This window comes from Coregonus lavaretus (assembly GCF_964263955.1).
Source record: "Coregonus lavaretus genome assembly, chromosome: 30".
NCBI lineage: Eukaryota > Metazoa > Chordata > Actinopteri > Salmoniformes > Salmonidae > Coregonus > Coregonus lavaretus.
In genome coordinates this window covers 34,603,835-34,655,862 of record NC_140017.1, presented here as the reverse complement: position 1 = coordinate 34,655,862, position 52,028 = coordinate 34,603,835, and the positions used below count along the sequence as shown (strand labels likewise).

General features: G+C 44.0%; 2 protein-coding genes across 2 annotated transcripts; both read right to left on the bottom strand.

The window, feature by feature from the left end:
* Positions 1 to 11,166: 11,166 nt before the first annotated feature.
* Positions 11,167 to 24,789, bottom strand: LOC311105900 (amyloid beta precursor protein binding family B member 1-like). The gene is made up of 14 exons (XM_084148123.1): positions 24,656 to 24,789; positions 23,331 to 23,978; positions 22,975 to 23,183; positions 21,231 to 21,290; positions 20,710 to 20,786; positions 20,527 to 20,587; positions 20,050 to 20,196; positions 19,520 to 19,647; positions 16,425 to 16,539; positions 15,897 to 15,981; positions 15,714 to 15,809; positions 13,904 to 14,019; positions 13,593 to 13,769; positions 11,167 to 13,434 (listed from the first exon to the last, which is right to left on the bottom strand). Exons 2-14 carry the CDS (start codon positions 23,956 to 23,958, stop codon positions 13,279 to 13,281), a joined length of 2,055 nt encoding a protein of 684 aa, XP_084004249.1. The 5' UTR covers positions 23,959 to 23,978; positions 24,656 to 24,789; the 3' UTR covers positions 11,167 to 13,278.
* Positions 24,790 to 25,128: 339 nt separating this feature from the next.
* Positions 25,129 to 45,587, bottom strand: LOC311105946 (scaffold protein ILK-like). Its single transcript, XM_084148184.1, has 12 exons — positions 45,487 to 45,587; positions 30,429 to 30,594; positions 29,475 to 29,570; positions 29,273 to 29,369; positions 29,065 to 29,148; positions 28,715 to 28,800; positions 28,429 to 28,538; positions 28,088 to 28,215; positions 27,607 to 27,728; positions 27,381 to 27,480; positions 27,074 to 27,204; positions 25,129 to 26,940 (listed from the first exon to the last, which is right to left on the bottom strand). Exons 1-12 carry the CDS (start codon positions 45,573 to 45,575, stop codon positions 26,791 to 26,793), a joined length of 1,359 nt encoding a protein of 452 aa, XP_084004310.1. The 5' UTR covers positions 45,576 to 45,587; the 3' UTR covers positions 25,129 to 26,790.
* Positions 45,588 to 52,028: the final 6,441 nt, after the last annotated feature.

Sequence of the window (52,028 nt, the reverse complement as noted above, 5' to 3'; positions counted from 1 at the left end):
CAGTGTAAATATGGGACCAATATAAATCACTGATTGTTAGATGGTTTCACATTTAGATACGTATGCTATACAATACCCGATAGCATCTGTAGTTGGGGAACATGTATGTCTTGATAGCGCTGTGTGTGTGTGTAACCAGAGTGGCCCAGAGTGAAACTGGACTGATCAGGTGTCAGACGGAGAGCAGAGCTGAGGAAGAGATGGAGTCCTGAAGGTGTGTTTTAGAGGTAGACAGACTACTGAGGTCTGTGTGTGTCAAGACAACGTATAGTGGTGTGTGTTATTTGGTTCAGGGAGAGAGTGGGACTTGTGTGTTTCTGAAGAGAGGAGAGGGGGAGAGCAGAGAGTAGAGAGGAGAGGGGGAGAGCAGAGAGTAGGAGAGGGGGAGAGCAGAGAGTAGGAGAGAGGAGAGGGGGAGAGAAGAGAGTAGGAGAGAGGAGAGGGAGAGAGCAGAGAGTAGGCGAGAGGAGAGGGGGAGAGCAGAGAGTAGGAGAGAGGAGAAGGGGAGAGCAGAGAGTAGGAGAGAGGAGAGGGGGAGAGAAGAGAGTAGCAGAGAGGTTGCAGTGGAGGGCATTCAGACATACGCTGGTCATATTTTAGAGATGGAAGGAATGAAACATGTCATGGAGTCTCACATCAACTCTCTCCATAACAACAAAATAACTGATAGTGGGTGACTGAAAGGGAATGTACAAATGCCTGTTTTTTTTTTTTTGGTGGCTTGGTGTTCAAATTCTGAACAAAAGAGGCATTTCAAGAACCCGATGACATAAGGGGCCAAATAAAAACAGGATAGACATTGGTCCATCAAAATTGAGTTAGGTGACATTTGACACACACACATTAACTCTCTCTCACACACATAGTGTAAAGACACAAGCACCAACCAAAACAGACACTGTAACTTCCATAAATCACAAACTTGCCAGAAATTAAAGATTGGGGAACTTGGTCAGTGCACTAATAGTGTATTCTTTATAGGAACATTATAGGGGTTCAACATAAGCAACAAAATGCTGATTAAATAATCAACAAATTAATAATCCTGTCAGAGCCAACAGTCCAAAGAGAAAATCCATAGTAGGAATGAAAAGCTTAGTCCTACAAGAACCTCTGGTTTGAGTAAAGTCCAAATCCAAGCAAGTATATTGTATATAATCCAAAGGAAATAGATACAATCCAATGACAACGGATGGCTCTGAACTATTCAATGTCTAATTTCTACATAGAGTCAGTTAGAGGCCTCATCATGGATATAACCCGTTTTAGCATGGACATTGCCATTGAGGGCTTCCACCATTTTAAAGTAGTCAACTGGGTGGTGATTCCTAAGAGTTGGGAGCAATCAGCCAATGATCAGAGCACTGTCTTCTTCAAATTTTGTTGCAATGTTTGTAAATGGTTTTAAACTATATAATCTATTGGCCACTATAAATATTTGACACACAATATTTGATTCAGGACTCCAGCACTGCAGGTGGCGGTAAATCACCAATATTAGATTTACGCTTTTTTTCAAAGACAACATTTAAAAAAATTGACTACTTCAAAATGGAGATAGATAAAATATAGTAGAAAATAGGCCTGAAGTAGAAAACAATGCTCTCCAAACAATTGGCCAGCAGCATAATTCAAAATGGCACCTGTGAGTTGGACATGCCTCCAACCACACCCTTACTTGCAGCCTTTTGCTGCATTCATAACCGTCACTGTCTCTTTAATAAACTGAGGGATCGGTCTAGAGAAATGTAATCACTCTCAAATTCATAGACAGAGCTATGGATGCAAGGACTGACCATCCAGGATATCAACATTATAGTTTTAACCATGTTTTGAGGCTATACAGTGTTTGTTTACATTTACTTTGCAACCAAACATTGGATTAAAACAAGCTTATATTTTGGGTTCGGATGTGGTACGACAGTTAAACTAAGCTCATGAGGCATTTATAAGTTATATTCTTCACAAATCAATGGGTGTAAATCATAAATGTATAAGTCCAAAAATGGATGTAGCAATTGCTGATTGCCCCTTTAACCCTTTAAGGTAAGAACTAAAAACAAATTGATGATACAAAATGTATCAACCAGTTAGCAAGTCAGAAGTTTCAGAGTTTCCTAGTTCTGAATAGCACGTGAACGCAGCATATCATCCCTGAGCTCCGACTTCTCCCTCATGATGAACTCTGACATCATCTACTGAGGAAATTACTTTGATAACAGCATTTTCGGCAGTTAAATGCAATAACAAACCATTATTTATAAAAATCAATCAGTATGGTTTTTGAACACTATAATTAGTTTATGAGCATGAAAGCTGTAGGCCTATATGGTTGACGCAGCTTGTTTGCCATCAGCCAATCGGCGTTCTCAATGTGTTCAAAGCAAGCGAATGCACTGATGTCATTCCTCCCAGTTTACAAGTAGCATTTTCCGAGTTTTACACTTATGAACGCAGCATACTGCTTCAGGCCTACTGCTTATTACTTAATAAGCAATTATCATCACAAGTAAATTGTGTTAACTGGCCAAGTACATACATTACCACATTATTTTTCTTTTGGGGAATATTTTATGCTTTCATGGTAATGCATGTAACTACACTATCACACACACGCCGATACATTATCTATTTTATTTCTGGAAGAGAATCAACACTGTGCTCACACAGTCTGTTTAGTCTCACATTTCTAATCAGAGTAGGACTGGATCAGCATGGAGGAGATTCATTCATGTGGTGTGGACGAGGAAGGGAGGACAGAGGGAGAGAGGGAGAAGGGGAGAGAGGGAGAGAGGGAGAAGGGGAGAGAGGGAGAAGGGGAGAGAGGGAGAGAGGGAGAAGGGGAGAGAGGGAGAAGGGGAGAGAGGGAGAAGGGGAGAGAGGGAGAGAGGGAGAAGGGGAGAGAGGGAGAAGGGGAGAGAGGGAGAAGGGGAGAGAGGGAGAGAGGGAGAAGGGGAGAGAGGGAGAAGGGGAGAGAGGGAGAAGGGGAGAGAGGGAGAGAGGGAGAAGGGGAGAGAGGGAGAAGGGGAGAGAGGGAGAAGGGGAGAGAGGGAGAAGGGGAGAGAGGGAGAAGGGGAGAGAGGGAGAAGGGGAGAGCGGGAGAAGGGGAGAGAGGGAGAAGGGGAGAGAGGGAGAAGGGGAGAGAGGGAGAAGGGGAGAGAGGGAGAAGGGGAGAGAGGGTCGGAGAGTCTGGAAGCACCATAGTCTGTATGCAGTAGACTCTGTGTAGACCTGTGAGCCTTGTGAACCCAGTCAGGTAATGGGTGAAATTGTGTCCGCTGCACAGCTTATAAATTACAGTGCTGGCAGTATTTATCTCTGTCTCAGACAATCTTACTGGGACATGAGGACGGGTTGTGAAATGAGAATCAACAGCCTGGGCCCCCTCCTCTCCAACCTCTCGTCAGGTCATTTCATCTCCTCCTGCTACGCCTCCACGGCAACATGTGAAAAGAAACTGATAAATACAAACTGGAGAGCCGCTTTCCTGCCTGCCTCTGACTCTGTATTCCAAAGCCATTCCTCAGGTCAATTTAATGTATTTGGTTCAAACCCAAATAGACCTGGGCTAATGCAGTGTCTTTTGGTGCACTTACATGGAAAGACTTGATTTAAAGGTATTAATGGCTCTTTAGAACAGTCCTCGCCACACTCGTCATCAGTTCTAATCCATAGCTACTCTTTGACTCAGACTTTGCATAGGCCTATTCCTCATCCCCAAACATCACGGATTTTCCTTTCTGCCAATGGCAGGTCTTCACTTGAAGAGACTGCCGCTATTTTCAGTCCCCAGACCAAAAAGATGACATGCAAGACTGCTTTACTAACACAAAGACGCTATCACGGTGGTGCGTGTCATAAGGGTGGTAGGTATGGTGTGCTGAGACATTGGGATGGAGCAGCATTGGGCCTTGGCTGAGGACGGAGAAAATAAGGAAAGCTGGAAATATGATCAACAATTTCAAGCTTCATTGGCATTCTTCTCTCATTCCTCTCCCCGGAGACAGCCAGTGAGCCGCACAGGATTATAATCATGCTTGTTGTCAGATTGGTACCCCAAGTGAGGTTGTTGATAGCTTGAACAAATTTGCAAAGTAACAATGTAATTTGCTGCTGTGTGCCACGAGAGGATTGGGGTCTATGAAACTGGGAGTATCTCTGGAGCAAGATACACCAGAGAATGTGATGGAGAAGTCCTCTCTTTCTCAAAGGGCCTCATGTTTTTCCTAGATTAATCTCACACTATTGAGTACACCTGTAAACCAATCAACGAGTTCATTTAGGCATAGGCTGAGCTTCACTAGCACTGGAAAGAGTTGTGAGGAATCATGATTTAAATTCAGTATGTGATCTATAGTATGTAAGTTCTTTGAGCTCACAGACAACAAGGGGTGTTCCCAGGATTATTTTGTATTTAGAAACGTCTCAGACATCGTTTTGAGAGTGCGTTTCCTTCAAACTAATAAGATGTGTCATTTCTATTAACTATAATCACAGACCATAACAGACTGACAGTGCTCTCTGAACAGGTTTGATATGGGAATAGGAATTAGTCTGTCATCTTAGGCTAACGATGAAACATTCCAGGGACACAGTGGAGCACTAAAGAAAAATGGCCCGCCATCCACTCATGAACATGTCTATGGCCTATGGGCCCCGTGTAGCTCAGTTGGTAGAGCATGGCGCTTGCAATGCCAGGGTTGTGGGTTCGATTCCCACGGGGGGCCAGTATGAAAATAAAATGGAAAAAAATGTACGCACTCACTAACTGTAAGTCGCTCTGGATAAGAGCGTCTGCTAAATGACTAAAATGTAAATAACAGTAACAGTTCCTATTCTCCAAAGTAATTACTCTGCAATAAACTTTGACCAGATTTAATACAGAACAGGTGAAGGAGGGGAGGACCAAGGTGAGGGAGAGAAGAATATATTAGTCTTGAAACAAAAAGGGCAATGTCTCTTGTGAAAGACTTGCGACAGGTAGAGGAAACTAAATGACTACTCATGCATTCTACAGTCGTGGTCAAAAGTTTTGAAAATGACACAAGTATTGGTCTTCACAGAGTTCGCTGCTTCAGTGTTATGAGATATTTTTTTCAGATGTTACTATGGTATACTGAAGTATAATTACAAGCATTCCATAAGTGTCAAAGGCTTTTATTGACAATTACATTAAGTTTATGCAAAGAGTCAATATTTGCAGTGTTGACCCTTCTTTTTCAAGACCTCTGCAATCCGCCCTGGCATGCTGTCAATTAACTTGTGGGCCACATCCTGACTGATGGCAGCCCATTCTTGCATAATCAATGCTTGGAGTTTGTTAGAATTTGTGGTTTTTTGTTTGTCCACCCGCCTCTTGAGGATCGACCACAGGTTCTCAATGGGATTAAGGTCTGGGAGTTTCCTGGCCATGGACCCAAAATGTCGATGTTTTACCTGGCCATGGACCCAAAATGTCGATGCCACTTAGTTATCACTTTTGCCTTATGCCAATGTGCTTCATCATGCTAGAAAAAGCATTGGTCGTCACCAAACTGTTCTTGGATGGTTGGGAGAAGTTGCTCTCAGAGGATGTGTTGGTACCATTCTTTATTCATAACTCTGTTCTTAGGCAACATTGTGAGTGAGCCCACTCCCTTGGCTGAGAAGCAACCCCACACATGAATGGTCTCAGGATGCTTTACTGTTGGCATGACACAGGACTGATGGTAGCGCTAACCTTGTCTTCTCCGGATAAGGTGTTTTCCGGATGCCCCAAACAATCGGAAAGGGGATTCATCAGAGAAAATGACTTTACCCCAGTCCTAAGCAGTCCAATCCCTGTACCTTTTGCAGAATATCAGTCTGTCCCTGATGTTTTTCCTGGAGAGAAGTGGCTTTTTTGCTGCCCTTCTTGACACTAGGCCATCCTCCAAAAGTATTCGCCTCACTGTGCGTGCAGATGCACTCACACCTGCCTGCTGCCATTCCTGAACAAGATCTGCACTGGTGGTGCCCCGATCCCGCAGCTGAATCAACTTTAGGAGACGGTCCTGACGCTTGCTGGACTTTCTTGGGCGCCCTGACGCCTTCTTCACAACAACTGAACCTCTCTCCTTGAAGTTCTTGATGATCCGATAAATGGTTGATTTAGGTGCAATCTTACTAGCAGAAATATCCTTGCCTGTGAAACCGATGATGGCACATGTTTCCTTGCAGGTAACCATGGTTAACAGAGGAAGAACAATGATTTCAAGCACCACCCTCCTTTTAAAGCTTCCAGTCTGTTATTTTAACTCAATCAGCATGACAGAGTGATCTCCAGCCTTGTCCTCGTCAACACTCTCACCTGTGTTAACGAGAGAATCACTTACATGATGGCAGCTGGTCCTTTTGTGGCAGGGATTAAGTTCATTTTCATGGCAAAGAGGGACTTTGAAATTAATTGCAATCATCTGATCACTCTTCATGACATTCTGGAGTATATGCAAATTGCCATCATCAAAACTCAGGCAGCAGACTATGTAAAAATTAGTATTTGTGTCATTCTCAAAACTTTTGACCACGACTGTACAGTCGCTGTGGTTCACAACTCATATAGCTGAAGTCAGAAGTTTACATACACCTTAGCCTAGTAAATATTCCCTGTCTTAGGTCAGTTAGGATCACCACTTTATTTTAAGAATATGAAATGTCAGAATAATAGTAAAGATAATGATTTATTTGAGCTTTTATTTCTTTCATCACATTCCCAGTGGGTCAGAAGTTTACATACACTCAATTAGTATTTGGTAGCATTGCCTTTAAATTGTTTAACTTGGGTCAAACGTTTCGGGTAGCCTTCCACAATCTTCCCACAATAAGTTGGGTGAATTTTGGCCCATTCCTCCTGACAGAGCTGGTGTAACTGAGTCAGCTTTGTAGGCCTCCTTGCTCGCACACACTTTTTCAGTTCTGCCCACACATTTTCTATAGGATTGAGGTCAGGGCTTTGTGATGCCACTCCAATACCTTGCGACCAAGCTTTAACTTCCTGACTGATGTCTTGAGATGTTGCTTCAATATATCCACATAATTTTCCTTCCTCATGATGCCATCTATTTTGTGAAGTGCACCAGTCCCTCCTGCAGCAAAGCACCCCCACAGCATGATGCTGCCACCCCCGTGCTTCACGGTTGGGATGGTGTTCTTCGGCTTGCAAGCATCCCCCTTTTTCCTCCAAACATAACGATGGTCATTATGGCCAAACAGTTCTATTTTTGTTTCATCAGACCAGAGGACATTTCTACAAAAAGTACGATCTTTGTCCCCATGTGCAGTTGCAAACCGTAATCTGGCTTTTTTATGGCGGTTTTGGAGCAGTGGCTTCGTCCTTGCTGAGCGGCCTTTCAGGTTATGTCGATATAGGACTCGTTTTACTATGGATATAGATACTTTTGTACCTGTTTCCTCTAGCATCTTTACAAGGTCATTTGCTGTTGTTCTGGGATTGATTTGCACTTTTCGCAACAAACTACGTTCATCTCTAGGCAACAAAACGCGTCTCCTTCCTGAGCGGTATGACGGCTGCATGGTCCCATAGTGTTTATACTTGCGTACTATTGTTTGTACAGATGAATGTGGTACCTTCAGGCGTTTTGAAATTGCTCCCAAGGATGAACCAGACTTGTGGAGGTCTACAATTTCATTTATTTTGATTTTCCCATGATGTCAAGCAAAGAGGCACTGAGTTTGAAGGTACACCTCCAATTGACTCAAATGATGTCAATTAGCCTATCAGAAGCTTCTAAAGCCATGACATAATTTTCTGGAATTTTACAAGCTGTTTAAAGGCACAGTCAACTTAGTGTATGTAAACTTCTGACCCACTCGAATTGTGATACAGTGAATTATAAATGGAATAATATGTCTGTAAACAATTGTTGGAAAAATTACTTGTGTCATGCACAAAGTAGATGTCCTAACCGACTTGCCAAAACTATAGTTTGTTAAGAAGAAATGTGTGGAGTGGTTGAAAAACTAGTTTTAATGACTCCAACCTAAGTGTATGTAAACATCCGACTTCAACTGTATATACGCTCTGTCTAAAACAAGCTGGGTTTTAAGGTAAGTGGCATAGAAATCAAAATCAGAGGGCACATAGATGTCAATTCGTGGCGTGTTTTTCCCAAAATGCACCTTGATTTTCTTCCCCGTCTCCACCCTTTTCTTCTGACAAAGGATTCAAGGATTCATTCAATAAGGAGAACTACAGTGCATGCTGTGGAGATATTTTACGTGTCCAGAAAGAATATGCTGTCATTTTGATTAATCCATGTCTATAATGAACACTCTCTGCTTGAAGAAAACATTCAACCTCCCTACCAGCGACAACAAATTAAAGTCAGCTTCCTGCAATGCGGAAGAAAACCAAGGGGGATGTTGATGGCAGGGAAATTATACCTCTACTTAATGGTATGTCACGCCCACTAAAGTGACTACCAGAGGAGAGATGGTTAAGGAATATGCCCTTTGAACCTTTTACTCAATGCACATGGGACGAGACACAAAAGACTAAAACCACCGGAGGAACCTTCCACTAATAGGACCAGACACATGCATTTATTCCCCATGAACATCCCCAAAATCAAACTGAATCAATTAACCATTTTCAGTCACATTGCATTTTATGTGCTCTTTGTGCAAAAAAATCTAACCAAAGTGTTATGGGAGACATGACAAAGGAAACGTTGACATAAACCCATCAGCCCTGAAGAGAAAATGTTATAGGAAAACTCTGTCATTATATGTAGCCTACATTTATCTTGATTATGTATAGTACCTCTAGATACTGAAAAGCTTTTGACACTTTAGGATGTCTAAAGATAGAAGTTTCATTTTGCCATGAAAGGGAAGACATATCAACAAAACATCTGAAAGCAAACATCAATACACCCACATGATGAATTCATACAAAGCAACAGCTTCATATCTATCCATTTTTCCATCTCCCCAGTACATCCTTGTTTTCCAGCTCAGCAGGAGAGAGGCTGCCTGGCGCAGTCCTTCCTTTGTTTCCTTCCCTCTCTTTCTCTCTCTCCCTCCTGACTCTGTGAAGTTCATCCACCTCTGTGTTGTGCAAACTCCTCTCCTGCGATTGTGATTGATTCACTGTGACCTGACTGACACTAAGAGCCCAACAGTGTCTTTCCTGATTACCAGAAACTACAGATCTCCAAGAAGGAGGAAAAACAAAAGTAACCTTCTTAATAAACGCACATTTCCCCCAGAAAGCCTCTAAGGGATTTGAAAATCCTCATTCAGTGAAGTGGATATATTCACACCATCAGAACGAAGAGAGGAGGATGTATCCTACAGGGATTTCTATCATCTCTCCCAGACCTTGATACCAGGTTTAAGATGAAGCTGCTGTTCACTTCCTTTATCCAAGCTGTTCTACTGTAGATTTGTGATTAGATTAAAGTGCCCAGCAGTGAAGATATGAGCCAACTCCACAGCTCTGAGAGGAGAAGCAATGTTCCACAAGACTACACCTTCATTACTCAAAAATAAATCTCCATTACACAAATGCTGTATGCATAATTATAAAAATAATTATAATTGTGATTGTTTTCTCCGTGAGCTGAACTTCTTTAAATTGTGATTGACACATAGTGGCTGTGAAAGACTACCACAGGAGCATGTGAATAAATAAATCTAGTCACATACACTCACACACATTGAATATCCTTTAGAAATGTGTTTCAGCATGATGGCAAACAGTAGAATAAAGAGACAAAACAATGTGATTTAAGCATGGATGGTGAAAAACATACCACCGCTCATTCATAATCATATGGAACAATATGAATACATTTGGGGATAGAGGAAACTCAAAGACAGAAATAATTATATTTCCTTGCTTTTGAAGAGCACATTTTCACATAAGGACCTATGTAAAATAAACATCATTTTCTAACACAGTACTTAATAATAACCAAGATAAAATCTATAGCATGTTGTTTGAGCATACAGATGTATAGGCTAAAATAACCCCAGTTCTGGGTGGAGGAAGCGGAGGGTAGCAGGACTTTGATATGGGTCACCTACATCAACAAGACACTGAACTCAGACCCCCTCCCACTGTGAGCCAGCACGCCTCAAATTAATCAAACTACATCATAAAAATGAGGGACGAGGGAACACAAACAAAACCCCAAACCAACCCACAGTGTAAATGGGGCGGGGAGCTGGCCAATCCCTTAAAAAGGACCCAATTACCACCAAGCCCTTGATGTGTCCCATAGCACAGCAGTGCAGTCCCGCTGGCACGGAATAGGAGAGGTATCCTCGTACAGACGGAGAGTCCATTACCCGTCTGGGCCTGGACCACTTGATGTGCACCTTTCATCTCCAAAGCCGTCTCCCATGGAAACAATAACCAGCCTATATACAGCATCCTTTCATCTCCAAAGCCATCTCCCATGGAAACAATGACCAGCCTATATCCAGCCTCCCTCCCTGGGCCTTTTGAACACACCAGGAGGGGGCAGCATACGGTCATGAATGAACAGGTGACATGGGGTGAGCTCTGCATGTTATTCATGCATGGTCCTCACACCCATAGAGAATGATAGAGGCCTCTAGTGGCCAAAAGGCTGTATTAGCATGAGCAGCACCACTGAGGGCTTCCAACATTTTAATGTAGTCAAGTGGGTGGGACTTCCAACTTCATTGGCTGATCCCTCCTGGTGACCCATTGGAGTCATGTCCAACCGGGTCATCAGGAGGGATCAGCCATTCGTGAAGAAGAAAATGGAGAGAGCCTCAATGGCGCTGACCATGCCGTCACAGATACAAAGATGAGGCCTCTATCCATCTCTACGCTTGTGTCTCTCACAATACATATGGTAAAACCAATGTCAGCAGGTTTTCATACATTATGCAAAGGACTAGACAGACTGCCTGGCCTGGCTTCTCTTCCATTTTAATGGGATTGCCAGGAATGTCAGATAAAAACCATTGATTGAAAATGGAGGATTTCTGTGGTTCTACCACCGGTTACGAAAGGAGACATAATTTACAGACAGATCTAATCCACAACTGCCCTTTGGAATACAATCTCTCCAATCCACATGGCTTCACTAATTCACATCACACCAAAACCATGCAAATTGTGCCAAAATATATGCAACACCAAAAATAAGATATGTTCACATTTATTTATTGTGCAGGGACTTTTATATACAGATACATTGTATACACCTAAATTACATAAATTGTGAAATAAATGTATCAGCTAGTGTTCCAATATTCATCTTGTTTTTAATGTTGACCTTGGAAGTACTAACATAACAGAATTAGACAAAGGAGCACAATGAAAAGTGAACAGGAGTTACTGTATAGTATTAAACAATCCAGTCTAATTTCAGATAGTGTTTCTATATTTTACATGTTTCATTTTGTTATAGGTCAAATAACTATTGCACTAAATACTTCTGACAAACACATTTCATTTGTTTTTCAAACATAAAAAACACAACTATTATCTGACTTGTGTTCTCTAATACAATCAATCAATCAATAATCAATCAGTAATGAGCAAATGTGCAACTGCTCCTCAGTAGCGTATGCAAACAATAGAACATACATTACTTAGTGTCCAGGGCCCATAGCAGAGCAAAAAGTGGAAGAAAAAAGAAAGAAAGAAAAAAAACATACAAAAAAAAGAAAATCTATAAAATCATAAATGTAAACCATTGGTGTCATCCTCTCAATGTTATCCCTGTCCCAGGGCAGTGACTAAGGGAGACAGATACTGACCTGCTCTCAGCTACTCAGTGGAAAGGATCTGACAGGGACAACTAATCTACTACTAGCTAGCTTATATATTGATAGACACGGATACAGGCTAGTGACATGCTTTACAAACACTAAACAACAGGTACAGAATACAGCCCCCCCCCCCCCCTTTACCATACAGTAGCACACATCTAGTATGTTACAATAACTAAGAGTTCAGCACTAAACCGCCGCAGGAAGATATTACCCTTGTTATTCCTCTAAGCTATTAAAACATGCAGTGTGTGGTGTGGTGAGGTCCTACAGTACTATTTAGTGGTGGTGGGAACCAGCTGCAGTTGACTGACTCAGATGGAAAACCTACGCCTTGAGATGTTGTATTTTCTAGGTTACTTTTCCATGACCAGAAGTCTATTTTCACCATCGCCTCTTTTTGTTGGCCAAGCCCTAGTGAGCTATAGCCAGGCCCCTACATGAAAGAAACCACAGTACAGTGTGTGCTGCTATATAAACATATGGAAGCCTGGCAAGCCATTCTACCACCACCACATACAGGAACATCTGATTATTGCACACAAGCACTGAACTTGCAAACGTTCATGCAAATGTATGGGAAACGCAACTACAGTACACTCCGAAATCACTGGTTGTTCACTAGGACGTGACACATGATTATACACTTCTTTAATGGAAGACTAAAACCCACTGGTTGCAGTGGGGAACATAAAGCTCTCTAGGTGACACTGTCCTTGGGCTCTTTGATGGCTAGTGTAAAACACCTCCGTTGGACAGGAGGAGAGAGGCTGAGGAGTGTACAGGGTAATGACATGGTAGAAAACAAACATCATGAGACTCTACTATACTAGCTTCTCGACAGTGATTGCATGACCTTCTTTAGACACCAGTATAAAACATAGGTGTTGTTCCTGTTTGGGGAGGAGCATAGCCCCATGACGAAACCATCATTGCACTGTGGGGAATCTTCCTAAATATGTCCTAACTTCCTACTGTGAAGAAACCTGTAGTTACATCCCATCATACGAACACTTCCTGCCAGACATGGTTTCTGCTAAAACACTAAAATAGTGACAAACAGATTAAATCCCAGCAACAGAACAAACAGATTCAATCCCAGCAACAGAACAAACAGATTCAATCCCAGCAACAGAACAAACAGATTCAATCCCAGCAACAGAACAAACAGATTAAATCCCAGCAACAGAACAAACAATAGGCTGTTGTCAGGGCTCATTCAGTTTGAGTACAAAGCAAACGGAAAATTATACAGCAGATGTATAGAAAAACACACTTTGCAATCACTAGTAAGTAAGCATTTCCTCAGTTACATATAATGCCATGCACTAATGACAGGACAAGTGGACTATCTCTAAGGAAGGCCAGAAACGAGTGTAAGGCCGAAAGAAAGGGAGAAAGAGGGAAGAGTGGAGGAGTGGAGGAGTGAGCTGGAGCTGCTGGTATGGGTTAGTGTTGGTGAGGAGTAGATCTTCTCTCTTCTACTCAGAGGGACTGGGATCCTGACCTGTACTGCTTGAAGCTTCCCAGCAGACTCTGGACCCCCATCCTGACCCGGCGGGCCACGGAGTCAGCAGGGGGAGTGGGCAGACAGGAGCCCAGGCTGGGAGGTCTCGCGTCCAGACACTTCTGGTAGCGCAGCTGTGGACAGGACACAGACATACAGCAGGACTACATCAGTACAGATACCAAAATGCATCAATACAATTCAAGGAAACAATAAACAGGCCTTAATGAAATTTTCTATATTATAGACAACATATCAAAACCCCAGTCCACTGTCCAGTCGGGTGACTCACCATGCAGGCGGCCTGCACCGCCTCACTCAGGCTGGCAGCATTGGGCTCACACCAGAACATGTGACAGATGAAGTCCCCGGGGCCCTCGGCCATGATGAAGGCAAAGGTGTGGACATCCTTCCCCACGCCCATGAAGGACAGGAACCGCACCCGGCACTCTGACAACACGTCCTCAGTCTGGGGAGGACAGGGGGACACACAGCACAGTCAGGAGAGAGAACAGTCAGGAGAGAGAGCCATACTCACATGACTTCTACTAACTGTCTGTGTGTAACTGAGATGATGTTGTGGATGGGTTAGTTAGTAACTACCTCTCTGGTGAGGATGGTGAGAGTGGCAGGGGCCACGTTGACAGAGACGGGGGTCCAATCCTGCTTCCTTGTGCTGTTCATTGCAGCCTCCAAAGCATCATTGACTGTGTCCACACCTAGGAGACGAGACAGTTATACTGTTAACAGTATCCACAAGGCAAGGTAAACTGCATGGTAGTAGCTAGCTAGCCATGTACGCAGCGAAGCGCAAAACAGTCCCGCACAAAGCACAGCCAGATGTTTTACTGCACAGCTAAATAAACACTACATGACCAAAAGTATGTGGACACCTGCTCGTCGAACATCTCATTCCAAAATCATGGGCATTAATATGGAGTTGGTCCCCCCCTTTGCTGCTATAACAGCCTCCACTCTTCTGGGAAGGCTTTCAACTAGATGTTGGAACATTGCTGCGGGGACATGCTTCCATTCAGCCACAAGAGCATTAGTAAGGTTGGGCACTGATGTTGGGCGATTAGGCCCGGCTCGCAGTCAGTGTTCCAATTCATACCAAAGGTGTTCGATGGGGTTGATGTCAGGTCTCTGTGCAGGCCAGTCAAGTTCTTCCACTGCGACCTCGACAAACCATTTCTGTATGGACCTTGTTTTTTGTGCACTGGGGCATTGTCATGTTGAAACAGGGAAGGGCCTTCCCCAAACTGTTGCCACAAAGTTTGAAGCACAGAATCGTCTAGAATGTCATTGTATGCTGTAGCGTTAAGATTTCCCTTCACTGGAACTAAGGGGCCTAGCCCGAACCATTAAAAACAGCCCTAGACCATTATTCCTCCTCCACCAAACTTTACAGTTGGCACTATGCATTCGGGCAGGTAGCGTTCTCCTGGCCACGCGGACTATTTACATTGACCCCCCCCCTTTGTTTTTACACTGCTGCTAATCACTGTTTATTATCTATGCATAGTCACTTTACCCCTACCTACATGTACAAATTACCTCAACTAAACTGTACCTACGCACATTGACTCGGTACCGGTACCCCCTGTATATAGCCTCGGTATTGTTATTTTATTGTGTAACTTTTTTGGGTGGGGTAAATATTTTCTTAACTCTATTTCTTAAACTGCATTGTTGGTTAAGGGCTTGTAAGTAAGCATTTCACGGTATTCGGCGCATGTGACAAATCAAATTTGATTTGATCCACCAAACCCAGATTCGTCCGTCGGACTGCCAGATGTTGAAGTGTGATTCATCACTCCTGAGAATGCGTTTCCACTGCTCCAGAGTCCAATGGCGACAAACTTTATACTACTCCAGCCGACACTTGACATCGCGATCTTAGGCTTGTGTGCGGCTACTTGGCCATGGAAACCCATTTCATGAAGCTCCCAACTAACAGTTCTTGTGCTGACGTTGCTTCCAGAGGCAGTTTGGAACTCGGTAGTGAGTGTTGCAACCGAGGACAGACGACTTGTACGCGCTACAGCACTCGGCAGCCCCGTTCTGTGAGCTTGTGTGGCCTACCACTTCGCGGCTGAGCTCCTAGACTTTTTCACAGCAATTACAGTTGACCGGGGCAGCTCTAGAAGGGCAGAAATTTGACAAAGTGACTTGTTGGAAAGCTAGCATCCTATGACGGTGCCACGTTGAAAGTCACTGAGCTCTTCAGTAAGGCCATTCTACTGCCAATGTTTGTCTATGGGGATTGCATGGCTGTGTGCTCGATTTTATACACCTGTCAGCAACGAGTGTGGCTGAAATAGCCAAATCCACTAATTTGAAGAGGTGTCCACATACTTGTGTATATATAGTGTATTTACCTAACTACTAAGTCAATAAAATATTTCCTTACCCATGCGTCCCTTACCTAGAGGCTTGGCCACAGGTACGTTACCAAGGTAATACACAAGAAAATGTTGGAAATTTTCATTTTTTGGAACCGGAAACTCTGCAGAGGAAGAAAATGGGTATGGAGTTAGTGTCTGGTGTCTAACGTTTGTTATCAAATGAACTCTAGAACTATCACTGGGGTTACCTTGAGCAGGAATCTCCATGGGTTTGCACTGGTCATAATTGTACCTGCTAAGAAATGGCTTGGATAGCTTCCTCTCTGTCATTATCTGAATGTAGAGAGAGAGGGAAAGATATGTTCAGGTCATCGTGAACTGAGTCATTCCAGAGGAAATAGTACATTAGATATGTGCCATAGGAAACATGGGAGCCTCACCCTGGAGCACATCTCATGGGAAACATGGGATTACATGGGAAACATGGGAGCCTCACCCTAGAGCACATCTCATGGGAAACATGGGATTACATGGGAAACATGGGAGCCTCACCCTGGAGAACATCTCATGGGAAACATGGGATTACATGGGAAACATGGGAGCCTCACCCTAGAGCACATCTCATGGGAAACATGGGATTACATGGGAAACATGGGAGCCTCACCCTGGAGCACATCTCATGGGAAACATGGGATTACATGGGAAACATGGGAGCCTCACCCTAGAGCACATCTCATGGGAAACATGGGATTACATGGGAAACATGGGAGCCTCACCCTGGAGCACATCTCATGCAGACTGGTGGCGATGTTCTTGGCAGGTGAGTCACAGCGGAACACATGACACTTGAGGACCTGGGTCAGGTTGTCTCGCGCTACATAAGCAAAGTCTCTGTTGTAACAAATAGAGAAAAGTAACACCATTTACATACTGTTACATGAACCCATGCATTTCTCTAACTTTAATGATAACAACCCACAAGAAGAAATGGCAACAAAAAAATATATATTGCATGCAATCATGTTAGATATGACAATACAATCAATTAAACTATAAACACCATGGGACATGAAAGTATAAAGATGAAGAAATGCAAATAATCATATCTGTACAATACCTTTCCCTGTATAGGGCAGCATGAAAATAAATAATGATCAGTTAATCACAGTTATTACAAAAACACTAGTAGAAAATGAAAATCTGATTTGTAGTGAATGTCAGTGCCTTGAAAGGAAATGCTATTGCAATACCATGGACAACCCACAGTTGTGTTATTGAAATACCATGACAACCCACCAGAGGGCAGTAGTGTCTCAGGGTTGCAGTTCTGTATTTGAGCATGTCATTGCCAAGTGGGTTTGTAAGGAATGTAAGCCCTATGTTGGCGATCATAGGCTGCATTTACAAAGACAGAACAATTCTGACCTTTTTTCCCCCACAAATCCGTCTTTTGACTAATCAGTTCAGCTCTAAAATGATCTCATGTGATTGGTCAAAAGAGCAATTCGTGGAAAAAAGATCAGAATTGGGCAGCCTGTGTAAACACAGCCTTAATGACTCACACAGTCTTTAGAAATGGGCAAATAACTGCTCTGTGCAAATTCAGTAGGAAAACAGACCACATCCAGAGGTCTAGGATGGGGAAACTCTACCCCAAGGCATGAAGATTAACATGTTTTAGTAACACTTATAGCAGCAATATGTAACTTTTTGGGGGGACCCGACCAAATTCACATAGAAATGAGTTATAGAGTGAGGGAAAAAAGTATTTGATCCCCTGCTGATTTTGTACGTTTGCCCACTGACAAAGAAATGATCAGTCTATAATTTTGATGGTAGGTTTATTTGAACAGTGAGACAGAATAACAACAACAAAATCCAGAAAAACACATGTCAAAAATGTTATAAATTGATTTGCATTTTAATGAGGGAAATAAGTATTTGACCCCCTCTCAATCAGAAAGATTTCTGGCTCCCAGGTGTCTTTTATACAGGTAACGAGCTGAGATTAGGAGCACACTCTTAAAGGGAGTGCTCCTAATCTCAGCTTGTTACCTGTATAAAAGACACCTGTCCACAGAAGCAATCAATCAATCAGATTCCAAACTCTCCACCATGGCCAAGACCAAAGAGCTCTCCAAGGATGTCAGGGACAAGATTGTAGATCTACAAAAGGCTGGAATGGGCTACAAGACCATTGCAAAGCAGCTTGGTGAGAAGGTGACAACAGTTGGTGCGATTATTCGTAAATGGAAGAAACACAAAAGAACTGTGAATCTCCCTCGGCCTGGGGCTCCATGCAAGATCTCACCTCGTGGAGTTGCAATGATCATGAGAACGGTGAGGAATCAGCCCAGAACTACACGGGAGGATCTTGTCAATGATCTCAAGGCAGCTGGGACCATAGTCACCAAGAAAACAATTGGTAACACACTATGCCGTGAAGGACTGAAATCCTGCAGCACCCGCAAGATCCCCCTGCTCAAGAAAGCACATATACAGGCCTGTCTGAAGTTTGCCAATGAACATCTGAATGATTCAGAGGAGAACTGTGTGAAAGTGTTGTGGTCAGATGAGACCAAAATGGAGCTCTTTGGCATCAACTCAACTCGCCATGTTTAGAGGAGGAGGAATGCTGCCTATGACCCCAAGAACACCATCCCCACCGTCAAACATGGAGGTGGAAACATTATGCTTTGGGGGTGTTTTTCTGATAAGGGGACAGGACAACTTCACTGCATCAAAGGGACAATGGACGGGGCCATGTACCATCAAATCTTGGGTGAGAACCTCCTTCCCTCGTGGATAGGTATTCCAGCATGACAATGACCCAAAACACACGGCCAAGGCAACAAAGGAGTGGCTCAAGAAGAAGCACATTAAGGTCCTGGAGTGGCCTAGCCAGTCTCCAGACCTTAATCCCATAGAAAATCTGTGGAGGGAGCTGAAGGTTTGAGTTGCAAAACGTCAGCCTCGAAACCTTAATGACTTGGAGAAGATCTGCAAAGAGGAGTGGGACAAAATCCCTCCTGAGATGTGTGCAAACCTGGTGGCCAACTACAAGAAACGTCTGACCTCTGTGATTGCCAACAAGGGTTTTGCCACCAAGTACTAAGTCATGTTTTGCAGAGGGGTCAAATACTTATTTCCCTCATTAAAATGAAAATCAATTTATAACATTTTTGACATGCGTTTTTCTGGATTTTTTTGTTGTTATTCTGTCTCTCACTGTTCAAATAAACCTACCACTAAAATTATAGACTGATCCTTTCTTTGTCAGTGGGCAAACGTACAAAATCAGCAGGGGATGAAATACTTTTTTTCCCCTCACTGTAGATATGTCATTCTCATTGAAAGCCAGTCTAAGAAGTGGCAGATCTGTTCTATGTACGCTATTTCTATGCTTCGTTTTCCGGTTTTGCACACCAGTTTCAAAAAGCTGAAAATACAATATTTGTAGTTATGGAAATGTTATTTCACTGCGGTTTAGATGGTACATGATTCTCTACACTATACATGCTTGTTTTGTCACAAACTGAAATTAGGCAAACTATTAGAATTTTATCAACCAGGAAATGGCAGAGCGATTTCTGCATAGTGCAACTAAGAAAATTGAACAAATTACCAGTGCCTAATATCTCTTAATTAGGTATGGATGGTCATGATTAAGTAATAGTTAGGTGACTGCTAAGATTAGATAGACAATTTAATAAATAAACACTACATAAAATAGTACAAATACTAAAGAGTTAAACAGCATTTTCTATTCCTGTAAAAGTAGCTACACCACTTAATCTGACTGCCACAGCAGTGCTTTCCAACCTCTAGATGTGGTGCCAAACAGCGTCTGGTTGTTCTAGTGGACACTGACCTGCCATTGTCTCGGCCCACGCCCCACACGCGGATGCTGGCGATGGGCTGGGAGTGCAGCAGAGTCTGTCCCAGTGGGTCGATCAGATTCATAGTGTCATTCTCCAGGACCATCAGCATGTCCTTACCCTGGTAACACAACACAAACATATCATTATCCTCCTGAAGCACCACCATGCACAGGAAATTGAATGGCTTAGCGATCAACCAAATTACATTTGAATGTGCCCATCTGTGCTACAACTGATAATATTCTAGCAAACACCTGTTAGACTTGATCCTGTTTTAGATTAAGAGACATTCCCAAGCAGTGGTCCATATGGACGATTATAATTACTCCGATGTTCAACATTATTCAACACAGAGCAGCTGCAGGGAATAGCAGTAAATGTGAGAAGTAATTATTATAATTACTAAATAAAAGACTAAGCAAGGCAGAGGGTCTCACCCAGACATGAATCCTATCCCTCTTCCCCCAGACAGGAAGAGCCCACCCCAGTCCCTTCCTGTAGACCTGGTCCCCAGACTCACCTCTCCCCAGATGCCAGCAGTGTCATGGAGGTTGTGTTTGTGGTAGGACAGCTGTCTGATGCAGTTGTTGACAGCCACGCTGCTCTTCCCCGCTGCCATGTCCGCTTCAGACATGTCCACCCAGCCCAGAGAACGCACAGCAAAATACTGCCATAGCAAATAGAGGCCGAAGAGAACACAGGATGGGCCGGAGAGAGATAAACCGACAGTTCAATTAGGAAAGGGAAGAGCCCCGTGTAGCTCAGTTGGTAGAGCATGGCGTTTGCAACGCCAGGGTTGTGGGTTTCGATTCCCACGGGGGGCCAGTATGAAAAATTTATGCACTCACTAACTAAATCGCTCTGGATAAAAGTGTCTGCTAAATGACTAAAATGTAAATGAGTAGTTGTATGTTGACAGGGAAGGGACAGACAGATGACTACAGTCTTCCTGCCTCAGCGCTTTAGTGAGAGTAAATGTAAGTGAATTTGAATGTACCTTAGCCTCCAGGTCAGTGCCATGGGGATCAAGTTTCTCCTCTTCCTCAGATTGGGAACAGCTATAAGACAGTTATTATACAGCTATAAGACAGTTATAATTTGAGAAAGAGAAAGAGGGGAGGGTTTAAGAAAGACTGTTTTGGCTGAGAATGAGATAGTACGTTATGTGATAATGACTTACTTCAGGTTGATGGACGCATAGCGCAGGGTTGCCCCTTCAAACTCCTTCAGGCTCTGATCAGATGCCACCTCTCCCTCCTGCAATCACCAAGACGACAAAGAATGAGTTGATCAAAATCCAGATGTGCTGCCTTCTAAACTCTACTGTTTCTAAAACTGAAATATCGAGGGTTGAAGCTGTGAAATGTCAAGTGCTCTGTAATTGGCAGAAGGTATTATTTTGGCTATTGAAGCGTAGTGCTCTGCTTCTGTCCCTTAGGTAACGCCAAGACAGTAAAAATATGTAGCTCTACTTTTTCTTCTGTTTCCATGTCAACTATTTTCCACATAATAATGATTTATACACAGAGTATGTGGTGAGGGTATGTTCAAAAACACTTTTTCCATACTCATTAAAATAATTATATTCTCTTTTTACTGTGGTGTCAGTGTTGCCCTTTTGGTAAAGGATATCCTGAATGTGAGGGCTTGGCCATGTCCAGATTCTCATTAGTACTTATTAATATTCACGCTGACTCTTACCTTCCACAGCTCTCCATCACTAGTCCCTTCATCTGGGTTAGAGAGGTTTCCCCATGTTTCCTAGGAGAGTCAGACAAAAACATGCCATTTTTTCTCCAAATATTCTAAAAATTGGGAGAGCGTAGATCTAAATCTTCTCAGAACAGAACATATACAGTGCATTCGGAAAGTATTCAGTCCCCTTAACTTTTTCCACATTTTGTTACGTTACAGCCTATTCTAAAATGGATTACATTTTTTTTTTATGATCATCAATCTACACACAATACCCCATAATGACAAAGCGAAAACAGGGTTGTAGAAATGTAGCAAATATATACAACCTAGAAAACAGAAAAACCTTATTTACATAAGTATTCACACCCTTTGCTATGAGACTTGAAATTGAGCTCAGGTGCATCCTGTTTCCATTGATCATCCTTGAGATGTTTCTACAACTTGATTGGAGTCCACCTGTGGTAAATTCAATTGATTGGACATTTGGAAAGGCACACACCTGTCTATATAAGGTCCCCCAGTTGACAGTGCATGTCAGAGCAAACACCAAGCCATGAGGTTGAAGGAATTGTCCGTAGAGCTCCGAGACAGGATTGTGTCAAGGCACAGATCTGGGGAAGGTAACCAAAACATTTCTGCACCATTGAAGGTCCCGAAGAACACAGTGGCCATTCTGAAAATGGAAGAAGTTTGGAACCACCAAGACTCTTCCTAGAGCTGGCCGCCCGGCCAAACTGAGCAATTGGGGGAGAAGGGCCTTGGTCAGGGAGGTGACCAAGAACCCGATGGTCACTCTGACAGAGCTCCAGAGTTCCTCTGTGGAGATGGGAGAACCTTCCAGAAGGGCAACCATCTCTGCAGCACTCCACCAATCAGGCCTTTATGGTAGAGTGGCCAGACGGAAGCTACTCCTCAGTAAAAGGCACATGACAGCCCGCTTGGAGTTTGTCAAAAGGCACCTAAAGGACTCTCAGACCATGACAAACAACATTCTCTGGTCTGATGAAACCAAGATTGAACTCTTTGGCCTGAATGCCAAGTGCCACGTCTGGAGGAAACCTGGCACCATCCTTACGGTGAAGCATGGTGGTGGCAGCATCATTCTGTGGGGATGTTTTTCAGCGGCAGGGACTGGGAGACTAGTCAGGATCGAGGGAAAGGTGAACGGAGCAGAGTACAGAGAGATCCTTGATGAAAACCTGCTCCAGAGTGCTCAGGACCTCAGACTGGGGCGAAGGTTCACCTTCCAACAGGACAACTACCCTAAGCACACAGCCAAGACAACGCAGGAGTGGCGTCCTTGAGTGGCCCAGACGGAGCACGGACTTAAACCCGATCGAACATCTCTGGAGAGATCTGAAATTAGCTGTGCGCGACGCTCCCCATCCAACCTGACAGAGCTTGAGAGGATCTGAAGAATGGGAGAAACTCCCAAATACAGGTGTGCAAAGCTTGGAGAGTCATACTCAAGAAGACTCATGTAATCGCTGCCAAAGGTGCTTCAACAAAGTACTGAGTGAAGGGTCTGAATACTTATGTAAATGTGATATTTCAGTTTATTTATTTTGTATACATTTGCATTATGGGGTATTATGTGTAGACTGAGGGGGGGGGTGGTGGACAATTTAATCAATTATAGAATAAGGCCGTAACGTAACAAAACGTGGAAAAAGTCAAGGGGTCTGAATACTTTCCAAATGCACTGTACATCACAAATCATCCCTAAGGCCTATGGGTAAGAGCTCACCTCTGGCTCTTCCTCACAGGGTGTTGTCTCCAGGGACATACTGGAGGACATCATGGAGTCTCCCACCTTGTCCAGAGGGGAGGGGGGCTCCCATTGAGTAGTGCCAGTAGGGATGTGCCAGTAGTAGGTGCCTGAGGTGTCTCGAACCCGCATCCACCCAGAGGGCAGGTCTGTGTCCGCCTCAAAGGCTTCCGAGTCCCAGAAGGACTCTGTGTGGAGAGAAGGGGAGGGTTAAAACAAGGAGTATGCTAACGTCGCTTGCAACCTGAGAAGCACTTGTTATGTTAGACTAGACAATAATCATTATTGTTCCAACAAAACAGTCACACAACTGATTTCAACAAACCCACCCTTACCTTTGTTTCCAGTTGGAGGGCTTTCAACAGTGATGTCCTGAGACAGTGCTGGCCAGTTGGTTTCTTCATCACTTGGTGTTCCATTCACGTTAGAGAACAGCAGACAGGGATTTCTAGCCACCCCACCTCCCTCTCTTTCAGCCTCCGCATTACTCTGCTCGGACTCCCTCTCTTCCTCTGTAAGACTGCAGGCCTCGTCATCTGCCTCAGATGGATCTTCCTTCTCTTTGTCCTCTTCTTCGCCCTCACCCTCTTTATCCTCTGCAGACAGTAGAGTGTGGATGAGTAGTGGCTCCTTGAGGATGGTCTTGGACTCTTCTTCCTTCAGGCCCAGAGTCTTGGCGGTCTTGGGAGGTTTGGTCTGCTCCTTGTTCCTCTGCTGCTCCTCCTCGGTGGTGTTATGAGGGGAGAAATCCTCCTGGTTCCCATTCTGGTCCTGGTCCTGATGTTTCTCAGCTACTTTCCTCAGTTGGTTTTTGCCCTCCTTGACCCATTTTGCATTGTTTCCGGCAGTGGATTCTTGGTCACTCCAAAGGCCGCTGTCATTCAATTTGTTTTTCAGCACTTCATCTTGATGTTGGTTGTTGGCTACATGATAAGATACATCATCATCATCATGGCCACCCATGGTACTACTATACAGCAGCTCTGAAGGGAATCGAGAAGGGTATGGTTAGAGAGAAAATAGATAGCTAAGAGATGCCTTTGCCCATCTGATCACTCGAATGTTTAGTTACGAGTCAGTTTAGTTGAGACAAGTGACCTGGCTGGCTAGCCAACTGTTTGACATTGTAACGTTAACTAACCTTAGTTAGCGAGGTAAAGGTAATGTTAGCAAGCTAGCCGCCTAACTAGCGTTGACTCATTAAAGCGAAATTAGAAAATAGCTAGCTAGTAAGATAGGTAGGTAGCTAACGTTAGCTAATGTTAACTGCGCCATCAGCTAGCCACATTATCAATGAGATATGACACAAATCGCTACGCTAGACGGCTAGCTACTAGCTAACGTTAGCTGGCTAGGCCTCTCTAACTAGCTTACTAGTTACTAATTTAGCAAGCAATCAATTACAATTTAAATGCCATGACAATGTCAAGAGCTAGCTACTGTATTATTGCTAATTTAACATACCAGCTATGTGGTTTAAGCTAACGTTAATTCAACTAAAAGGCAAACTAGGTGGCTTCTCCTTGCTAGCTAGCTAGGTGACCATCTGAAATAACAGGCATCATCCGCCATCAACCCATTATAATATGTCCATAATTGGTACACTAGCACAAAGAACGGCAATTCAAAATGTGCGCTATTAGCTACTAAATCTACTTACTTGTGCTGTGTGTCCTTCGATAAAATATATTCTCGTTATTGTTACATATTTACACCATTATTTATGAAGGCGTAGAGGGGTCATTTATCTGGATTCCCAGCAGATGCTGATGCTGCGGTGTTGTGTAGAGTAGTGATTGACGATTTGGTGGGGGCGTACGTCACGAATATGTCACTTGTGTTGCCTCGTAAGGTTCTCTGACTCAACCCTCTTATGATCGCTGATCGGAGTCCACAGAATACATTATCAAAAGAGATTTAAAGAGGTATTTTAGTACTAAATCAATGACATAGTAGACCTAATAAAAAGTAAGCCAATTGAGAACATGTTGGACACAACACTTTGTAGTAAATGCTGGTAATTCTGCCATAGGTACTTTGCTTGTCAGCGCCTCCCTGCATGAATTAACTTCCACTATTATGCACCAGATTGAGAAATGCACCATAACAAGATCTTTCGGACTAGATAACCAATTGTTTTTGTGTTTCTTTTTAATATACTTATATATAAATTACATACATTTGTATAAGACATGCTCGGTTTTGGCTTTTACCCCGGTGATTCAGCACAAATAAGCCAGCTGGTGGAGGTACAGAAAGAATGCATGTTAAAAAACAAATACGTATTACATAGCTCAATAAAGACGGAAATAACACATATCGGGGTACAACAATGCAGTTGAGTCAAAAAGCAAGCAGAAACAAAGTGACAGATTGCATAATATTCATGTTATCCCCTTATTGTCCATTTCATCTTCACTCTCCTGTGAAATGTTGGGAATCGCCTCAAGCATAAACATAGCCACAGAATTCAACAAAGCTGGGAGTTGAAGAAAACAAATCCCAATGATCTGAGGGTGAAATGAAACAAACTATCAATGTGAGCATGTCAGATTTGTTTTGTTCGGCACACATTTTTTTCTTGAGGCAAACCGAAGTTTCGTAGCCGAAGTCTACGCCATTTTCGTTGGTGATTGGTCAACAGTAGGGATTCTTCAATTTCGGGTTTGTTGTCGTTCAACGAGACGACACGTTTTCATGCAAAAACATTTTACTTGAGAAATAATGCACCAAACATCTTAGATGTAAATTTAGCGACTAAGACCTCTGCAAAAAGGTCAACATTAATTAGATTTCTTGATGTATCTTATATTAATTCACACTATTTTGAGGAAGTGTTTAGGCTAAGTTGTTGTACGGCTATAGAAAAAGGGACAAACAGTAATATTGGCGCCTTTTTTGTTGTCGTTTTTCAAGCAAGGGAGAATGTGCGGCACAGACGTTCGCTTCGCCTAGCCGAGTTCTGCTAGGAGCAAACCGAACCTTATACGTCTGACCTCCCAATCTGTGAAGGTAGTTCCCTCTTTCAACATCCATTGGAATCAAATTTGAATGATGCAACACAAAGTAGCGCACATGTAAAAAGTGGTTCTGCTCATTCCCCTGCACTTCCTGAAGAATACTGGACATTGAAATGCTTGTTCGGATAAATAGTCTAATAGCAGGAGCAGTCCTATAACCCTGTTTGCATACATACAACATGCCCTTGAAACAACAGAGGAGGAAACAAGCCATACAGCCACACACTCAGTTCCACAAGACAAGCTTCAGGATAATACAGCAACATACAGTTTTCGTAAGAGCTTTCATTATCAGCAATAACAGGTTGCAGGTCACTTTACACAGTGTCTGACCCCTAGATAATGAGACCCCCTCCAGAGGTAAAGAAAGGAAGCAGTGCAACAGACAGATTGTCATCCTGACCTCCACAGGTTATTCAGTCACATATAGAGGCTTGTACTCAGTCCACATGATTAGAACACAACAGTTGGAACAGTCAATTCTTAGCTCCAGCATGGACGCGATGAGAAAGTGACGTAGATGAACGTACTGATAAAAACTTGTCTTGATAAGTCAAGAGATGATAGCAAAAAATAAAAATCATAATCAAGAATAAAACAAGTGTGTCGCCGTTTTCGTTCTCAGAGGCTTAAGTTGCGGTGGCATTGAGGGCAGCGGTAAGTAGTGAGAGTAAGTCTAAGGCAATACTGGTAAACACCACATCTCTGGATTATATGGGAGGCAAAATATCTGGGGTTTAGGAGGGTCATTCAAGGCAGAGCAAAAAAGCAGTTTTCACTTGTCCTGCATTTTCTCCAGGATGGGCACGATCATGTCAAATTTAGGCCTCTTGGCTGGATCTTCGTTCATGCAGATCTTCATGAGCTTGCAGATGTGGGGTGAGATGCCCGGAGGGATGGTGGGCCGCAGGCCTTCAAGGGCCACCTGATGGCAGAACAGAGAGAGAACCATGTCAGAGACACTATGGGAAGGACAAGACTAAACTGAGACTTGTGTTTTGAGATTCCGATGTTGTAACGAATCCTATAACTAGCACCCTGAGCTGCAGCGGTCTCACCTTCATGCCGATCTCCATGTTGGAGAGGTCAGCGAAGGGCACCTCCCTGGTCACCAGCTCCCACAGCAGCACAGCGAAGCTCCACATGTCTGCTGACCGCCGGTTGATCTCCTCAGGCTTCTTCTGTAGGGCTACATGGGCACAGGACAGACAGAGAGCGAGAGAGGATTACACACATAGCACATAGATTCATAGGTTCATAGTTGTAGGAGTTGTATACCTTACAGTCACATAAAGCAAATATTTACATTCTCCAAGGTGAAAAGCAGTAAGCAATAGAGAGAAAGTTGATGAGTGTGTAATGTACCTTCAGGGGCTACCCATGCTGGGGAGTACATCCTGCCTGGACACTGGAAGGAGAACTTGACGTCTGACATGCTGATCCTGGCTGTCATGTCCTCATCGATCTGAAGGAATATCAGGTCATTATAACAGTGGGTCTCAAACACAAAGGCATAAGAAGCATGATTGAAACACCTGACAACTACATCACTGTAGTGAATTTCTACTGTTCATTTGTGTCCGTCTCTCACCATGACGCTCTTGCTGTTGAGAGAGTGCCGAGAGATCATGGGCTCCAGCGTGTGCAGGAAGGCCATCCCACAGGCAATGTCCAAAGCAAACTTCACCGCCTGTGTCTGGTCAACCACAAAGTCTGACAGACAACAGATCCATGTCAGTCATTTTCACACATCAGCTGTAACGTTGTACTCATTCTCTGGTAAGTAGTATTGTCATATGAATAGCTATATCTTTTCCATTTCTTAAGCCTGCACTTTGAGAGAAAAAAAGAAGAAACCCGCACACTGCTCTTGATAGTATCACTGCTCTTGATAGTATCACTGCTCTTGATAGTATCACTGCTCTTTAATAAGCTTTACGTATCCGCCTCAAGGCCTTCGTCAAAGCTTTAAAACAGACGTCCAGGCATATTCTATGAATCAATAACCTTATCTCGATGTACTGTCCCACATTGGAAGGTTTTAGTACAGTGCAGGTTAGTGTGGTACTCACTGGTGCCCTGGTGAAGCACGTTGTAGAGGGAGCCATAGGGCATCCAGTGTGTGATGATGATGGGGTGAGGGGCGGGAGGAGACTGACACGCTCCCAACATGGGCAGCACATTGGGGTGGGAGAATATCCTGGGATGGGCCCAGAGGAAGAGGGACACGGGGAATGAGACAGACAAATATACATATAGGATGGGACATATGAGGGACAATCCAAACCAAAATAACTTCCATACAGATCAACATGTCAGTACATAAAAGGTACAAGAGGAAGACAGACATGATATCCACAGAACGGGAGAAAATACACCTACAATGAACAATAAGCAGGTAAAAAGTTATTACCTGAGTTTGGGATACTCCTCATTGAAGTCTCTGCTCTTTCTGGTGGACCAGTCACGAACCTTCAACACTTTCACCACAACCTCATTCCCCTGCCAGCGGCCTTGCCACAACTAAAGAAACAGAAGGATTGAGACAAAGTTCCAGCACAGCCTCCACAATATACAGTACAACTTCATGCAAAACATATCAGTGTTTCAGAGATCGATCACTTTGTAACATGCGTCATTGTGGACATCAGTAACAGATAAAACACAACAGCAGTCATGTAGAAACAACACCTCCATACCTCTCCAGACTGGTTCTCATTGATCTTAGCCAGGAGGGAGAGCTGTTTGAAGTCAATGCCCGCTGCTTTGTTCAAAGTGCCGTTACCTGCACGCATTGACGCACAGAGGACAGAGTTGAAGAGCAAAGCTTAAGCCCTAGGTCTGGCAAAAAGCCCTATTATTTCTGCACAATTTAGCACACTGAAATTTCATCAGGCACATTGGGGACTACCAAAGAGACCTCAGTGGGACATTTACTGGAAGTTCATTCATTCCTATGAACTGTGCCTGATATTCACTTCTTATTTTCCCAGAGCATAGTAATGAAAACCTGGCAGCTAGTAAATGGCTTTGTGGCTGTGGGACATACGCGGTCGAGTTCTGGTGGTGCCTTTCCAGAATGTGTCCTTGAAGGGGACCTTGGTCAAACTCTGGCCCAACTTCTCTGCTTTCTCTGAGAGGGGGGCGAACACAAAGCACACATTGATTAGGTGCATAAGAACAGGGCTAACACACAGATAATAATCACAGTTTTCTTGCCTACAATGGATGGTGCAGGGTAATGGGATTTTGAATACCTTGGAGGGCTTCACGCAGGTGAGGTTTGGCTTTGTCCAGAGGAGTTTCTCCATACTTATTACAGATGTTCACCTGAGCGCCGTTAGTCACCAGGTCCTGAGGAAGACAGACATCAACATAACTCCAGTGGGACATAACAAGCTGTTGTTCCCATAGAAACAGAGACAGTAACCAGAGTAGGCCACCAGGGGGCATACTGACCTCAGCCACAAGGTCCTGTCCCCAGAAGCAGGCGTAATGCAGTGGTGTGTTGCCGTGCTCATTGGCAGTGTTGACGTCTGCTTTGCACTGGATCAGCTAGGAGACAGAACCACAAAATGAGATTAGACACAACACAAGGCTGTCCAGATCCTGTTTGGATTATATACAGTGATGCTAGTAATCCACCTATGGCAGGCCTGAAAAATGATGTATCCTGCCTGCTCACACATTCCAGAGGTATTGTGACATGTCTAATTTTAAACCAAATCATAACCGTAGTCTGCAGCGCTACGAAACCAGAAACCTATCATAGCAGACTTACACTACTTCATTGAATAGCATAAGATTTGAGAGTAACTAGAAGGACCAGAAAGAAAGATAACACTGACTTGATTACCTATGGCAAATCACAGTGTGTGTGTCAAAGTGTTACACTGACTTGCTTAGGCTTGAGTTGAAGATGCTATGTTGCAACTGGGTACAGTCTAAAAACAATATCCACCCAACACTATGAGAAATGGTGCCAGTGTTTTCTCCCTTTGAAATGAGTGATGTCAGCACTATGACTGACGTCAGCACTGCAACAAGAGCAGACAAGTGTTAACCAAGCAGTGAGTTTGGGTGTTGGGCAGCCATCAACTCTGGTTTAATATGCCATTTAGCAGACACTTTTATCCAAAGCGACTTACAGTCATGCGTACATACATTTTTGTGTATGGGTGGTCCCGGGGATCGAACCCACTACCTTGGCGTTACAAGCGCCGTGCTCTACCAGCTGAGCTACAGAGGACCACATAAGTTTCATAAGTTCCTTCCTGGGCTTTTATAGGGAAAGCTATAACAACCTAAAGAGACCTTAATTTACAAATTATATAATTGACCTCAAGTGTTTCTGTGTCTGTGTGTATGTGTATGTAAGTAGTGTGTGTGCAGTGTGTGTCCACTCCGCCCCACCTTGCCCACGATGTCTCTGTGGCCGTGGCTGGAGGCCAGGTGCAGGGGCGTGTCATCTCCTCTGTTCATGACGTTGATGCGAGCCCCTCTCATGATGAGCATGTCCACCACGCTGGAGCGGCCTTCCCTGCACGCCCAGTGGAGAGGACTGAAGCCATGGTCATCCCTGAGGACAGAATACTGCACCACTTTAACATCACACCACGGACTGTTTACTACTAGCAATGAGGAAAGGGAAATTAAAACTTGTTTATTTGCAAAATGACCAGAGGCTAAAAATATGAGACCACACAACCCTGTAATATAACAGCAGTATAGAACAAACTTCCTCGCAGGACTCTTTCCTGCTGAGTAATGGTGTAGGCCTATCTGGATTCTCAGTACTAAAGGATGTGAGATACTGCTACTTACAGCATAGGCCTGTCACTCTGCCTTAGTCAGTGACAGAAACACATGCAAGGACAGTGGCCTGACTGGCCTCAGTGACAGGACAGGAGTGACGCCTCCTCACTACAGCATCCCAGCGATGACCTTGACTACCATAAGTGACAATGACAGTCAACCAGACAGAGCGGCAAGAGAGCAGGGTTAGTGTGTTCAGTTCGATTTAACGTTTGGTACGTTGCGTAACGCTTTGTACTGAATGACGCGTTTCTCGAAAACTTTCTTCAACGTTCTTGAACAGACTTTGAGATATGTTCGCTCCGTTCGGTGGGTGTGGCTTGAAGCAATGTGACGTATTTCAAATGGCCAGCGGCCATGCTGACAGCGTTCCCCAACCTCAGCATCTCCAACTGGTCGTTCAGAACAGCACAGGAACCGTTTAATTGAACATTTCACAAAGTTTTTTTCATACTGAACGCAGCCCAGGCAGAGAACGCATGCGTGAAAAGGAAAGCGAAATAGAAAGGGGGCCAGAGAGGGAGAGCTGGACAGCGTATAGTAGTGAGGCAGTCAGGAAAGGGGGCCAGAGAGGGAGAGCTGGACAGCGTATAGTAGTGAGGCAGTCAGGAAAGGGGGCCAGAGAGGGAGAGCTGGACAGCGTATAGTAGTGAGGCAGTCAGGAAAGGGGGCCAGAGAGGGAGAGCTGGACAGCGTATAGTAGTGAGGCAGTCAGGAAAGGGGGCCAGAGAGGGAGAGCTGGACAGCGTATAGTAGTGAGGCAGTCAGGAAAGGGGGCCAGAGAGGGAGAGCTGGACAGCGTATAGTAGTGAGGCAGTCAGGAAAGGGGGCCAGAGAGGGAGAGCTGGACAGCGTATAGTAGTGAGGCAGTCAGGAAAGGGAGACTAAAACAACAGCAGGCCAATCATTCTCTGCAGTCCTTATAAGGGTTGGGGAGACTTCCTTCACCAGGGGCACACACACACACGACTCCCCAGCTGCTATGTGTTATGTCATCCTGCATTTCTCTGGCCCCTGCTGCGTTCTCCTGTCACTGGCCTTCATCACCTCAGCCCCCCACCACAGATCCTTCCTTCACTCGCCAAAACTTCTCCACTACCCTCCCTTCTACCACTATCTCCCTCCCTCTTTCCTTCTCTCTTTCCCTCTCGCTCAGCCAGTCAACTCGTAGAGCAACAGCTGGAGAGGAATTTGACGATGAAATGTTCCATTCTCCACTCATTCCTGATTGTCAGAAGAATTCCATAGGGCTCTGATGAGCTTGTGATTTCTGCCAAGATGTATGACGCTCTGCGTATATATTAAATCATGCTGCACTTGCTAGAAAGACGACAGTGAGAGAGAAAAGTGCTGAATGTTTAGATCTGGTGGTTGAGAACGGAGGGTGAGGGTTAGAACTGAGAGAGTATTGTGATGAAAGCAGCCCCCTTCCTGGAGTCCTAACCCTCCACTTCCACAACAAACACACAGGAGACTGTGTTCCAGGGAAAACAGCATCAATGAGGCCTACAGAGACCCTGCCTTCCCTGACACAAACCATCCCAAAATCTGAGTGGATGACCTTCTATAGATGGGCAAAATCTGTTCTGAGCACAATGTCCTCTTACAGCAGACAATGATCTCAAGTAGGACAGTAATTGAAATCAATGATCCCAGCAGTTCATTCTACGGCTGCACAATATAGATCAAAGCACTTTGGTGAACTGTTGGAATCATAGAAATATAATGACTTATATTAAGAAGTAAAGTGGAAAGCAGCATCGTTCTAGTTTGCAACAATCGGTTGACCTAACAGAACAGCATGCACATTTATATTGAATCTAACAGTGGGGAGGAGGAACTGCACTGCTTGAGTGACAGGGGGCGGGGCTTGGTGTGTGTGGGAAGCAGCCGCGAGGAAAAAAAAGAAGTAAACTATAAAAACGGATGTTACCTGCAGCTGAGATGTGTTTCAAAATATTGCACGCGATGTTAATCTCATGCGATATGGATATTGCATTTCAATATTGCAATTTCGATGTGAATTCGATTAATTGTGCAGCCATAGTCCATACAGGCCGTTTAAAGTGGCCTAACAACCGCTCAGTGGGTCATTAACCCAGGAGAGCAGTGGTGTTGTGGTGCCTGGAGATGTGGTTATCCTCAAATTCTGACAAACATTTCCCAAATGGCCCATCCGGCGAAGGAAAGGCACCACGCAAGAAAAACTAAATGAGAAACAGTGACATACACTGTGAATGACCTAAAATGATAAATCCCATATTGGTCTTTCACAGTCAGGCCAACCCAAGCTGTACTGTGAAAGTAGGCTAATAGTAGGCCTACTATTGAAACAGATAAATGAATCAGAAATTCACAGGTTTCAGATTTCTCCCCCTTCTCATTTTTCAGATCACTTTTTTTAACCCTCCCGTTGTCCTAGGGTCAAAATGACCCGCCACTGTGTTGAACCAACTTTATTTAATTTTTATATTTTTGGGATCATTTGTGAGAAGGAGGCAGTGAGACTTTAAAGAAAGTATCACTGCCTCCTTCTCACAAATGATCCAAAAAATATACAAATTAACTAAAGTTGGTTCAACACAGTGGCGGGTCATTTTGACCCTAGGACAACGGGAGGGTTAAATAGAAAGAACATCCAATTGTGTCGTCTTAGTCCATAACAATGCTTGAACCACATTAGGAGACTACTTTGGAGGTCTGGGAAAACTACATGTAAGCTTCAAGTTTTAATGTCACATGCACAAGTACAGTGAAATGCCTTTCTTGCAAACTCAAAACCCAACAATGCAAGAATCAATAACAACGTAATACAAGAAACAAAACTAGAAATAAGAAATATGAAGAACACAGTAAGTAAGCAAGCATACTATATACAGAGTCAGTTCCAATACCATATTTACAATGTGCAGGGATACTGGAGTGATAGAGGTAGATATGTATAGGGGTAAGGTGACTAGGCATCAGGATATAAGATAAACAGAGTAGCAGCAGCTTGTATGTGAGTGTGGGTGTGTAGAGTCAGTATAAATGTATGTGCATATTATGTGTGAGTGAGCAGATGATGGAGTGTTTGTGTGTATGTCGGAGTGACAGTGTATGTGAGTGTGTAGGGCCTTTGTGAGTGTGCATTGAGACACTGCAAATATTGAAATAAAAGGTCAATGAAGATACAATGTAAACTCAGTTCGTGTAGATATTCTGTTAGCTATTTATCAGTCGTATTGCTTGGGGATAGAAGCTGTTCAAGAGCCTGTTGGTGCCAGACTTGATGCACCGGTACAGTTTGTCGTGCGGAAGCAGAGAGAATAGTCTATGGCTTGGGTGGTTGGAGTCTTTAGCGATTTTCCGGGCCTTCCTACCACACCGCCTGATATAGATGTCCTGGATGGCAGGGAGCTTGTTTAATTACCCTTTAATTAAAGTGCACAGGCACCTAGCACATTTGTTTGGCTAACAGTGTTTCTGTAGCACATTAGATGGAGTTCGCAAAACAAATGGCCACTGGATTGATGCAAATAATCATGATATCATTCTGCCAGGAAGGCATAGGCTACTTTGTAGCTAGTTAACATTTAATTGAGCAGGTTTTTGGGAAAGCCTTTCCCTCTACCAGAAGACTGTTAGGCCTATCATTAGCCTGTTCCTTAATTGTTTGAAACCTGAACCTTTTACTTCATATTATGAGGCATGTCTTACCTTGCATCAAAGTAGCCTATAGCCAAAATCCCACCATAGAAACATGGAGGCAATTTTTTGATAAAGGCTTCCTCATATGCATTCTCCTGTTCTATTGGTTTCTTTCAACTTCTTTCATTGTCTAGCAACCAAAGGCATTATTCCTAGTCATATTAGCGACCCATGATAATTGTTGCATCTTTAGATCTCTCCTCTTTCAACATTTCTAGCAGATATTTCCATCTCTGTCCATGAAACCGCTCACGTACTGTGCGCATTTTAGAACGGTGTTTTCCCACAAATTGCATTTAGGAACATTCACACATAGACCTACCGCCATGTGTACATTGCTGTGCCTAGAATGTGAAGAAATAATAGGTTTATCAACATTTGAAGCTAAACATTCTGATTTGTTCCATCAGCCTTGTTAATTGATACGGCGTATACCTCACTACTTTGATACGCATCGTGGGGATTAAGAAGTGAGTATACTCAATGCCCACTGAAGAATACGTGGGTATACGGCATATACAGTGGGGGAAAAAGTATTTAGTCAGCCACCAATTGTGCAAGTTCTCCCACTTAAAAAGATGAGAGAGGCCTGTAATTTTCATCATAGGTACATGTCAACTATGACAGACAAATTGAGGAAAAAAAATCCAGAAAATCACATTGTAGGATTTTTTATGAATTTATTTGCAAATTATGGTGGAAAATAAGTATTTGGTCACCTACAAACAAGCAAGATTTCTGGCTCTCACAGACCTGTAACTTCTTCTTTAAGAGGCTCCTCTGTCCTCCACTCGTTACCTGTATTAATGGCACCTGTTTGAACTTGTTATCAGTATAAAAGACACCTGTCCACAACCTCAAACAGGCACACTCCAAACTCCACTATGGCCAAGACCAAAGAGTTGTCAAAGGACACCAGAAACAAAATTGTAGACCTGCACCAGGCTGGGAAGACTGAATCTGCAATAGGTAAGCAGCTTGGTTTGAAGAAATCAACTGTGGGAGCAATTATTAGGAAAAATAAGACATACAAGACCACTGATAATCTCCCTCGATCTGGGGCTCCACGCAAGATCTCATCCCGTGGGGTCAAAATGATCACAAGAACGGTGAGCAAAAATCCCAGAACCACACGGGGGGACCTAGTGAATGACCTGTAGAGAGCTGGGACCCAAGTAACAAAGCCTACCATCAGTAACACACTACGCCGCCAGGGACTCAAATCCTGCAGTGCCAGACGTGTCCCCCTGCTTAAGCCAGTACATGTCCAGGCCCGTCTGAAGTTTGCTAGAGTGCATTTGGATGATCCAGAAGTGGATTGGGAGAATGTCATATGGTCAGATTAAACCAAAATAGAACTTTTTGGTAAAAACTCAACTCGTCGTGTTTGGAGGACAAAGAATGCTGAGTTGCATCCAAAGAACACCATACCTACTGTGAAGCATGGGGGTGGAAACATCATGCTTTGGGGCTGTTTTTCTGCAAAGGGACCAGGACGACTGATCCGTGTAAAGGAAAGAATGAATGGGGCCATGTATCGTGAGATTTTGAGTGAAAACCTCCTTCCATCAGCAAGGGCATTGAAGATGAAACGTGGCTGGGTCTTTCAGCATGACAATGATCCCAAACACACCGCCCGGGCAACGAAGGAGTGGCTTCATAAGAAGCATTTCAAGGTCCTGGAGTGGCCTAGCCAGTCTCCAGATCTCAACCCCATAGAAAATCTTTGGAGGGAGTTGAAAGTCCGTGTTGCCCAGCGACAGCCCCAAAATATCACTGCTCTAGAGGAGATCTGCATGGAGGAATGGGCCAAAATACCAGCAACAGTGTGTGAAAACCTTGTGAAGACTTACAGAAAACGTTTGACCTGTGTCATTGCCAACAAAGGGTATATAACAAAGTATTGAAAAACTTTTGTTATTGACCAAATACTTATTTTCCACCATAATTTGCAAATAAATTCATTAAAAATCCTACAATGTGATTTTCTGGAAAAAAAAATCTCAATTTGTCTGTCATAGTTGACGTGTACCTATGATGAAAATGACAGGCCTCTCTCATCTTTTTAAGTGGGAGAACTTGCACAATTGGTGGCTGACTAAATACTTTTTTCTCCCAATGTACATTCCACTACAGGATAGATTATTTCCAGAGGGCTCCCGAGTGGCACAGCGGTCTAAGGCACTGCATCGTCACTACAGACCCCCTGGTTCAATTCCAGGCTGTCTCACAACCGGCCGTGTTTGGGAGTCACATAGGGCGGCGCACAATTGGCCCAGCGTCGTCCCGGGTTTGGCTGGTGTAGACCGTCATTGTAAATAATAATGTTTCTTAACTGACTTGCCTAGTTAAATAAAGGTAAAATAAAAAATAAATAAAAAATTCACAGAAAATAATGTTTGTTGAGTTGTCTGAGTTTAGAGTGACAAAAAGTAGCTAACAGCTAACTCTAATGTCTCTGATGTCTCTTCATTGAGCAGAGCAGCCCAAGCAGAGCCGTTGCTATGGATACCCAAAGACTCAGAGCCGCAATGAGCAGAGTGCATGCAGAGCGAGCTGCGCGCAGGGAGCGAATGACAGACAGAGAGGAGCAGCTAATGAATTTCCTAACGGAGGAAGTTCATTCTGATTTTGGGCAGGGCCTTAAATTTGGCAGAAGCGATCGGGCCTGGGTAGTGTAGGGCCTGAACATTGCAGGCATGGGTAGGCTCAGGCTTAAAATTAATGCCTGTGCAGGGCTATGAGTCAGTCAGTGGAGCCAGGAGAGGGGGGTGTCTCCGTCCTTTCCCAGCAGGGTTGCCCAGGCCAGGGGGCTTCAGAGGGGCTTTCTCCTGCCGTATTGGCTGCCCCTCTCCCATCCCATCCCCCTGGGTTACTTCAGGCAGTTCCACCTGCCAACAGGGCTCAAATTGACAGACGGAAGAGCCCCTGTCTACACCCTGTCTGTCTCTATGCTGAGCTCACTGTGAGATCATATGACCCACATCAATGGGCTGACCCAGATTTACTCTACCATTAGTCAATCCACTATATCACACTTGTCTATTTGCACACTGTAGATAACTCACAAGAAACGAGCCATCCACAGAAATGAGAGTCAAGCTACCAATTAAAGAGGTATGATTTGTTTAGTGTCTGACTGTAGCCTACAGTAGGATTAGTTGCAGCTGGCTCCAGTGGGAGATGGGAAGGCCCAGAGGGTACAGCTGGCTCCAGTGGGAGCTGGGAAGGCCCAAAGGCTACAGCTGGCTCCAGTGGGAGATGGGAAGGCCCAGAGGGTACAGCTGGCTCCAGTGGGAGATGGGAAGGCCCAAAGGCTACAGCTGGCTCCAGTGGGAGATGGGAAGGCCCAGAGGGTACAGCTGGCTCCAGTGGGAGATGGGAAGGCCCAAAGGCTACAGCTGGCTCCAGTGGGAGATGGGAAGGCCCAGAGGGTACAGCTGGCTCCAGTGGGAGATGGGAAGGCCCAAAGGCTACAGCTGGCTCCAGTGGGAGATGGGAAGGCCCAGAGGGTACAGCTGGCTCCAGTGGGAGCTGGGAAGGCCCAGAGGGTACAGCTGGCTCCAGTGGGAGATGGGAAGGCCCAGAGGGTACAGCTGGCTCCAGTGGGAGCTGGGAAGGCCCAGAGGGTACAGCTGGCTCCAGTGGGAGATGGGAAGGCCCAGAGGGTACAGCTGGCTCCAGTGGGAGCTGGGAAGGCCCAGAGGGTACAGCTGGCTCCAGTGGGAGATGGGAAGGCCCAGAGGGTACAGCTGGCTCCAGTGGGAGCTGGGAAGGCCCAGAGGGTACAGCTGGCTCCAGTGGGAGCTGGGAAGGCCCAGAGGGTACAGCTGGCGCCAGTGGGAGCTGGGAAGGCCCAGAGGGTACAGCTGGCTCCAGTGGGAGCTGGGAAGGCCCAGAGGGTACAGCTGGCTCTACAGTTCACACCCCAGCCCCGGGCCAGCCCCTCTCACACAGACGTAACGTTGTGTTGGTGATCCTCCCAGACTACTGTCTGCTCTGCCCAGTCAGGTGCTGCGCTATATGGGCTACCACCCTTCCCCCAGGGAATTAAATATAAACAGCATTCTCCGTGACCGTACACAACCCGACCTCCCTCCTCACCAAACAAGGAGCCTGTAACTCATTACCATGGTATGTCACAGCACGGACTGTAGGCCTAACGACAGGTTTTCACCCACAGCAGAACTCTACATTAGTAGTCACCTAGACTAGAGGTTAAACTATAATTCATGTTGAGGATTCCTTCTTCTTGAATGTGCTTCTACTATAGCTACAGATACTAGGCCTAAAGCCATGGTTCACACTCCTTTGCCACCCAGCAGACTGGGGGAACAGTCCACACACACACACACACCACAAACAAGGGATTATGAAGAGTGGGGGTTGGGCAGAGCAAGGGAGTCACGTTTGTAATGTTCTGGTGTCGGCTATTTCTATGCTAAGTGGACCAAATCCACTGACTGTCTGAACCACCAGCGTTTACACAGGCAGCCCAATTCTGATCTTTTGACCAATTTATCAGCTCTTTTGCCAGTAATTGGTCAAAAGATAAGAATTGTGCTGCCTGTGTAAACGCAGCCAATATTATCTTTAAGAGTTTTCGATCTTCAGTGCAGGACTTTTCACCCAAAAAAAGATGTACAGTTTCAGTTCATTCGGAGATAGGTGTAAGAGATAAAAATAGTAAGGTAGAGTAGGCCGAAATGAAAGATTAGACTTCCAAGAAATAGCCTAATGCTGCTTTCCAGACTGCATTAAAAAAAAATGCGTCACTCATTAGCGTACGTTTGTAATAAGCTGGTCCATCATGAGGAAATGTTGAGGGGAAATGAGTGGTACTATCTAATACCACTGGGAGAGGAGTACAGGAAACAGAAGAATGCATGAGAGGAAGGTGTTATGGCTCTGTCACTGCCTGTGCATTCCTTCTGCAACTGCAAAAACTCAGACACAAACCACATTTCCATCCACACTAAAGTCATCCCATATAAAAGAAAAATCATGAAAGCTGTGATGGAAACTGAAAGTATCGGTAAAATGTTTTTTTTAAACGGCGACAGATAATTTGTTCGTTCGACATGGTGGGATCATTTTGTGTCTGTAAAATTAACTAGATGAAAAATGGCGGTGGAAATGGCTTTAAGCGCAAATATTGATACAATAACCATCATATCGAAGTAAACTTGGAGTCACGCGATGATATGTTGTGTGGTCCTCCCACTACGACTCGGGACAGCATGCAGTTTATTAGGCTACAGATTAAATCAATCATGATGAACGTCATAGGGTGGTGAAAGTGCACGATGATGAGCATGATGCTCCTTTCCAATAAATAGAGGGTTTTATTCTGGTGAAATGATGATCGATGCTTGACTGCCGTTTTACAAATAAATATATTCCATAATAACCTCATCATGTAGACTAGCCTACCCACACAGCCTACCCGCATGATATCTGCATGCCAAGACCAGAGGAGGCACATGTGCTATTTAATGCAACAGTTTGTGACAATACTATCGGTAGATTAGAAAATGCGATGGAAAAACTTTGGATTTTTATGCACTACTTCCGTTTGGTAAAAACACACCACTGGTGGGAAAGCAGGGGCTTGGCAATGGGCATGGTCAGACCGGCAGAATTTAATATAAAACTTTAGTGGCCCCCGATCTTGGCAGTGTAGAGAAATGTTTGAATTTTTAAGCCAATTTCCTGCAATTCTACACACTTCTCCATGGAGCTGAGAGAAAATGTTGCCGTTTTAAAGCAAATTTACTACAATTCCATGCATTTTGCTAAGGCTAATGCTGTGTTCTTTTGCTCAAACATAACAAAATCAACCTATCAAAATCAATACTGTCTAGCTTTTATTTTGGTGATTGTTAGTTCTCAAAGATTATTATTTTCTAAATATTGGTTAATTATCTTTTCTACATACTTTATATCTGGTTTTAGTCGTTTACGTTTGCACAGAAAGTGTTTTACTATCCCGAAAATTATAATGAACAAAAATATAAACGCAACCTGCAACAATTTTACTGAGTTCAAGTTCATATAAGGAAATCAGTCTATTGAAATAAATTCAGTAGGCCCTAATCTATGGATTTCACATGACTGGGCAGGGGTGCAGCCATGGGTGGACCTGGGAGGGCATAGGCCCACTAGGGCTGACTCCATTTAGTCGACAGGCTGTTGGTCGACCCAGATTTCTTTAGTCGAGCAGTCGCTTTAATTTTATTAATGGTGCAACAAGACACCGGTCTGATCCGCGCCCGTCTCAGTGGACTAATCCATTGTGGAGGCCGTGGGGATGGCACAGTCCATCGCTCTAAGACATGTGATACTGAAATTGTATATGGTTATATTATGTAAAAATAATGGTGCAACACTAATAAATCTAATATTATCTCATAACAAAGAATTGGCACCTTTCCCTATGTTGCTATGTGCATAATAGCAAAGTTAATCAGCATATTGGGATTGAGAACAATGCGGCGGAGGCAGCAGCAGCAGAGATGAGGAAACAGCCCTTGCCTTAGCCTAATTGTCTAAGAAAATTGAGGAGAGAGGTTACCAACTTAATTCAGTCTATAATCAATAGCCTAACTGTTAAATGTGCCTGGCTTTATACATCATCCATATCTACAGAAATAAGACAGATCTTGCTTCTGTTGCCTGTTTTAGTGTTTGTTTAATAGCCTACTGATTCTGTGAGCACCAAGCATCATGCAACGGCAAAATGTCCGATAAAGCAATTTCACAGATTGGGCTGTTTTTAATCTTTGCTATACTGTAATAAAAGGCTTTAGATGTTTTACTTATAATTGATTTAGTGTTGTTTACACTGTTCCAAACAGGCAGAAAAATGATATGGTAATCTACTGCACCTGTTTGCACACAGCTCTCGCTCCTATACCCTCCTTTTTCTTCATCTCCTTCTTATTGTTAGTATTACAGTTATTGTTATGATCATCATTATAATAATAAGGAATGTCGTTATCATTAGTAGGCTTTGTATAGTAGCCTTGTATAACCACCATCGAGCTCTAGGCATAAGAGCGCGTCCTGTTTAGTCTTAAGCCTATATTTCAATATATAGGCCACTGTATCAATCAATCATTCGTTCATGCCATCACACAGCATACAGAGACATTCATGCTTTGAAATGCAATCAAGCATTTTAGTTTTAAAATAAAAACAACAAAGTGAGCTTTGAATATTTAGCCTAAACAATAAATAAACTGCAATTCACAAATGCAACTGTTTTCAGTCTGCTGTAATAAAGGCTTTATATATCATTTGTTTTGTTAGAACAGACTCTCTGGTACACTTATTTATTTAGTGTTGTTTACATTGTTCCAAATGGTCAGAAAAAGTTATAATGTTGTAATCTAACAGCAACTGTAATACTCATAAAACGTTTGCTCCTATACCCTCCCCTTTTCTTGATCTCCAGTAGTTTCCACAACTAAGCCTGACTTCCCCTTTCCCTCCTGAGCAACTAGTACACATTCGCCTGTTTATTGACGGGATTATGATAGGCTATAGGTCGGCCCTATTGGTCACATGCATGCCATGCTTACATGTTTCACATAAAGAGAGCAAGGGTTGAGGGAATAGGGAATGTTTTTCCTAAACAAATTAGGGATTTCGGTAACAGTACTTTTCAGTCAGAAACAAGTAAGAAACTAAATGGCTGAACTTGAGACATCTGTGGCATTGTGTTGTGTGCCAAAACTGCACATTTTAGAGTGGCCTTTTATTGTCCCCAGCCCATGGTGCACCTGTGTAATGATAATTCTGTTTAATCAGCTTCTTGAAATGCCACACCTGTCAGGTTGATGGATTCTCTTGGCAAAGGAGAAATGCTCACTAACAGGGATGTAAACAAATTTGTGCACAAAATTTGTGAGAAATAAGAATTGTGTGCATATGGGATATTATACTTCAGCTCATGAAACATGGGACCAAAACTTTACATATTGAGTTTATATTTTTTGTTCAGTATGTATATATAAAAATGCTTCACCATCTGGCAGTCCGACGGACAAATCCGGGTTTGGCGGATGCCAAGAGAACACTACATGCCCAAATTCAGTGCCAACTGTAAAGTTTGGTGGAGGAGGAATAATGTCCTGGGGCTCTTTTTCATGGTTCAGGCCCCTTGGTTCCAGTGAAGGGAAATCTTAACACTACAGCATACAATGACATTCTAGACGATTCTGTGCTTTCAACTTTGTGACAACAGTTTAGGGAAGGCCCTTTCTTGTTTCAGCATGACAATGCCCCCGTGTACAAAGCAAGGTCCATACAGAAATGGTTTGTCGAGAGCCCTGACCTCAACCCCATCGAACACCTTTGGGATGAATTGGAACGCCTAATCGAGCCAGGCCTAATCGCCCAACATCAGTGTCTGACCTCACTAATGCTCATGGCTGAATGGAAACATGTCTCCGCAGCAATGTTCCAACATCTAGTGGAAAGCCTTCCCAGAAAAGTGCAGGCTGTTATAGCAGCAAAGGGGCGCCAACTCCATATTAATGCCCATGATTTTGGAATGAGATGTTCGACCAGCAGGTATCCACATACTTTTGGTAATGTAGTGTTTATTTAGCTGTGCAGTAAAACATCTGGCTGTGCTTTGTGCGGGACTGTTTTGCGCTTCGCTGCGTACATGGCTAGCTAGCTACTACCATGCAGTTTACCTTGCCTTGTGGATACTGTTAACAGTATAACTGTCTCGTCTCCTAGGTGTGGACACAGTCAATGATGCTTTGGAGGCTGCAATGAACAGCACAAGGAAGCAGGATTGGACCCCCGTCTCTGTCAACGTGGCCCCTGCCACTCTCACCATCCTCACCAGAGAGGTAGTTACTAACTAACCCATCCACAACATCATCTCAGTTACACACAGACAGTTAGTAGGAGTCATGTGAGTATGGCTCTCTCTCCTGACTGTTCTCTCTCCTGACTGTTCTCTCTCCTGACTGTTCTCTCTCCTGACTGTTCTCTCTCCTGACTGTTCTCTCTCCTGACTGTTCTCTCTCCTGACTGTTCTCTCTCCTGACTGTGCTGTGTGTCCCCCTGTCCTCCCCAGACCGAGGACGTGTTGTCAGAGTGCCGGGTGTGGTCAAAATACCAATTAGTGAAAAAAACGATCAGAATTGGGCTGCCTGTCTTAACGCTGCCACACACACACATTCTCTCTCAGCCCGTCACACACACGCTCCCACACACTCGTGTCCTATGTCCAGCCCACAATAATTCCCTGGCTCCTCCCCCTTTCTCTTGTTCATTTTTGGAGGGTTGTAGACCGTTCCCTAGAGGCTTGCGTGTTATTCCTTGTAAGGACATTCAGCATTCCACTACACTCCGTGTCTCACACCTACACTGACACAGAGAAATGGGCTCACAATCTGCTTTACTTTCACAAGCAGTCACTGAGAAAGTGTGGAATAGGGATATATAGGACATGGTGGGATTCAACATTGCGGATTTGGGTGTTTGTACAGTCAACTATAAAAACCCATGGGCTGAAAGGCCCAGTGTGGATGTGTTTTCCCCACTGCGAAAAATATACATCACCCTAACCAATAAGGAGGACTTGACAGGCAATCGGCTAATGGAGAAGGGCCACGTGTGTTCGGTCGGCCGTGTACACTCACACAAATACAATCAATCCATGCATGTGTATACCATAGGCTACTTACAACAGTATGAACGCAAAACTAAAAAACTAAACTATGAAAGCTGGTAAAAATATCTAGGCATAATGCTCTGTAATGTCTAAGCAAGGTACTCAACAACAATCAAGCCTCTGCATGAAAGACAGAGAAGAACAGCTTCAGAGAACATGCCCTGGGGCCAACAATTATGTGTCTCTATAGTTATATCTGGATGCAGAGATACCAGACATGAATATAGAACATTTTAAAAAGTCACCCTACTCCAGAAATGTCTGTGAGTTCCATCAGTGGTGACAAGCCCAGCCGAGCTTCCCTTTACTGAGTCACCCGAGGACAGTTACAGTAGAAGAGGCCAGGTGGCATGTTGAAGCCTGCTTTCTAATGGACCTCCAAAAGCAACCATCAGAGCTAGGCTATAGCTTTGCAGTCTATAATAGAGTCAAATGAAAATAGCCACATAAACGAGGCAGGAAACTCCAATTATTTGTTGTAATTGTTGCATCTTCTCTTGGTCTTTGCCCGGTAACCTAATAGAAATAGCAAGTTAACAAACAGATTTCAGGGCAGTGGTCATGTGAAAATATATCCAAGACATCCTTTTGCTTCATTTAAAAAGTTCACATTCCAGGCCAAGTCACGTGACCGGAAAGAAGTGGGTTCAAATCTCAGGTCACGATCACAAAGAGTTGGGGAGTCGGGCTGGCTGGGAGCCCAGCAATAAACAACCGTCACAGTCCTCGACGACAACGTCAAAAGAAAGACAATGACTGTGCAATTAATTACCCAGCAATGTTTGCCATCAGCTTTTGATGTACGAGTAAACCAAAACAGATCCATGTCCTCTCGTTGTACATGGGATGATGTGGTGGGTCTCTGTACATTTCTGGAAGCTTTCCCATTTCAGTTGTGTGGAACTAATTATCAGCACACAACTCAAGGCTCATAACGTCACAGGGGATTGGCGAAGAACAGACATCAAATGATTTATTGCCTTTATCTGAATCCCTCAAATGACTCCTCCAAGCAACTGTGTCATTGGTGTATTATGACATCTAAGGGTGTGTCCAATAGAGATGTGACGTCCTTATAGCTGGTCACAAGCTTCTGTGATGCAAGAGATAGGCCTACATACATACATTATTCTGAGACTTGATACTAATAGCAGGTGATATAACATTCTTGTACATGCAATTCAACATCTGAAACAGTTTTTGTTGTTTTTGAGAGGCTCTGAGCACACAAAAAATGTATTTTAAAAAGTACTGAAAAGTTAGACTTACCCCTGATTGAGGTCATTCTCTGTGTTGTCCAACCATAGGCGAACAGCTACTGCGTTGCCTTCCCGGCACTGGGTAAAAATATCATCCATGATGCCTCACTCTGCTTCTTCTGTTAACTTACACTCTGAGAGGCGGTGATGGGACTGGAGTGGGAGGACTGGGATACACAAGGGAGGCAGCCAAAGGAATTCAGGGGTGGCCTGGAGTGCATTCGTCCCTCAGAAAGGAGAGAACAGCTACAGTCAGGGACACGACGGGAGACGTCCAACTACAGTCAGGGACACGACGGGAGACGTCCAACTACAGTCAGGGACACGACGGGAGACGTTCAGCTACAGTCAGGGACACGACGGGAGACGTCCAACTACAGTCAGGGACACGACGGGAGACGTCCAACTACAGTCAGGGACACGACGGGAGACGTCCAACTACAGTCAGGGACACAACGGGAGACGTCCAACTACAGTCAGGGACACGACGGGAGACGTCCAACTACAGTCAGGGACACGACGGGAGACGTCCAACTACAGTCAGGGACACGACGGGAGACGTCCAACTACAGTCAGGGACACGACGGGAGACGTCCAACTACAGTCAGGGACACGACGGGAGACGTCCAACTACAGTCAGGGACACAACGGGAGACGTCCAACTACAGTCAGGGACACGACGGGAGACGTCCAACTACAGTCAGGGACACAACGGGAGACGTCCAACTACAGTCAGGGACACAACGGGAGACGTCCAACTACAGTCAGGGACACGACGGGAGACGTCCAACTACAGTCAGGGACACAACGGGAGACGTCCAGTTATAGCTACACTGTGGAGATCCAGTGGCACAATCCTGAAAAGACAAACATGAGAAGGATGATAATCGACAGATATAACTACAGCCCAGGATTCCTCTCTGCTTTTAAATACATTCTAAACATGATAGGGAACACTGTTCCAACTGCCATCCAATGTAATCTATAGACTAAAAACTTTGATGAGGTCACAACAGGCTTTCGGGGCCCTCATTCGTTTCATAGCACTGCAGTACAAGGATAATTTAGTTGCAGTGTAACATAAGACCTCTCAGGCATTGTGCAATCCAGTCTGAAACTCTACATCAACTGCATTGGGTGTGCAGTAGAGCCAAGTTGTTAATTGTGATTCACCCAACGCTGTAACCCACTACACTGTCTGAGTTGATTACCACTACTGACATTTTGAAACCCTGTTTGAACAATTTCCTGAAGGCTTCTCAGTACTAGAAGAACACAAACTGTAGAAGAAAAAAAGTAAATGCATATGCGGTACTGTGGGTTACATAGCTAGGATACATATTTTTTTTCATTTTGGGTTTAGTGAAGACTGATTTGAACTTCATAGATTCATTTATTGGTAAAGCCAAGCAATGGTCATATATTAGTGCTAAAGAACACTTATCCTCGATATTAGCGTACATGCATACAGATAAATAAACCATGAGACCCATGACATGAGCAGTGGCTGTCAGGGAGCATTCCAAATGCCATTTGACTAACGTTAGCTAATACCATAAAGCTAACACATTTTCTAACTAGGGTTCTTGCCCAAAATGTACTTACTAGTGAGCTATAGCCATATAAACTAGCTAGCCTAGTTAGTGATGCACGACTTATTTGGGATGAATCAAAAATAAAACTCGGTGCTGTGTACGTTACTGTGTTCAAGCAAAGTGTATTCTTGTGTACAAATAACTACCATTGTGGACACTGACAACAACAGCTACAATCAGGAATTATTGGCCAAAGGCAGCCCAACATGAACTTGTCAGAGCTAGGCCCGCTACTCCTACCTGGCTTTCGAGCTAGCTTGCTAACTAGTAGCAGTAGTTTTAAAGTTTTGAATAATCGCGTAAGATAATAAGGTGCTGAAAAAGTCCAGTACTATACTGTGGCTAGTTACTGTACTAGGTACCTAACAACTTTGTTCAACAACAATTTATACAGTTACATTATCAAGCCCCGTAAGGAGGGAGACAGTTGAAGACGTTTCAATCAGTTCGCTAACGTTACTATTTGACGCTTTGGTCACTGTCCTTTTCCCCTCTCCTTCTTCTTTGACTTCAGACCAGACGCCTGAAGCTAGCAATCTCGATAGCAAACAAACCGGAGAAATTGAACGATTTCTAAGTGTGAATACATCAGTGTAAAGAAAAAAAGACAAATGTATTTAACTTACCCGATGGATTCAAACAGAATTGATTATTCCACTGAGAAATAGTTCGTTAGATTGGGATTGAAGCAGACTGTCTCCATCCCCAGTGTCCACACCCTCGTCGTCGTTTTACGTGGGAGAGGAAAAATATTTGCCCTCGTCCACTACCAAATTCTCCATACTAGCGCCCTCTATCGGAAAACAGCCACTTCTTTCCTGTATGAAGATACATTTCCGTTCCTCCAGGGCACGTTTTTCCCTCAGGTTTCAATGACACCTTTATTCTAGGCCTAGCTGTATATTTTCATTTCACCGACCCCAACATGAAAACAAACATGTCCAATAAAAAGGCTCTGCTGGGGGGTCCTCCTGTGGGGGAAGACGAGAGTTTGAGGAGAGGACAGTGAAAGTACCTTCCAGACTTAATGATGAAAAGCTTTTTTTGTCTGTGGCCATGCATCTTGGATAGTAATTCAAAATATAGGGGAAACTTCAAGATAGTAAGGAGTTTTACGCTTTGAGAATTAGTGCTGAGGTATGTCATAAATAACTTCACTGTAAATGCAATGCCTCGTAATTTCCACTAGGTGGCAGTATAAACCAGCTCTTCTCTACAGTGATAGGCAGATGAGTAGAAGAGGCAGAGCCCCCAAGCTGCCTGCAGCCTGTAAGATTCATTCAAAGAGTTGAAAGATTTAAAAAAATATGACATTTCATTCTGCTTGTCTCCTTCTCTCCAGGGGTTTAGGGGTGTTCCACTGTGTTACATTAGAATATATTATGCCTCAGAAATCAAGGCTACAGGCAGTCTTAATGAGGATGAGCTACAAAGTCACAAGCTCACTAATGAATTTGCTAATTTAGACACATTTACACTTTTTCTCGCTTGCTGAAAAACACACATACCAGACTGACTGCATAAATTTGACTCGCTCGAATGCACCGATTATCTTTGGTTGTAGGACTGACCAGGACAGAACCTCCACACTTGGGGGATGAAAGCCTCTCTGTAGTAAACTGAGCAGAGGATGCATTCTATTATCTGCTGATTCAAGGACGGTTACAGAATCACATACGTATTCATTTGACAATATTTCAACGAATATACTTTTTTGAATAGGTCACCGTTTTGCCAAATTAGCACATTGGAAATCAGTAAAATAACCACAGAACCTGTATTTTCAATTTAGGAAATAAAAGGCTCAATACATTTCTAAAGCAACATTTATTTTTATTTTTTAGATTTTCTTCCTCTGTTCCCATTCCTCAAAGAGGGAATATGTGGGTTAATACAGAATCCAGCACTAGTAAGAGCGTCTGCTAAATGACTAAAATGTAAATGTAGTAGAGATCCTAATTCTATGGCAACTCCTCTCAGGTGCAGTGGCAGCATATACAGTCATTGGGCGGATCACTTTTGTCAAGTCCATGACCATCATTGGTCACCGCCTTTCAAAGTGTGTTGCATTATGGGGATAAAAATGGTCTAACTTGCACCTACATGTGGACTGCGTGAACTTTACAAAAATCATGTGATCAAAGGTCAAGAAGGTTTGACTGCAGTCGACTACAAGTTTCTGCAGTTGCTCTTCACCAACTTCCTCCTGCAGCCAGCATTGTGGGAGGCTCTATTGTCAACCAATCATTATGGTGTTTTTGTTTGACCCACATGACCAAAGACATGATTGAAACCGGAACCAACTTTGCCGCGATTCATGTATTCAGTGGATATACAAATTAATGTGATATTTGATGTTCTCTCTCACTAATTGATTGTGCAATCTACACACATATGATTTCAGTTTGTGAGGGTGTGATATGGGGGTTAGAGACATGTTTATTTCAACATTATAAAGACAAACTGGTATAAACAAGGGCAACACTACCAGGTTGATCTGAGCCTTGCCTTTGGAAAACCACTTTAGTGACCTACTTTCGGCTGTCGCAGATGCACCACCCCTAGGTGCTTTTAGCAATGTGGGTGCATCTACATACACTAGCAACATCCCCCACAAGTTATTCCTTTCTTATCCACATATGGCACACGTGCAGGACTTTTATTTTGACATGAGGTAAGCAGAGGGGAAGTTGAAGGAAGACTTTCATGGCAGCATCAGGGCGATACATGTAAGGGAGCCATGGATGACGAACCATCAAACAGGCAAAGCGTCAATACAGGACTAAGATTGAATCGTACTACACCGGCTCCGACACTCGTCAGATGTGGCAGGGCTTGCAAACTATTACAGACCACGAAAGGAAGAATAGCCGCGATCTGTCCAGTGACACGAGACTACCAGACGAGCTAAATTACTTCTATGATCGCTTCGAGACAAGCAACACTGAAGCATACATGAGAGCATCAGCTGTTCCGGACGACTGTGTGATCACGCTCTCCATAGCCGATGTGAGTACGACCTCTAAACAGGTCAACATTCACAAGGCCACAGGGCCAGACGGATTACCAGGACGTGTATTCCGAGCATGCGCTGACCAACTGGCAAGTGTCTTCACTGACATTTTCAACCCGTCCATGACTGAGTGTGTAATACCAACATGTTTCAAGCAGACCACCACAGTCCCTGTGCCCAAGAACACTAAGGTAACCTGCCTAAATGACTACCGACCCGTAGCACTCACGTCTGTAGCCATGAAGTGCTTTGAAAGGCTGGTCATGGCTCACATCAACACCATTATCCCAGAAACCCTAGACCCACTCCAATTTACATACCGCCCCAACAGATCCACAGATGATGCAATCTCTATTGCACTCCACACTGCCCTTTCCCACCTGGACAAAAGGAACACCTACGTGAGAATGCTATTCATTGACACAGCTCAGCGTTCAACACCATAGTGCCCTCAAAGCTCATCACTAAGCTAAGGACCCTGAGACTGAACACCTCCTTCTGCAACTGGATCCTGGACTTCCTGACGGGCCGCCCCCCAGGTGGTAAGGGTAGGTAACAACACATCTGCCACACTGATCCTCAACACGGGAGGCCCTCCGGGGTGCGTGCTCAGTCCCATCCTGTACTCCCCGTTCACCAATGACTGCATGGCCAGGCATGACTCCAACACCATCATTATGTTTGCCGAAGACACAATAGTGGTAGGCCTGATCACCGACTGCTCAGCCTCCAACTGCAATGCACTACAGAGGGTAGTGCGTACGACCCAGTACATCACTGGGGCCAAGCTTCCTGCCATCCAGGACCTCTATACCAGGCGGTGTCAGAGGAAGGCCCTAAAAATTGTCAAAGACTCCAGCCACCCTAGTCATAGACTGTTCTCTCTGCTACCGCACGGCAAGCGGTACCGAGTCTAGGTCCAAAAGGCTTCTTAACAGCTTCTACCCCCAAGCCATAAGACTCCTGAATAGCTAATCAAATGGCTACCCAGACTATTTACATTGTCCCCCCTCCCCTCTTTTACGCTGCTGCTACTCTCTGTTTATTATCTATGCCTGTTTATTATCTATGCACAGTCACTTTAACTCTACCTATATGTACATATTACCTCAATTACCTCGACTAACCGGTGCCCCCGCACATTGACTCTGTACCGGTACCCACTGTATATAGCCTCGCTACTGTTATTTTACTGCTGCTCTTATTTTACTTAACTATTTTTTACTTAACACTGATTTTTCTTAAAACTGCATTGTTGGTTAACGGCTTGTAAGTAGACATTTCACTGTAAGGTCTACTACACCTGTGGAATTCGGCGCATGTGACAAATACAATTTGATTTGATTCTGTTGGCCCGAGTGAAGCTAGAGGAAATGAGTGGAATACTGAAACATCTAAGAATGGAACTAAAAGGGCTGAAGTTGTAAATCAAGACGAGCCTCGGTATGACGACGCCTCCTTGTTGGAGTGCATTTCATGAGCAAGGATGTTTTTTTGGGGAAGGATGCATTGGTAGAAGTGGAGTCAGTCAGAGTGGAGGAGTGGTATGATGTTGATTTCATGCGTGTCAAAAGAACAAAAGGAGAAAGCTCTGTGGATGTACAAAGTCTCGACGCATGAAGTGGAATGCTATGATTATCGGAGTAGGGCACCGATAAAAGGTGTCATATCTGGCGTCTCGATGGATATTGAGGCTTCATGGTTTATATGAACATGTCAGGAATAGTGTTTGCAAACGGAATATCATTGTTGAAGAGTCTGAGGATGCAAGGTGTTGCAATTGTGATGGGAATCACGTTCCAGAGTTCCCTGAGTGCCCTGTTAGGGTGAAGGAGGTAAATGTAGGAAGGATCAGGGCTGTCGAGAAGGTATTTTATGCAGAGACAGTGAAAATTGTCAAAGCAGCGAGTAAAGATGATGAAGCTATGGCAGTGGATGCCCAAC

Coding starts and splice junctions, on each gene's coding strand:
- LOC311105946 (XM_084148184.1), bottom strand. CDS start 45,575: ATGGATGATATTTTTACCCAGTGCCGGGAAGGCAACGCAGTAGCTGTT. Junction 28,539..28,714: donor ATGAGAACCAGTCTGGAGAG/GTATGGAGGTGT, acceptor CTGTTTCTTTAG/TTGTGGCAAGGCCGCTGGCA. Junction 27,481..27,606: donor TCAACAGCAAGAGCGTCATG/GTGAGAGACGGA, acceptor ATATTCCTTCAG/ATCGATGAGGACATGACAGC.
- LOC311105900 (XM_084148123.1), bottom strand. CDS start 23,958: ATGGGTGGCCATGATGATGATGATGTATCTTATCATGTAGCCAACAAC. Junction 20,197..20,526: donor GCACTGACCTGGAGGCTAAG/GTACATTCAAAT, acceptor TTGCTATGGCAG/TATTTTGCTGTGCGTTCTCT. Junction 14,020..15,713: donor TCTAGGTAAGGGACGCATGG/GTAAGGAAATAT, acceptor CTCGTCTCCTAG/GTGTGGACACAGTCAATGAT.